Here is a 72,089-nt window from a genome sequence, read left to right as displayed (position 1 = left end):
TGAAAGGTTTCTCACCCCATGATTATATAACATTTTTCAGATGCTATGAGAAGATTAACCGAAGTTAGAGTAGCATAGTGGAAGTGTGGGTGGGATAAAAGGTTCTATTTAGAATAGATATTTAATTAAATTATGTTTTTGATGTATTTAGACTATTCTTTTAGGGATATGTAAATTATGATGTGGGAAAATGATATTGTTGTTGTATTGGGATAATTTAGTACTCTGGTAATTGTTATGGAGGTCTTCCGCTGTCGGAAATATTCAAGAAATTTCAGGTGGTATTAGAGAAATTTTAAACTAAATTTTTTGGGTTGTCACAGTTGGTATTAGAGCTTAGGGTACAAATTATATAGACTCTAGGAAGGATTATTACCAGAGTATAGGTATGAAGTAGGATGAAGATAGGAATGGATAGGTTGGGTGTTGTAGGAGCGATCAGATATAGGATGCATACTGGAGTAAAGTAGAACAAGAAAATTGGAATTTTGGAGTTTTGTTTCGCAGCCAAAAGCAGAAACTCATCGAGGGTTTTGGGTGATTTTTCTAGAATAGTCGGCGGTTCCAAAAAAGTCACGGAAAACCACTGATGTTTTTCTTTTGGAATGTTGTACTATGATCTTTTTCATGTGTAAATAGTCAGTGCAAGGAATGAGCTACCATTTGCATTATTGGAATATATGAAATATAATTTTGTGCATTTTTGGGAAAGTGCGCACCTTTGCACATTAGAGTATATTCCTAGTTCTCTATGGTTCTTTGGTGTATGCTATTCTCCCTCGTATTTCTTGCGCTTAAAGAAAATGTTCAATATTTCCATATTCTTATAAGTCAACCATGGGTTTTGAGAACATATTTTTAGAGGGACAGTGGCTTGTCAGTCACCTCATGAATTATAACTCAGGATTTTGGGGGTGTCAGTGCAGGGTCAGTCGACTGACAAAGGGACCTCAGACGACTGACTGAGATTTCAGGAAAACTACCGAGAACTATCAAAGGGTAGTTGACCAACCCCTTTGAGGTCAGTCGCCTGACCTACTATAGGTTTGGATATTGAGCTGATTTCCACAAATTTCGTTCAACTGAAACTTATGGGATTTTGAAACAAGGATCTTTTTTTTTTTAAGTGATTAAATAAAATGAGGCAACGAAAATGGAATAAATTAAATTAAATAGGTTGAAAATATTGGAGACAATTTTTAACTTTCAAATGACCCATAAAGGAGATAAAGTTTGTATATATAACTTAAAGGCACAACCAACTTTATTGGAGTGAATTACCAAAGGACAAAAGTAGGACCCCTAGTTTTGTTGAGAGGTATTGAAGTAGGTACACACTTTGAAGGGTGGACAAAATCTTTCACGGGGGGACTTTGTGATTTGGGGAGGATTGTGTTTCACATGATTTGAAAGAGGAAGTCTTGTTGGAAGCACTTCATTCTTGATACATGATCCATCTTGGCAGCACTAAGATGTATATATTATGGAAAAGTCTAATCGCTTATCCATAATAGCTAGGAACATAGGCATTACGGTGTTTGGATGTTTCATATATATACCTGATGTTTTTAGTGTTTTCTGGTGGAATGTTTAGTAGCACAAGCATCTGATAATGGATTTGGCCCTTTAGCTAAGACATGATGAGAAAAGTGAACAAGTTGGAAGTTGCATTAAAACTTTTGTGGATATTCAAAAAGGGATGTTGTTCTTCCAATTGTTAAAATATGATTGAAAATTTATCTCCAATGAATGTATATGAAGACTGCATGTTAGCTTACTAGGACAAACATAACATGGTCTAACGCTTAAGAAGAAACTAGGAAAAGTGTTCGCATGTGTGATCAGTTACATTGTAAAATGCCTTGAGAGTACCGTTTGCCAAGTCTTTGAATTTTGAGTTAGTGTATTGTTGTAGCTCTTTCAGAGGGACGGTGTTAAAGCGGGGCCACCTAAAATTCTTTAAACATTGTGTTCTATTATGTGGCATCTAAAACAAGGCCATTTTGTATTCTGAAGCTGTTAGACATGTTCATGCTCATGTTCATGCTTGTTCTTTATATGATAGTAGGATTCCAAAAATGTTGATTGAAAAGTGTAAGCCTGTGCATCAATTTGGCATTAAAAAGGAATTGGGTGATTAAAATTCCAGGGAATGCTTAAAAACCCATATAATTTTTGCTCAAACGAATTACAAAGCTATGATGAGAGTTTTAAAGTGCCTTCTATACATTTGATCTGACAAGCAAATGATTACACATCCCAGTCTGAGATATCCCAGCAAGTATGGTGCTTGATGAGTATAAAGTCATCATTGTAAGTTTTCTGTTTAAAGGAGAGGTTGACCATTGGTGGGAATCTATGCAATGGGTATGAGATGTTGAGGATTGAGGCTATGAGTTAGGACTAACTTTAAAATAGTTTTTAATGGGAAATATTTTCAAAAAGCACTCCAAGAAGCCAAATGACAGAAATTAATGTAGTTGAGTCAGAGGAATTTGTTTGTTAGCTAATAATATAAAAGCAAATTTGTTGAATTATCACATTTTTGCCAAGAACTAGTCAACACTGAGGAATTGAAATATGATTCTTTTACACAACAATTAGGCAAGAGTTTTATTTTATTTTGGTTCTGCCCACTCTTACATTGTTGCATCCCTTGCTAACTGTTGTGTTTATAATTTGAACATTTAGAGTATTTTTTTGTGAGTTGCTTCATTTGTGGGGAAGACCATAAATGTGGATAGAATATGCAGACATGCATTTTAGATATCGGTGGAAATGACTTCTTGATTTATTTATTAACATGGATATTGTGAATTATGAGGTAATCCTATAAATGGAGTGGTTATCTATTTATCATACACTTAGTTGATTGTTTCCAAATAAAAGTTGTAACAGTTTCTTTCCAACTAACAAGCTCTCATGTTTGATATCTTGAATGCCTGTGGAAGGATGGGATTTGGGCACATGTCTGGGGTTTATAATAGGAGTGAAAGAAAATACACAAGTTAGTGAAACCCAAACTTCTTTACCCATAGGTGATGAAATTTTAGATATTTTTCTAGATGATTTATTGGGGCTACCTCCAAAAGGAGATTGAATTTAATATTGATTTGATGTTAGGAATGAAGTCTATGTTGGTTGCTTCATATAGAATGACATTAGTTGAACTAAGGCAACCTAGGGTGTAACTAGAAGATCTTTTAAATATGTTTAAGAAAACAAAACAAGAATCTGATAAATGTAGATTAAATGAGGACACACACTAAATGATATGGAGAATAATTAATTCAGGTGAGTGTGAGAAGATCATGCAATAAGAAATCATATTACTAGCCCATAGAAATGCGTGCAACACCCAAGGAAATATCAACATGTAAAAGAGACTACAATGCATAAGGTGTCTTAAGACTCGTCCCATGATTAGTTGGGCCAGTCATCTCAGATTTGGAAATCACAATTCTTGCATCTGTTTAATAAGATAATCTAATATATTAAGTTGTTAAGCTAAGGAAAAATTTTGTTGGAAACCATCAAAGTTCTTTAATGTATGAAATTAGAATTCAAATAAACGAGCACACATATATAGTATGGAAGCAAAACTTCCACCAAATAGTGTCAAATAACCCTTCAATTTGAAAGCGGAAAAGTTTAGATAGGGTGTTTTGGTTGCTTGGAGGAGAAAACCCAAATTTGTAACTAATGGAGTTAGAATTCCTTATTTGGTGGTTAGATGGATTTGTGAATGTTTGCCTTAGTTTTTTGAAAATTGAAGGAAAGTACTCATTACAAAAGTTAGCGAGATAAAGACTTGGATGGGGAAAAAAGAAAATTAGAATGGTAAGCTTGTAGAGTTGGATTTACAAATAAATAGTAAAGGTTCTTGTAAGAGTTGGCGATTGTGGGTTTGGAAAAGCCAAGTGTAGTTGTGATCTTTGTTATTCATTTTTTTGCTTTTTAAAGTTTGAGGTTGAATTCTTCTTGATAGTGGAAAAATAATGCAGTTTGTTATCAAGAGATTATTATTATATTCCTAATATTAACGGTATATTTGGTTATTTATTCATGGTGATTTCAGCAGGGGCAAATCTTTAGAACTCTAGGACACTATTGCTTAGGAAGCAAAATTTTAGGTTATTTAGGAAATTGATATTTTTGTTTAATTGAGATTTTAGGTTATTTAGGAAATTGATATTTTTGTTTAATTGGGTTTCTTAATTCAGTTTCCTTATCTTCCAAGTATAAGTCTATGAAGGCCTGCATACATTAGTTTTGATGGATTGTAATGAAGAATTAAAGTTATTGGATAATGATCCTATATCACTGCATGTAGGAAAGTTTCTTTGCCTTATAGTTATGTTTACCGGGGGTTATATTCAACGAATTTCAAGGACGAAATTTTTATAAGGAGAGGAAAATGTAACGCTCTAGAAAATAATATGCAAGGAAGTGCAAAAAATAAAAAAATAAAAAGATAAAAAAATAAATTAAATTAAATTTTAAAAATTAAAAAATTAATAAAAAAATTAATAAAATAATATAATACAATATATTAATATATGAATATAATATAATATAATATTATATATATATATATAAAATATAATATAGCCTCATGATACTTTAGGAAGTCTCTAGAGATTGAATTTCCAATCTTAGAGAACTCACCCTCCCTCACGGTTCTCTCTCTCTCTCTCTCTCTCTCTCTCTCTCTCTCTCTCTCTCTCTCTCTCTCTCTCTCTCTCTCTCTCTCTCTCTCTCAATTTCTTGGCATCTCTATACTGGATAAAAAAATTAACATTATATCTGGGTCCCAACTCCGCTTTTGAATGCGTTAACCGGATTTGTCGTTTGGACGTTGTAGGCACCGTTCCAGGGCTAAGGTAAGGGGAATAGATTATGTCAGGCATATTTAAAAATATTTTAGATTAAATATGAATATATGAATTTAATTATATCTATGTGATTTAAATATATGCCTGGGTTTGGGGATATTTTGGAATTAGATTAAACTGTGGGGATTTGATCATATTTGCGTTTTTAAATTTGTTAGAAATTAAATTTAAATATGGGAAGTGGATCATACTAACGTTTTTTATTTATTTATAGAATTTATCGAGTATATATTTATAATAATTTTCCAGGTAATTTATGAAATTTTAATTATTATATAAATTGCATGGCATAAGTTTAATTTATTTAAAGCATAAATAAGCATGTTGAGATTTTTTATGATTATTATATTATGAAATATTAGCTCAAATTGTGTGGCATGAGTATATAATGATTTTAGAAAATGTTGTAAAATTATAGAATTATGATATGAGTACAGATGGTTGTGTGCCGATTATAGACGGTTGTGTGCCGAGTACAGATGGTTGTGTGTCGAGTACAGATGGCTGTGTGCCGATTATAGATGGCTGTGTGCCGAGTTATGAAATAATGGTTTTATAAAGAGTTATAAAATGACATATTTTATACAAATTTATGAAAATGTGATAATGTTACAGTTTGACTATATGAAATGTACTATATGGTAGTAAAACCCTGATGGACTGGTTCAAATTGAGAGCACGGTACCGTTGCTAGTATGATGTGTTAGTGCAACCACACTGCACTACGAAGTGTTGGTAATAGAAGTCGATTTGGCCTGCGAAGAGATGTTGACTACCCCTGGGTCCGGACTAGGCTGCTGTAGGCAAATTGTACTACCAAGGCATTAAATTTGACTTAGCCTGGTGGTAGGCCAACCATGGCTAAGTCCCGCCTTCAGGCCACATTGCCGTCATGTGGGGCTATTACATGACGAGATATATGAATGTCCTAGGGGAAGTTTTCATGTATGTATATGTGTGTGTGTGTCTATATATATATTTATGATGATTTACGTACATAAAGAAATTATTAAACCAAAGTATGTTTTTGAGAAAATTATGTTTCCTTAGATATACATGTGTGAGTTCAACTTTACTTGATTTATCAGTAAAAAGTTAATTGTATAAAGGATATGTTTGTAATATATTAAAAACTCATGTTGCCACACACTGATAATAATCTATTCCTTCTTATTGAGAGATGTCTCACCCCATGATTATATGACATTTTTCAGATGCTATAAGAAGATTAACCGAAGTCAGAGTAGCATAGCGGAAGCGTGGGTGGGATAGAAGGTTTTATTCAGAATAGATGTTTAATTAAATTATGTTTTTGATGTATTTAAACTATTCTTTTAGGGATATGTAAATTGTGATGTGGGAAAATGATATTTTTGTTGTATTGGGATAATTTAGTACTCTGGTAATTATCATGGAGGTCTTCCGCTGTATGAAATATTCAGATCATTTCAGGTGGTATCAGATAAATTTTAAACGAAATTTTTTGGGTTGTCAAAATGACAATTAAGCACGCAAAAATAGTAATACTGATAATTAAAGATTAAAATGACATACAAAACATGGTCAAATTAGAAATATTTTCAAACCATTTGAATTTAATTATATCATAAGACCCGTAAAAGATTTTAGTTAAAAAAATATGCGGCATATGATAGCAAGTGTAGGTTTGACTAAAATTTTGGTCTAATTGGTTAGCATGCATTTCTTATATAATCAATGAACCAGTTATGCAATGCTCTTTAAAAATATTTTAATTTCATGACACAAGAAAAATTTAAAGTAGAAATAGCACATGTCATGAATCATTTGAGCACACAAGTAAGAAACAAGTTATGTCTCACATAAAATCATTTCTTGCCATATATCTATATATATATATATATATATATATATATATATATATATATATTCCTATTTTGATATTATCAAGAAGTACAAAGGGCTTATGCTTGCTAAAAAAGAAACTTTAATGATCAAGCAAGAAATATATTTCTAGTTAAACGTTTAAGGACAAATTATAATATAACTGGAAATGCTAACCATATGAATCTCAAAGATAAACAATTTTAAATGCAAAATCATATGGCAAATCAAATGATTGTGGCTAAACAACATGTTTCAAATTAAGATTTTCAATAATATCATTTCATTTAAGCACATGTTGTAGAGTGTTCAAACCAGATCTAAGCTAAAAATATTTGTAAGCATGATATGATGGAAGTTTAATTTTGGATGCTCCCCATATGGATTTGAATCTAAGCTTACATGAAATAAACTACTTATACTAGTTAAAGACTAATTTCACTATGCTTAATAGTATAAACCATTATTTTAAATCTTTTAAACCAACCATACTAATTATTTATCATCTGATCAGTACAGTCGTCCCTATAGGCCACAAATGCATCAGAAAATGTATATTAAGGCATACTATAATGCTCATAAACCCAAGAACAATCCATATCTATTTATAAACTTTTAAGAACTGGATATGATGTTCAGGATTTTCATAAGAGCCTCAATATTCAAAAAGTGAAGTGATGCATGTGAGTCCTTTATGTTCTTACTTCTCGGATCGGAGCTCAGCTCCCTTGAATATGCGATGATAATGTAAGGATGAATTCTAATATTCATTTAACTTTCACTCATCATTTCAAAAATATTTTAATATTTATTTTATCATAATCATCTTAGTACATGGTTTTATTTTTGGGAAAATTCTAACAAAATTTCGACAGTATGCCATTTGTAAATTGAACATTTCACAAATTTTCATGCATCAAAACTTGATAGATTCAAGCAATAATATACAATAGCCTGCATCATGTAGATACCGTTCAATTTTAAGCATGCAAGAGCCTATATCTACTACCAGCATGCAATACACAAGATATTGCATCAACCATGCAGTTGGCGTTCCATACAAGCATGCAAATATAGTAGTTTCAAATAATAGTTCATATAAAATGGTACCATTAATTAAAAATAAGACAATAAATAAAAATGGATAGTAATGAGTTCTGTATAGTGTTGTTTTCCATAAAGGTATATGGGCATAAAATATGATCATGTGAGCATTTAGTATTTATAATCATGAAGGAGAAACGCTCCCCTTGAGTTATGCACTTATCTATCTTATGCCTTTTTCTTCTTTTCATATCTTAGCCAAGTGCTTTAGATTTTCAATGATTTAAACTTGGGGTTGAATGCTTTGGGCTTAACGGACCAAAAAGTCACTAATAAGTAAGGTGTACTCCCAAGAGGGGGGGGGGGGGGGGAATTGGGATTTAAAAACTTTTTTTTTTAATTTCTTGTCTTACAAGTTATTTTAGTTAAGTATTAACCCCTTTTTTAATTTTAGTTAATTTGTAATCACAACAATCAACTTCACAAGTACAATTGATTTGTAACAACCAACACTCAAACCAATCAATGAAGTAAACCTGATATTGCAATATGAAATAAAATAGAAAATTTAACCAAACTTCCAAAATTAAAGTGTTGATATTAAGTATCTTGAATTTAAGTATGTAACCAACCAATATATTAATGAGCTTTGGTAATATTCAATCAACGTACTACCTATTGACATCCTAATTTTTACCAGGTTTTCGTGGAAAGACCCGGTGAAATAAAAGTTGACTTCAAATCCCAAAAATTGGAAGACCTTTTTTGAAAAGCCTAATCTTCTAAATTGAGTCCCTGTGTCTCTGCAGAGTCCCAATTTGTTTCCAATGAATCCCGATTGCTTTGAACAGAGTCTCGATGTTTTTATTTAAATCCCGATATGTTAAAACCAAGTCCCAGTATTTTAATTTGAGTCTCAGTGTGTTAATTCGAGTCCCAATGTGTTAATTTGAGTCCCAGTATTTTTAGTCGAATATCGGTATTTCTATTTGAGTCTTAGTATTTTTAATTGAAGTCCTATTTTAAGATCGAGTCCCGGTATTTTCAAAATAATAATAATAATAGTAATAATAATAATAATAATAATAATAATAATAATAATAATAATAATAATAATAATAATAATAATAATAATAACAAGTCTCTTTTTGTTTTAAAATTGAATCTTTCGATTTGAGCATTTTCAATTTTTAAATTGAGTTTTTTCAAAATTGTCAAATTTTAGGAGTCGAGTCGTTTCAGTTTTAAAATGAATTTTTACCGAGTTGCCTTTCCGAGTTCGGGTCCTTCCAATTTCTGGGAATCGGGTTCTAGTTTTCAAATTCGGGTCTTTCTTTTTAGGAAAACAAAAATTTGGCCAAACAAAAATAATGAACACAAAAGAAAATGCATACCAAGCAAATAAAAAATACAAAGAAATAAAAAAATACTTGCGGAACCTCTAAACGAATTGGCACATGCATTGTATTTCCCCCGCGTGAATAAAGGAAAAAAATGCAGGGAAGGTGGGTTTCTATTTCTGCCTCCCGTGCGTTTTTGCATGCCAATTATTTCCACTCACGCCCCCTATAAATAGCAGTCCCCCTCCATCATTTCGAAAACACATGCGGAGTCCATCACCAGCTTTCTCCCTCTCACTCCTCTCCTAGATCTTGATCCCCTTTTTAGCATGCCCACAGTCCCGAGCACAACCCTTGCCCCCTAAACCTCTCCCACCAACCTCCATCTAGATGAGCACCACTCACACAACCCAACAACTCCTCGGTGTCTCCATACCTGAGCCACCAATGCCCGGCAGCCCGAGTTCACCCTTAGAATCTATTATCATCCCTGAGCTTCCACCTTCACTTGTTTTCCTCCCAGAGCCTCCATACGCACACCTCACCATCGCAGACCACCCTCAAGCTCTCCCATCTCATTCAACATTTCCCCCTCACCGTTGTCAAGCTCGCCCAAACCAGCCAAGTGCTTCACTCTGTTTGCGAACCTTCATCTTCACCCTCTACCCTCACAGTCTCACAGTAGTCACCATGCCTCCTGGAACACAACCGAACTCGACCATCTTCGCCCTCCGTCTAAGGGGGAGACTAGGGGTGAGCATAATTCAGGGAAACCTGAATTAACCGATCAATTTCGGTCGGTTCAGTTCGGTTAACAAATAGGGGTCGGTCGGTTCGGTTATGGGTTCACTAAATTTTGGGTAATCGGTTATCGGGTCGGTTATGAAAAAATTTAATTCAGTTAACCGAATTATCCGAATTAAGAATTAATTAAAATTTAAATATAATATATATATATATATATATATATATATATGCTAAGTCCTCTCCACTCTCCTATGTGCCAGACGGCCCCGACTAGCCAACTACTCGTGTCCTCTCAACTCTCAAGTCTCATCTGCGTCGCAGCTTCTGCCTTCTCGATGACTTCGTCTCGGCGTCTCGGACTCGGACCCTTAGTTTTCCTTCTCCAGTTCTCCTTCAAAGTCTCCTCTGCGCCGCAGCCTCTCCAGTCTCCCCTCTCGGTCTCGGACTGCGCTGCAGCCCCTCCATTCTCCCCTCTCGGTCTCGGACCTCAGTTCTCCTTCTCCTTCAAATTTTAGTCCTTCAGATTTCAGTCCTTCTTCTGTTTCCCTCCGCCAGACTTAGCCGACAGTCCTTCTCCACTTCTCCTTCTCCCTTTTCGCAAATCGTCTCTTCAATCTTCGTTACTTTGCTTGAGGCTCAGGCCCTAAGCGCCGGAGGCTAAGCCCCTCTTCCCACTTCCCACTTCCCAGTTCTCTGTTCTCGTCCCGATCCCGATCCCAAATCCCTCTTCTAGTAGCTGGATGGATCAATTAAGTGACTCAGGTACATATTCCATTCTTTAATAATTAATTTTAATTATTTCGGTTAGATTCGATTAACCGAATTACCCGAAAAGGAATTCGGTCGGGTTCGGTTTGGGTAGCTTTCCTTGTTCGGTCGGTTCGGTTAATAGAATTTATTAAGCAAAATTTTTGGTTAATTCGGTTAATTAACTGAATCTGGCCGAATCGACCGTTTGCTCACCCCTAGGGGAGACCATATTCATGTTACAGCAACCTTCGAGTACCCGCATCTCCATGGCCATCTGCAGATTCAGATCCTCTCGCTCTCGATCATCCAAGCATTCATGCACTAAACCACCCACATAAACGAAAAGAGCCACGAGTCTCCCTTGCCATCACATGCAACTCCAGCAATTACCACTCAACACTACCGGAGGCATACTTCATGGGTTTCACCTCTCAGCTCGCCACGGTAGTAGTATGTAGACACTCAAGCTATGGTGACCACCGGAAGACCTATCGACCGTCAGGGAACGGAGGTCCCGACTAGCAATTGAGAGATCTGGTGAGTACCTGCAGACTCATTTTCCTTTCCTTATTTTCCTTTTTGTTCCTGGAAATCTTCTTCATGGCTTCGAAAGATGTGGTGAGCAAGAGGAGGAGATTTGTAGTCTTAACAAGCGTTAACCTCGTAGTGGAGGTGAGGCTTGCGAGAGAATTTGTGAAGGCTGCGAACCACGCTTTTCTCAGCTTCTGTTTCATATATTCATTGTTCATCGCCGTCGTCGATGGCCACCCATCACTCGCTCGCGGATCCTCGTGAGTCTGTGATCCTCGCCTTGCCTTTTCCAGTTCACAATTCGCCTATTCTCTCATCTCTTTACTCTCTCCTACATAGCACCACCCAATCTCACACCTCTAACACCTACTGCTGCACACACCAAACCATGTAAGCACCACCCACAATCCACACATTTACACACCAAAACATGCACTGAAGCTTGCATCACGAGCACACACAAGGAGAACACACTCTGTTACACACACCTGAAAACCTACTGCACACACCTCCAACACCTACCGTTAACACACACACCTGCACACACAAAAACACACACGAACCCATGCACCCCATGCACACTGTTAACACACTCCGCACTCTCTATTCGCACACATATGCATACACCTTTGCACACCTATAAACACACTAATACACAACACACACCTCAACACACACCCTGCTTCACTTACTAAAATACACACACTTTAATACCTGTGGCCGTACACACATTTACACACACAACACCACACATACATAAAATGCACAACTAACACACTACCCACACACACCTGCACACCCACTGCCCACACACTATTAGACTCAGCCACATACACTTCACACACACACTCACTCAAGGCACACAAATGCATACGCTGTGTACACACTTGCACCCACTAAAAAACTCACACCACTATTTACACCCATGCACGTGCAAAACACACACCCATGTATGTGACACTCTCATACATACGTGTGCATGCATGCATGCACTTACGCTCATACACACACATTCACATTTATATACATGCACACATGCACTCACACTCAAACGCACACATTCACGTGTTCATGCATGTACATGCATGCCATTTCACACATACACACACATGCATGCATTCATGCACCACGCATGCATGCTCCTTCCCATCCATGCACACGTACACTTAGGCATTCCGACATCACCCATGACATCATCACTTTGTTTATTGTCTATTCATCTCGGCATGCACGTGCATGTTCATGCACGCCCATTCGCATTCATGCATGCACACATTGGAATACACACTAACATGCGCGCCTCATGGGCTCCGCGGGTTGACTTGGCCTTGACCGGGCCTAAAATAGGTCGACCCTCCTTGGATTAGTTCTTTCCCGAACTAGTTGGGTCTTCTGAACCAGTATGAAACCAGTTTAGTCTTCCATTTTATTTCTTATCCTCTTTTCGATTTTTTCGGATTTTGCTTTAATTTATTTTTTGTTATTTAATTACTTCGGAAGAATGTTGAAAAATCCTAAAAATTATTGGTCTCGACCAAGACCTTAAACTGGTTTTTTCCCGGATCGGTCAACGTTTGACTGATTCGTCATCCCCCGAACTGGTTCACGCTGGTTTTCTCCATTTCACTTGATTATTATTTAGATATTCAGAAAATTAACAAAAAAATCACAAAATTCTTAGAAATTTCCAAAAATATTTTCATGCTTTAATTCCCATTGATTTTATTTGTGCTATTTTTTTGAAGTTCAGGAAAAATATTACAAAATCACAAAAATCACAAAAAATGTTTTCACACTTTAGAAAAATCACAAAAATGTTTTTTAGGCACAGAAAATCATTTCCATCCCGAAAAAATTTCAAAAACCTCCCGAAATAGTATTTTCCTACTTAAAAAAATTTACGGATTTCAAAACCTCGGGAGTGCATTTTTGTATCCTATTTTCTTGATTTTCCTTCCCGATGATTGCAACAAAGGATATGGACTCTTCTGAGTTTTGGGATTGCCCCAGTTCTGAGGGAATACCTATATAATATTTTCATTTCTTGGATTTTTGGAAGGAAGTAATTTTGAAAGGCTTATTATATCTATTTTGGGATAATTTTCGATTGATCTGGTACCGTTCGTAAGGACGAGTGCGTAAGGGGTGTTAAAACCTTCCCTTCGCTTAATCGTACTCCCGAGCCTGATTCTGGAAACGCAGATCGATTTGACCCCTAATGGGGTAGCAATCCAGTGTTCTAACTGCATTTCAAAAGGTTAGTGGCGACTCCATCACATTGTTTTCCATGAAAAATACTTTTTCAAAATCACATAACCATTTCTCCCAGTTTGCAGCCGTACCCATTTGTTTGCTAGAGAGCAGTTTTCTCTGGGCAGGGTCCAAGACGTCGCGATAGTTTGGTGACTTCGCTGGGGACACTTGAGAGTCATGCCAGTGACTAATTGAGAATTATCCCGATCTCAAATCTAAATAAGCCTTCTTGATTACTCCCTTTCATTTTTGTACAAATTTATAACTTGATTGCATATATGTGAAAAATGTGTGTATAAGATTAATTGTGAATGCTTTGCTTGCTTTGGTACTTGAATAAACATGTGATTCGTTATGATTGTTCTAGCCAAGCATGTGATTAGTTGTATCTTGAATAAGCATGATGTTTTGTTTCCTCTATTGTTTTGTTAAGCATGTGTTGAATTCTGAATAATGGATGAATGTGAGGTGCAGGGTGTAGGTTGAAATTGTTAAACTCACACACTCTCATAGCTCTATACCTGGGATTTCCCTTGCTAGGATTAGCAAAGAGTGTAATAGTGCCAGTTCCCATGTGGCATGGCCTATGGGGACCCGCGAACCACTCCGCTCAGTGCGAGCTTTGTCTAGACCTCTGTGAGGGAGGATGAAGTTTCAATCTAGGGACCTTTTGTCTATAGGGATTAGAGAATAACTACACATGATTGTCCATAATCCCTTACTTAAGGTAGAGCCTCAGAGAACCCTATGTACATACCTTCCTTGGGGTCAAGACAAAAGCCACATCCTTCTCTACATGTTGTAATCCATGTTTGTTGTACATATGTTTTGAAAAATGCCTTGTGTTGTGCACATCCTACATCCATGTTAGGCATTAGTATCACTTAGCCAATGTTTCGGAAAAAGCCTAATTCATTTATGAAAAAGTCAAATTTTATCTCTTAAAGTACCCTATCCAGGGCAAAAGGATTATTCATGGGATCATTAAGGTTTTTCCCAAAACTTTGGCCAAATGATTGTTTAGGTTGCATTAGATGCATATATGCATGCATGTTCTTCTCTAATGGACAGGTAATCACTTTTCTGACTTCCTATCAAGCCAAGCTAAATCCAAAATCCCAATATTGAGTCCACCATTACTCATCACTACAACACTAGGAGTAAAGCAAAGACCATGGTAGAATAATTGGAAAGCAGAGTCTTGGGAATAGAACAGTGGCAAGAAGAGATGAATAACAAGATGAATAAGCTTCTGGACCTAATGATGAATGAGGTCAAGACTATGCAACCACAAAATATTGAGGAGGATTCAAACCCCACTTATCCTCTGGGATTCACCCTATTACACGGGCAGACCTCGACACAACCCCTAGTGGCTGCAGAACACCCCCACCAAACAGTGCTTCATTCGTTCCTACCGCACTGACACTAGGAGTCCCAGCAGTCGGAATACCCTCAATAATGATAACATATATGGGGACAAATAGAATCATGACTGAGCGAGTCATTGTGACGTAATTGAAGAACGGTTAAGGGCCATCGAAGGGTCCAATTCATTCGGTCACGTGGATCTGACAGACTTTTGCTTGGTGCTGAAGGTCACTCTACCACCGAAATTTAAGATGCCGGAATTTGAGAAGTATGACGGAACCCATTTTCCTCGAGCCCACTTACTGATGTATTTCAAGCAATGGTGGCGTACTCAGATGACGAGAAGCTAATGATGCACTGCTTTCAAAGCAGTTTGACTGGGTCTACTATCCATTGGTATATTCAGCAAGATAAGGCTCGGGTCCGTACTTGGAAGGATTTGGCCCACGCCTTTGTTACTCACTACCACCACGTGACAGAGATGGCACTTGACCGAATGATGGTATAAGAAATGGATAAGAAACCTACTGAAACATTCAGGAAGTATGCTTACAGGTGGAGGGATATGGCGATCTAGGTGGATCCACGGTAAGTAACCGAGAGGCCATTTCTTTATTCGTGGGCATGTTGAAAGACCCCTAGTGGAACAACTCCCTATGATTTCATGGATATTGTGGTTGCCGGAGGAGAATTGAAGCCGACATCAAGGCAGACCTAGTTAGAGATGGTGGAAATGAGGCCCGTCCGGGCAAAAGATGGATGGGTAGGAAGAAGGATGAGGAAGCTCATATGGTTTAGGGACATTATTATCGGGGAGGTGGAAATCGTTGGTCTACGAAGAATTTTTCTTTCGAACCCTTCGTTAATCAGATTGTGCAAATAGGTGCGAGACTTCAGAAAGCTCCTTTCGAGTTGAGACCTCGCCCATCCAATTAACCAAGAACAGGAAAGGGGCATCCAAAGAAATGTCAAGAAGATAGACCCCGTTCCAATGGCATATTCAGACTTATTCGCTCAACTGGCAAAACAAAACATGATTACAACCATTCCGGGAATTCCTGTCTCACCCCCTTTTTCGCATTGGTACGACCTAGATGTTCGATGCATTTTTCATGCCAATACTCCTAGGCACTCCATTGAGTGCTTCTGGGCATTCAAAAACAAGGTGCATACGCTGAGAGATGCGGGGTGGTTACAGTTTGATGATAAGCAGTCTGGAGTTCAAAGCAATCCTTTACCTGACCACGAGGAAGGCAGCAGCAAGTAATGGTCTGAGAGCCACAAAAATGGAAAAGATGCTCACTGATGACAGAACAAATTGACTTGCCTTTTGATCACTGTAATAGAAAACCCTTTTGCTATTTAATTTACTTCATGTTATGCTTTTGTTATTTTGGTTTTTCCTTGTAATCTTTTGACAATTTCGTTCAATGAAATTATGCATTTTCATTATGAGTTCTAGTGCCAAGATTTTTGTTTGCTCGTGTCTCATGCCAAGATTAGGAAAATAAAAATACCAGTATTCATAAGCCATAAAAATGATGAGAACTCAAAAAGGGAGGATGAAAGTATTTCCCTCACCTCATGGATTCATAAGTCAAAAAGCATGAAATGGTGTTGTTTATTCCATGAGTTTATGATGCTCACCATCCCTATTTTGATCAAATGACAGATGACCATTATTGGCTGACTAGTTTTCCCATAAAAAGAACCAAGCATCGATTTATTGCTTGTTACACCACTTGAGCCTGAATGTCAAGCCATTTCTTCTAAAAAGTCATTTTTCAAAATTAAACTGGGTTCAAGGTTTCAGGAGTCTGAAAAATTGCATGAGACAATAATTGACTATCCAAAATGATGGCAGACCATATTTATGCTACCAAGAAAGGAGATCTAAAAATCCCTTGCTAACCTTATTGAGCTTGAAATATCCAATTCTTGATTTAACCCGTCAAAGGATCACACCCCACACTGGGGCAATTTTAAAAGTTTCAGTCCCAAACGGAGATCAAATGAGAACAAAGTTAAAATTCCTTCATGAAAGTGAAAGTAAAAAGAAGAAGATGTAGAAAAAGAAAGAAAAGAAATAAAATGAAAAGGGATATGCTTAAGATGTGATTCATGACCAATGATTACCCTTGATAATATCAACAAAATTTGAGCCTTATCATACCTTTTTCTTCAAAAACTTTTATCCTTAAGCCTACATTACGGTCCTATCAAAAGTCCTGACCAGATTGGTAATACATTGTTGTCCCAAATGAATTGTCAGACTCAATATTGAGTCTGAACTACAATATGACTTGATTCCGAAAGGGTATGTAGGCAGCTTGTTTGAAAGGACAGGTTCGGTCAATACCTTGCAAGTAACCCACCACAAACTAAGGCAAAAATATCATTTAGGGAAGGGAATTTTGAGCCTTAGTTTCCTTATTTTTTTAAAAACCCATATCCTGAGACCTACATTTCGTCCCGAGTCCTAAAGTCCATCTCGAGATCAAAACAGAGGTAAAGCTTCATTGAGCTATGGACAATGATCAGAACAACAAAGTGTTAATGGTTCCCTATTAAAAGAAAAAAAGGGAATATTTCCTTCAACAAAACTGAAGCAATCAACAAATGGAGAAAGCCAGTCATCCAAGCTGAAAGACTTGCATCAATATCACATGACTTTTGAATACTGGTATAAAATTTTTCCTCTCTGGCATGAACATAGTAAAACACCTATCTTGTGCATATCCCCTTTTGACTCTACAAAATTGTCCAAATGCATGATTTCTCATCCACAAAAACCCCTTCCGTCCTTCAAAAGCTTTAGAAGATGATTGGACATTCAAAGAAGTATCTGGCAAAGATAGCCAATTCAGAGATTCGCTCAAATAGGATTCGAAGAGAAGGCCATGAGCCATTATAGATGCATGTAACTGGGGCAAATTCTGTGAAAAGCTTCATTATAATCAGTTTCGGTGCCTTCGCACCAGAATCGAAATCAGAGGATAAAAGCTTAGTCATGATCAGTGGCAACTGGGGAAAATTTTGAGTTGAGCCTTACTGTAATCAGTTCCAGTACCTTCGCATCAGAATAGGAATCAGAGGATGAAAGCTTGGTCATGATCAGTGGAAACTGGGGCAAAATTTTGATTTGAGCCTTACTCTAGTCAGTCCCGGTATCTTCAGAACAAGGGGGAAGTTGAAAGAATGTAATTGGGGCAAATGACAGGTCGAATATTCGACAAACCAATTCAGGGACCCTCATTTTGGATTGGAATTTAAAATGGCCAAAGTTGAGATCGTTGATCATCAGCACATTAGAAAGTTCATGCTTCAACATGCATTTTATGCATTGCATAAAGTAAATACACATTGCATACACATAGTATTGTTCAACATGCACATGTCCTTGCATCCTAGATCACAGTCAGCAACATGCATGCATGTAGTGATGGAATACCATTAATTCATATTTACCTAATTGAATAGGATTTTTTTAAAAAAAATCTCTTATATCCTTGTTTGAGTCATCATTGTTTTGAATACTTGAAACTGGGACAATTGACTCTAGGCATAGAATGGCATACCTTGAAACTAGGGCAATTGACCCCAGGAACAGAATGACATACCTTAAAACTGGGGCAATTGACACTAGGTACAGAATGACATGCTTTGAAAAATCACTTTGAGACAGGGGCACATGCCTTCAAACTCCAGAATATGTCTTCAACATTTAAATTATCTTCTCTAGAATTTCAATCCGTTGTTGTAGCACTTGGGTTCATCCCAGTGCAAGCCATCTTTTGTTATAGCACTTGGGTTCATCCCAGTGCAAGCCATCCGTTGCTATAACACTTGGGTTCATCCCAGTGCAAGCCATATTTTGCTATAGCACTTGGGTTCATCCCAGTGCAAGCCATCTTTTTCTGTAGCACTTGGTTTCATCCCAGTGCAAGCTATCCGTAGCTATAGCACTTGGATTCATCCCAGTGTAAGACATTCGTTGCCATAGTACTTAGGTTCATCCCAGTGCAAGCTATCATTTGCTATAGCACTTGGGTTCATCCTAGTGCAAGCCATCCTTTGCTATAGCGCTTGGGTTTCATCCCAGTGCAAGCCATCTTTTGCTATAGCACTTGGGTTCATCCCAGTGCAAGCCATCCATTGCTATAGCGCTTAGGTTCATCCCAGTGCAAGCTGTCATTGCTATAGCACTTGGGTTCATCCTAGTGTAAGGCATCCTTTGCTATAGCCCTTGGGTTCATCCCAATGCAAGGCATCCTTTGCTATAGCACTTGGGTTCATCCCAGTGCAAGCTATTTTTGCTATAGCGCTTGGGTTCGTCCTAGTGCAAGCCATTCGTTGCTATAGCACTCGGGTTTCATCCCAGTGCAAGCCATCCATTGCTATAGCACTTGGGTTCATCCCAGTGCAAGCCATCCTTTGCTATAGCACTTGGGTTTATCCTAGTGCAAGCCATCCTTTGCTATAACACTTGGGTTCATCCCAGTGCAAGCCATCCTTTGCTATAGCACTCGGGTTCATCCTAGTGCAAGCCATCCTTTGCTATAGCGTTTGGGTTCATCCTAGTTCAAGTTGTCTTTATTATAGAGCTTGGGTTCATCCCAGTGCAAGCAATCCTTTGCTATAACACTTTGGTTCAGTGCAAGCCATTCATTGCTATAGCACTCGAGTTTCAATTCAGTGCAAGCCATTCGTTGCTATAGCACTTGGGTTCATCCCAGTGCAAGCCATCCTTTGCGACAACACTCAGGTTTCATCCCTGTGCAAGTTGTCCTTTTCTATAGCACTTGGGTTCATCCCAGTGCAAGTCATCCTTTGCTATAGCACTTGGGTTCATCCTAGTGCAAGTGGTCTTTGCTATAGCACTTGGGTTCATCCTAATGCAAGCCATCGTTTGCTATAGCACTTGGGTTCATCCTAGTGCAAGTCATTCGTTGCTATAGCACTTAGGTTCATCCTAGTGCAAGTGGTCTTTGCTATAGCACTTGGGTTCATCCCAGTGCAAGCCATCCTTTGCTATAGTGCTCGGGTTTCATTTTAGTGCAAGCCATCATTTGCTATAGTACTCAGGTTCATCCTAGTACAAGTTTTCGTTTGCTATAGTACTCAGGTTCATCCTGGTACAAGCTGCAATTTGCTTTAGTACTTAGGTTCATCCCAGTGCAAGTTTGTCATTTGCTATAGCACTCGGGGTCGTCCCCATATGAGTTTATCATTTGCTTTAGTATTCAGGTTTATCTTGGCACGAGTCATCAATGGTTATTATACTCAAATTCTCAAATCCAGTGCAAGACACCATGGAATCCACCACAATCATCATTAAAAAAAAAAAAAAAAAAATCCCTTGATGATCAATTTGCTCTGGTCTGGTAAAAATTGGTGTCTTTTATCTTTATAGTCATGCTGCTCTAAAAAACAAAGGAGCAATCTCCACTATTATTTTGAGCAACAATGTCTATAAAGAGGGGCAACTATTGACACCCTAATTTTTACCAGGTTTTCTTGGAAAGATCCGATGTAATAAAAGTTGACTTCGAATCCCGAAAATTGGAGGACCCTTTTTGAAAAACCTAATCTTCTAAATTGAGTCCCTGTGTTTCTGCCGGATCCCAAATTGTTTCAATTGAGTCCCGATTGCTTTTAACAGAGTCTTGGTGTTTTTATTTGAATCTTGGTATTTTAAAACCAAGTCCTAGTATTTTAATTTGAGTCCTAGTGTGTTAATTCGAGTCCAAGTGTGTTGATTTAAGTCCAGTGTGTTAATTCAAGTCCTAGTGTGTTAATTTGAGTCCCAGTATTTTTAGTCGAATATCGGTATTTCTATTTGAGTCTTAGTATTTTTAATTGGAGTCCTATTTTAAGATCGAGTCCCGGTATTTTCAAAAATAAATAAATAAATAAATAATAAGTCTCCTTTTGTTTTGAAATCGAATCTTTCGATTTGAGCATTTTCAATTTTTAAATTGAGTTTTTTCAACACTGTCAAATTTTTAGGAGTCGAGTCGTCTAATTTTTAAAATGAATTTTTACCGAGTCGTTTTTCTTAGTCCGAGTCCTTCCAATGTCCGGGAACAGGGTTTTAGTTTTCAAATCCGGGTCTTTCTTTATAGGAAAACAAAAATTTGGCCAACCAAAAATAATGAACACAAAAGAAAATGCATACCAAGCAAATAAAGAATACAAAGAAATAAAAATATACTCGCGGAACCTCTAAATGAATTGGCACATGCATGGTTGTTCCCTCACAGGAATAAAGCAAAATGCAGGGAAGGTGGGTTTCTGTTTCTGCCTCCCGCGCGCTTTTGCTCTCCAATTCTCTCAACTCACACCCCCTATAAATAGCAGTCCCCCTCCATCCTTTCAAAAACACATGCGAAGTCCATCACCAGCTTTCTCCCTCTCACTCCTTCTCTCCCAGATCTCGATCCCCTTTCTAGCACGCCCACAGTCCCGAGCACGACCCTTGCCCCCTCAACCTCCCCCACCAACCTCCATCCAGATGAGCACCACTCACGCAACCCAGCAACTCCTCGGTGCTTCCATACCCGAGCCACCAACTCCCGACAGCTTGAGTTCACCCTCATAATCTATTATCATCCCCGAGCTTCCACCTTCATGTGTTTTCCTTCCAGAGCCTCCATACGCACACCTCACCATCATAGATCACCCTCAAGCTCTCCCATCTCATTCGACATATCCCCCTCACCATTGTCAAGCTCGCCCAAACCAGCCAAGTGCTTCACTCTGTTCGCCAACCTTCATCTTCACCCTCTACCCTCTTCGTCTCACAGTAGCCACCACACCTCCTGCAACACAACCAAACCAGACCGTCTTAGCCCTCCGTCCAAGGGGGAGACCATATTCACATCACAGCAACCTTCGAGCACCTCCATCTCTACAACCATCTATAGATCTGGATCCTCTCACTCTCGATCATCCAAGCATTCACACACTAAACCACCCACGCAAACAAAAAGAGCCACAAGTCTCCCTTGCCATCGCCTGCAACTCCAGCAATTACCACACAACACTACTGGAGGCATACTTTGTGGGTTTCGCCTCTTAGTTCACCATGGAAGTAGTATGCTGACACTCGCGTTGTGGTGACCACCGGAAGACCTATCGACTGTCAGGGAACGGAGGTCCTGACCAGCGATTGAGAGATCCAGTGAGTACCTACAGACTCGATTTCCTTTCTTTCATTGCCTTCATGTTCTTGGAAATATTTTTCATGGCTTCAAAAGATGTGGTGAGCAAGAGGAGCGGATCTGTAGTCTCAATGAGCGTTTACCTCGTGGTGGAGGTGAGGCTTGCGAGAGAATTTGTAAAGGCTCCGAACCACGCTATTCTCAGTGTCTGTTTCATATATTCATTTTTCATTGCCGTCGTCGATGGCCACCCATCGCTCGCTCGTGGATCATCGTGATTTTATGACAACCCACCCCTTGCCTTGCGTTCACCAGTTCACTGTTTGCCTATTCTCTCATCTCTCTGCGTCTCTCCTATATAGCACCACCCTAGTCTCACACACCTCTAACCCCTACTACTGCACACACCAAACCACATAAGCACCACCCACAGTCCACACATTTACACACCAAAACATGCACTGAAGCATGCATCACAAGCACACACAAGGAGAACACACTCTGTTACACACACTCACACACCTGAAAACCCACTACACACACCTCCAACACTTACCGTTAACACACGCACACCTGCACACACTAAAACACACATGAACCCACGCACCCCATGCACACGGTTAACGCTCTCCACACTCTTTGTTTGCATAGACATGCACGCACCTTTGCACACCTATAAACACACTGATACACCACACACACCTCAACACACACCCTGCTTCACTCACTAAAATTCACACACTTTAATACCTATAGCCGCACGCACATTTACACACACAAAACCACACATACAGAAAATGCATAACTAACACACTACCCACACACACCTGCACACCCACTGCCCACGCACTGTTACACTCAACCACATACACTTCATACACACACTCACTCAAGGCACACAAATGCACGCATTGTGTACACACCTACACCCACTAAAAAACTCACACCACTATTTACACCCATGCATGTGCAAAACGCACACCCATGTATGTGACACTCTCATACACACGTACGCATGCATGCATGCACTTACGCTCGTACACACACATTCCCATTCATATGCATGCATGCATGCACTCACACTCAAATGCACATATTCACGTGCTCATGCATGCACATGCATGCCATTTCACACATACATACGCATGCATACATTCATGCACCACGTGTGCATGCTCACTCCCATCCATGCACATGTACACTTATGCATTTCGACATCACCTATGACACCATCACTTCAGTTATTGTCTATTCACGCCGGCATGCATGTGCATGTTCATGCGCACACCACGCATGCACGCCCATTCGCATTTATGCGTGCATACATTGAAATACACACCAACATGCTCGTCCCATGGGCGCCGCGGGTTGACTTGGACTTGACTGGGCCTAAAACGGGTCAACCCTCCTTGGATTAGTTCTTTCCCGAACCAGTTGGGTCTTCTGAACCAATATGAAACCGGTTTAGTCTTCTATTTTATTTCTCATCCTCTTTTTGATTTTTGCTGATTTTGCTTTAATTTCTTTTTTGTTATTTAATTACTTTAGAAGAATGTTGAAAAATCCTAAAAATTACTGGTTTCGACCAAGACCTTAAACTGGTTTTTCCCCGGACTGGTCAATGTTTGACTGGTTCGTCATCCCCTGAACCGGTTCACGCCGGTTTTCTCCATTTCACTTGATTATTATTTAGATATTCAGAAAATTCACAAAAAATGACAAAATTCTCAGAAATTCCCAAAAATATTTTCATGCTTTAGTTTTCATTGATTTTATTTGTGTTATTTTTTTAAGTTCGGGAAAAATATTACAAAATCACAAAAATCATAAAAAATGTTTTCACACTTTAGAAAAATCACAAAAATGTTTTTTAGGGATAGAAAATCATTTCCATCTCGAACAAATTTCAAAAACCTCTTGGAATAGTATTTTCCTACTTAGAAAAACTTACGGATTTCAAAACCCCGGGAGTGTATTTTTGTATCCTATTTTCTTGATTTTCCTTCCCGATGATTGCAACAAAAGGCATGGAATCCTCCGAGTTTTGGGATTGCCCCAGTTATGAGGGAATACCTATATAGTATTTTCATTTCTTTGATTTTTGGAAGTAATTTTGAAAGGCTTATTATATCTATTTTGGGATAATTTTTGATTGATCTGGTACCATTCGTAAGGACGGGCGTGTAGGGGGTGCTAATACCTTCCCTTCGCGTAACCATACTCTCAAGCCCGACTCTGGTAACACAGACAGATTCGACCCCTAATGGGGTAGCAATCATGTGTTTTAACCGCACTTCAAAAGGTTAGTGGTGACTCCATCACATTGTTTTCCACGAAAAATACTTTTTCAAAATCACACATCCATTTCTCCCAGTTCGCAGCGGTACCCATTTTTTACTAGAGAGCGGTTTTCTCTAGGCAGGGTCCGAGACGTCGTGACACTCCTTTGTGGGCAATATATTAATCTATCAACGTACTCCCTTATGGTTGCTGCAATTCCCAAAGGAAAATTAATATCTAGAAAATTAAGTACACAACCATGCAGTATATATGTGCTGAAATTTAAAGAGAGTATGGATGAGAGTGACACCAAGATTTTTACAAGGTTCGACTATACTGGCCTATGTCCTCGCCTTAGGTACACTACCCAAGGATTGCACTATACCACTCCTTTAATTGGGAGGAGCAAACCATTTACACACTCCTTCAATAAGGTAGAGCCCCCCTCTCCAAGCAATACCCCACGCTTGGTAAACCAACGATTCAACAACTTGAACCATAAAAAATAACAAGAAACAAGAACAAATTATAAAGACACTCTCACAATAAAGCTGATTAGTATAAGTTAGGGGACTAATATACTTCAAATTAAATATCAATAAAGAATGAATTTGAAGCTCAAGAAATTATTCACTGGGTTTTTCTTTAGATTGAAAGAAGCTTAGTAAGATCACAAGACCTGAGTGGTTGTATCAGCAGGAATTCAGTGTAACTTCAGCAAGAATGTGTGAGCAAGAAGCCTTTTGAAGTGTATTGAGAATTAGAGACTTTGAATGCTTGATTGTAAGTAGTTGTGTTGTTAAAATACTTTGCTTTTCCATGTATTTGTAGAACTAAAAGTAATTCCTTGATGCCTAAGTTTACGTGGAGTATTTCCTAAGTTTATATAAAGTTTGGAGCCCAAGCAAACATTTTTGAAGACTTTTCAACGCTACTTTATTTAAAAAATTACGAACGTCAGTCGCTTGACAAAAAGGTGTTAGTTGCTTGTCATGTTAAAAATTAGCATATTTCAAAAGTCAATGCTCTATCAGTCACTTGAAAAAATTTTTTGAAGCACCTATCACAATTCTGTTTCCCTTTCTTAGAAACTATATAAATTATCAGTCACCTAACAAAATTCAGTCAGTCGCCTGAGAGTGCAATTTCACTGTTTTTAAGATTTTGTTTCTGAAAACTCTTTTGGCTTTTAAACTTGGAATCTTTCATTTGAAAATTGAAAAATATATTTCCCAAGGTTTTAAAAATGGGTCTTTAAGTCCGTAATCCTTCCTAAAGAGCGTCAAAGCATCCATATTGATTTTAAATTGAAGTAGTTACACAAGACTTCCTTAAGACTTAAAACTCCCTAAACACGAAATCTTCATGCATATTCTTTGTTGAGTCCAACTTAACCTTGAGCTTCAATATTCTTTAAGCTTTCATAAGATTTGTCAATCTTTGATCTATTGTGTAGAGACCCAGAAAATATATTCATGGATAATAATAATAACAAAGGAAAGAGAAGGAGAAGGAAATTTTAAAAGGGAGAAAACATGTCTTTGTCGACAAACCCAGGGTTTTCATCGATTTCGACGATAGGGTACACGTCTCATTGATGAGAGAATACTGAGAGAGTTTAGAGAATTTTAGGTTTGTCGATGAAACAACCTCCTCGTCAATGAAGTTCCTTTATGGGTTGATCAATGAACCACTTGAATTCGTTGATGAATGCTGGGGTATAAATGTGCAAATTCGTCATTTTCAGTGAACATTTTCTCTCTCTCTCCATCTTTCTCTCACTTTCTCTCTCTAGATCCATGATTCCCTCTCCTTCTCTCTTTGATTTTAGCTCTGATAAAGCCCGGATTGACGATCAAGAACCACCACGGGGTTCTTGCGAAGATTCTCTGCAATGTAGGGGAAGTAGATTTTCAAGTTGAGGTTTTGGGGCACCATCCCAAAACCAGGGTAAGTGGTGTACTTTAGAGTTTTTAAGTTAATTTGGAGTATATGTAATCTAGGAAGTGTTATATGGAAATTATTCTAGGAGTTGAGTTGAATAATTTGGGGTAAATGCAAATTTCAGGTTTTTTGGGTCGTGGACGCCGAAGGTCATAGAAATTGGGTGTTTTAGAAAAATCTCAGTAAATCAGGTAAGGGGAATAAATTATTACAATTGATTTGAGAAATACTAATTGAGTTATTATGTGAAAATTGTATTATGATATTTTACCTAAAATTTATTATGATATAAATATCAGATGAAGTTTGTGTGGCATATGATTTATATTGAGATATGTTTAAAACTGGGTTAAATGATTTTCCCTGAGAATTATGAGATTATGAAATGTGTATTGAAATACGGGGTTGAAATGTTGAAAATGATAAAAGTAATTTGTATTGAAAATATATCTTCTGAGAAATGATGAAATGTGAAATATGGAAATGTGTTTTTGAGAAATATTAAATAATGTGAAACGGGATATGTATATGGTAATATAAGATGAAATAAGTTGTGAATACTAATTTGCGAGAATTGAGTTGAGAATACTGATTATGTGAGTATTTCAATGTTAATATTGCAATACAAACTTTGAAATGTGAAAAAGAGAAATGAAAATATTGCAATGTAAATACTGCAATATGAATGTGATGTGAGTATACTGAAAATGTGAACCTTGCAATGATAATGCTGCAATGAGAATAATGATATGTGAATACTGGTATATAAATATGAATATGAGAATATGAGAATGGGAAATATTACAATGTAAAATTTTGCAATATGAATATTGAATTGTGAGAATTGAAATTTGAAATTTTGAAATATGACTATAGAAATGTGAATGATGAAATGCCAATACCACATAATGATTGCGGGTATGTGGTAGTGATAACCCTGATGGATGGATATAAAGACCCTAATGATGGGGGTAGTGATATTGAGCACGGTACTGTTTCTAGTGGAGACAAGGCAACCACACGGACTCGTGGAGCATGTGGCATGATAGTAAATTGAGTTGTTTAGTATAGTTTTTGTAACCCCTGAGTCTGGATCAGGGCTATAGGCCGGCTAGTTGTAGTATAGACACAAGATATATAGTATGATAATTTGATCTAATCGGGCTGGCCAACTGTGGTTAGATGCAGCCTTCGGGCCGCACAACCCTATTTATAGGAGGAAGCATAACGTGGAGCGATATCCTTAAGGCAGCCATGAGTTACAAACACAGATGTATCGGTTATGAGGATACCCATGAGCTAGATGTGAAATGGAAATGAAATGAATTAGAAATGGAAATGAAATGAAATGGAAATGAAAATGGAAAGGTGAATGTAATAGCTTGAGTTAATAATATAAATAATTAAAGTGAAGTAAAACAATCTGCCTAATAGCTCCTTGAGTAAGGTGAGTGCTCTGATAAGTATCAGTTATAGCTGAACCCGAGTTAATTGGGTTAGGATACAAACGATATTAGGGCAGAGGGAAGCTACTTGTATGGGTAGGTAAGCTTCCCTATTCTCGGGAACTTCGCTGGTAATTATGGGATACGTGGGTATGGTTTTGGAAATAAAAGTAAAAGCTTATTGAAACTTGTGTTGTATATCTATATGATTGTAATTGTGGAAATGATATATTTTCTCAGAAGATATTATCACTAAAATAGGTATATATATATATATATATATATGTTATGATATAATAAATTTTATACTACCACACACTGTGGATAATTTATTCCGTCTTACTGAGATGTGTCTCACCCATTCATTTAAATATTTTAGGAAACCGAGACAGACCTAGTGATAGAGCTCCGAGATAGAGGGGAGTTGATACCCTGGTTAGACAGGGTGAGTATTTTGAGTTAGAGAGGTTTGATTCTCCGAGAGGTTTTGTGGTAGACTTGTATATGGATGGTTGGTACTCTGGTATGTGTATTTGTTGTGGTATGTATATATATATGAAATGACTTTCGCTGTTGGGTTTGTATATATGAGTGTGATTATGCACCCAGTACCCACTATGGGTCGGGTTATGTTTGTTTTATATCAAAGGTGTTGACATGACCGATATGTGATGATATGTGTTTTATAAATGGAGAAAAATGGTATGAAAAATCGGGGCCTTCTAGTTTGGTATCAGAGCCTAAGTTGCTAGGTTCCGTAGACTTTAGTAAAGAGAAAAATACAATACCAGAGTATAGGAATGGATATTGATGAGATATGAGTCAACTGTGGTTAGAGAATGAGATTGGAATTTAGGGTTCTGTCTTGCGACCTGGAGGCTGGAGTTCCATGGTTGTTTCTATGTTTTTTATGGGGCGACGACTTCCGAAAAACCATAGATACTATCATCGGATCATGTTTTTGAGTGGTAGGATTGAATCTTAAATAGGGATTAAGAGTGTTGAGAGAAATGTTTATAGCCGAATATTTTGTGAGTTTTAGTATGTTGGGTATGTTAGTGAGTTATGATGATAGAGTTCTAAAACGGTTTTATATCCTTTGCAGGATGGATCCAGGGAGTAGTAATGCACATGCTAGAGGGGATGATGCAGGGCCTTTCTGTATGGGTGGAGGGGATTGTGATACTGTATTATGTAGCGTCATCCAATAGGTGATGGCTGAGATGGTTAGAGGTTTAGGGGAGTAGAGCTGCACAATTAAGCAGTTCATGCATATGAGAACCACATCATTTTTTGGAGGAACTGACCCACTTGTGGTTGAAAACTGGGTCCAAAATATAAAGGATATGTTGGCAGTTCTCCTGTGCACAGATGAGTAGAAAGTACCATTTGCAACATTTAAGCTGACAGGGGAGGCAAAGCATTGGTGGAGATTAACGAGACTGTTTGAGGAGTAGAGACCCGACCTTGTAGAGGTGACGTGGAGCCGCTTTAGTGAGATTTTTTTTGAGAGGTACTTTCTTGCTACCGTTAGGTGTGCGAAGGCAGTAGAGTTTCTACATTTGACGCGGGAACCGATGACAGTACAAAAGTATGTGGCTAGATTTATTGAGCTATCTCGGTTTACTCCGTACTTGGTACCAAATGAGGAGAGGAAGGCAAGAAAGTTCAAGGAGAGTCTGAAGCAGAGTTTATTTAAGCAGGTTATAAGCTTTCAAGCTCAGACATTTGCAGAGGTTGTAGATAGAGCTGCCGTGATTGAAAGTGACCTTCAGAGAGGCACCGTAACACAGAGCCAAGGAAAGAGGCCCGCGCCTTTGGATCTTCAGGCAGGGTCCATTCGAGGTCCTTGGAGGAGGCAGGATAGCATCATAGGACGGAGACAGGTAGTGAGAGATCGGCTAGTTCAGGGCAGGAAGGTGCCTTCTTCTTGTCCCATATATTACAAGAGACACTCAGGAGAGTGCCGGGTTAGGGAGATTGTATGTTATTAGTGCCGTCAGCCTAGGCATATGGTAAGGGATTGCTGAGCACAACCAGTCATTGCGCCTTCTTATAGACCATACGAAGGAGGTTATCAAGCACCCCGAGGTGGACAACAGAGGAATATTGCCCCAACACGAGTCTACGCACTGACATTGGGGGATACTAAGGCGACAGGAGATATTGTGACAGGTACAGTTTCAATTCTATCATTTATAGTTACTGCTTTGTTTGATTCAGGGGCGACTCATTCTTTTATGGACCAAGAGTTTATAAAATTTTGTGGGTTAGAAACATAGCGGTTGGGTGTCAGTTTTTCAGTGACTGCGCTGATAGGGGCTGTGGGAATTTGTTATAAGGTATTTAGTAACTGTTCGATATGCATTCGAGGGAGATCTTTATTAGCTAATATGGTGGTCTTGGATATGCATAGGTTTGAGGTGGTACTGGGTATGGACTGGCTAGTTGTTCACTATGCCAGTATAGATTGTCATCAGAGAGAGGTAGTGTTCAGACCTCCAACAGGACAGGAGTACAGGTTTGTGGGGTCTTGTGTGCGTACCACAGTTGTTATCTGCCATTCATGCAAGGCAGTTGCTGCTGGAAGGTTGTTAGGGTTATGTGGCTTGTGTAAAGGAGACATCAGAAGAGGAGTTAAGATTAGAGGATATCCTGATAATGAGGGATTTTCCTGATGTTTTCCTCGAGGATTTTTCGGGACTACCTCCTGATCGTGAGGTAAGTTTTTTATTGATCTAGTACCAGGGACAGCACAGATTTCAAAAGTGCCGTACAGAATGGCACCGAAAGAGTTGAAAGAATTGAAGGAACAATTGTAGGAAATTAGAAGTTTCCTGAGATTGGTTGGCTACTACCGTAGGTTTGTTGATGGTTTTTCTAAATTGTCGGGTCCTTTGACGAGGTTGACCAGGAAAGGGGTGAAATTTGAGTGGACTGATGAATGTAAGCAGAGCTTCCATGAGTTGAAGCAAAAACTCATCACTGCACTGGTGTTGACGATTCCTTCAGGTGAAAAGGGTTTTGTGATTTATGGTGATGCATCACATAAATGGCTCAATTGTGTTTTGATGCGGCAGGGGAGAGTGATAGTGTATGCCTTATGACAATTGAAAGAATACGAGAACAATGACCCTACCCATAATTTGGAGTTAGCAGCAGTAGTTTACGCACTGAAAATTTGGAGACATTATTTTTATGGGGGTAGGTGTGAAATATTTACTAACCATAAGAGCCTGAAGTATTTCTTCATGCAAAAATAATTGAACATGAGGTAGAGGAGATGGTTGGAGCTGATAAAAGATTACCACCTGGGAAAGGCTAATGTGGTAGCTAATGCCTTGAGCTAAATCAGTGGGTGCATCAGTATTTGTAGTGGCGATACCGCATCCGGTCCAGATGGATCTAGAGAGACTTGGGATGGAACTTGTAAAGGGCGATCACTAGACATTTATTTCCAATTCGGTGTTGCATCTGACTCTATAGGAAATAATTAAAGCATCTCAGAGGAGTGAGGCAAAGTTCGTAGAGCTTATAGAGAAAGTATAGGATGGTCTGGAGGAAGATTTTAGTATCTTAGATGATGGAACCTTGAGGTTCTGTACTAGGTACCTGCTAACCCTGAGATTAAGAAAGTGATTCTAAAAGAAGCGCACTGATCCCTACATCCTGGTACCACTAAAATGTATAGGGATCTCCGGGAGTCTTTTTGGTGGAGCGGAATGAAAATAGAGATCACCGAGTTTGTAGCACAGTATTTGTCATGCCAGTAGGTAAAAGATGAGCATCAGAGACCTGCGGGGTCATTGCAGCCGCTGTATATTCTTAAGTGGAAGTGGGAGCATATAGCAATGGATTTTGCCACTAGTTTACCGCTAGCACTGCATAGACATAACACAATTTGGGTAGTTGTAGATTGACTACAAAGACTGCCCATTTTCTGCCTATTAGAGTTAATTATTCGTTAAAAAGATTAGTAGAGTTGTATATATAAGAGATAGTTAGAATGCATGGCGTGCCTATGTCTATAGTTTCAAATCGAGACCCACGGTTCACATCCCATTTATGGAGGAGTTTGCAAGAAGCCATGGGTTCTCAGTTATCGTTCAGCACATCGTTTCACCCTCAGACTGATGGATAGATGGAGAAGATGATATAGATATTAGAGGATATGCTACGTGCATGTGTGCTAGACTTTGGAGGCAATTGGTTAAGATTTATACCACTAGTTGAGTTTACATATAATAACACTTATCAGGCCAGCATTGGGATGACACCATTTGAGGCATTGTATGGCAGGAGGCGCCGATCCCCATTATATTGGGATGATATTGGGGAATATCAGATATTGGGACCAGACCTGATACAGTAGACTTAAGATAAAGTCAGACTCGTCAAGGATAGGATCAGAACAATAGAGAGTCAGCAGAAGAGTTATGCAGATACCCGCTGACAAGAGTTAGAGTTTGACGTTAGGAATCACATATTTCTGAGGGTCACACCATTGAAAGGAGTTATAATATTTGGAAGGAAGGGTAAACTAAGCCCTAAGTATATTGGACCATTCGAGGTTCTTAAAAGAGTGGGTTCAGTTGCCTATAGGCTGGCGTTACCACTAGCTTTATCAAGAATTCATGACATATTTCACGTTTCTATGTTGAGAAAATACGTCCCCGATTCCTCCCATATGATCAGATATGAGGCACTGGAGCTTAGTGATGCCTTGTCTTATAAAGAAGCACCTGTGAAGATTTTGGATTGGAAAGAACAAGAATTGCGTACGAAAAACATACCACTGGTAAAAGTTCTGTGGTGCAACCAAGCAATAAAGGAAGCTTCTTGGGAGTTAGAGGAGCAGATGCACCAGAGATACCCACACTTGTTCAGTGGGAATCAGGGTTAAGGTATGTATTTTGGTTTGTATAGTGTAGGATATGTTGACCCTATGGGTCATTCCTGGTTTTGATAATGACAAATACTCTGCTATTTGATGACTTTCAAGTTTGTGTGCAGGATCATACTAAGTTGGATCACATTGATAGCATGCAGTAACTTGAAGAAATATGAAGACCCTGACATATTCATTAATTGTTTTAATATATTTTGGGTCTATAATAATTTCTTTTCAAATGGGCTTGTAATAATCATTGCATATCATGCATATAGGATCTGTAAGCTCAAAAATTCCATAGATAGACCATAGGTTAATCAAATGACTTTAGGGCTGACTTCGGTCGACTGACGCTAGGTTTTTAGGCATACTTAAAAAGGCCTTAAAAAGACCTTAGGTCCCAAAAAATATGTACAATTGAGTCCCCATTATTTCTTGCACAATTAAGGGATCAACTTGAAATAAATAGGACAAATTAAGCATGTCCGGTTGACCGACCCAACAAAGCTTATTTAGCTTGGTCGACTGAACGGGCGAGTGGTCGAATGTTTGATCACAATACAGTCAACTAAACCTAGACAAATTCATTTAGCTTGGTCAATTGTGTTGACCTTATAAGTCACACCCAGTTTTAATTATGACAAATACTCTTGGTATTAATGGTTGTACTGAGAATTGCATGTAGGATCACCTTATTCATGCTTCAGCACTAAAAGACATATCATGATGGCGTGCAGTGTTCGTGCCAAAGAATGAAGATCTATGTGTTGTAATTTATGATCATTTGTTTAGTTCTTTATTCTGAGTTGTAATTTATTATAAACTGTGCATGTGTATGGCTTGTAATAATTTGCATCATGCATGGTAGGTAGGTATGCTCAAAACGACCATAGCTTGACCTTAGGTACCTACACTAAGGACACAAAGTCCCCTACATCACTTATCTTAATCAGGGGAATCAAAATAAGGTTAAAATGCACTTAATGGGAAAAGCTGAGAGGGTTCGGGCGACCGAACCTTTGCCGTGTAAAACAGCTTGGGCGACCGAATCAGTCAACATGTTGACTTGGTCTTCGGGCACCCGAATCTTTTTGAACGTACCTTCCTAGGGCAGCCGAAAGTCTATCTGGACACTTTTCAACTACTTGGGCGACCAAAAGTTTATGTTCAAAATGAGGCTCAGGCGACAGAACTATGAGTCGGGCACCCAAATTATCGAACAAATGTTACTAACTTTGTTTTAGTTGACCGACTCATCATTCAAGCACTCGAACCTCTAAAAGTTGAATTTTTGACTGTGATTGTTCGGGCACCCGAACCCTTGGCTGGGCACCCATACCTCGCGGGTTAAAATAATTTTTACTGAATTTTTAAATGGGGTAAAAAAGTTTCATATTCTTAATGGTCTTTTAAACAAATTTAATTATACCCACTATGTCCTCAACGGTCAAAAATTCCTCCTTGCCTATATATACTCATTCATTTGTCTTAATTAGGCAGGATTAGCAAACTTGATTAAGGGAATTTCTCTAAAAATTTCAAAATCCTATATTAGCCAAATACCACTTCTAAACACTCACAAACTCTTTGTTCTTGATTTCTACAAGCATTGTGAGTATTTTCGAAGGCTATTGTGCTTGATCTTTGTAGCTAAAACTCTCGGTTACATTATTGTTTAATTAATTTTCTATGAGAGTTTAGAATTAAGGTTTTTCCACCAATTTAATTTGATAAATTTAGTGTGGAAAAACTTTGAGGGTTGTGATTCTTACATTATTGTTGCAAGATACCTAAACCTAGATTTTGTGTGCAAAAATCTTTTTCAAAAGCTAGTGCTTCAAACAACTCTAGTGTGCTTTGAATATTAGAATATTGTATTGAGTTTGTTTTTTTTGAACTTGCATAGCATATTTTATAACCCTGATATGATATTGTACTATTCTCATAGTGTTTTTAAAATATTGCTTGAATATACACTCTAGATCTATACTGAAAATTTATACGTGATTGAGTGTTTAGCACGCGTTAGAGCATTGAGCATATTTACATATCATTCGTGCTTGCTTGATTGATTAAGCTATATTGGTGCACACATCTGCTTGTCTAGAAGCGTATTTTCGTGTACACATTTTTATACACATTGGTTGTATTCCAAGAACGAGCTTGAAGAGGGAGACTAACTTTGTGGAATAGTCTCGGATTGGCTTATACCTGGTTAGGAAAGCTAGGTGCGTCATCCTATTAAGGCATGTCGGTTGAAGTCAGCCCCTTGAATTGACCTGGTTTGTATAGGTGCCGCTCCACCCATTTAAGTGAGCATTATAGTGGTAATCCTTGTGCTGGTGTGGCCAAGGCAGGGACATAAGCACAGTTGGCGGAACGCTAATAACATATCGTGCGTGTTCTTTACATTTCGACAATTTACTTACTATACATGTATGTTATATTGTGAATGATTAGGTTTACATTTGCATAGATAGACCCTAGGTTAAGTAACACTGTTAATCTGGTTTAACTTAGGTGATAAATTTTAAATACCCAATTCACCCCCCACTCTTGGGATTGCACCAAAACTAACAAATTGAACCTCCCTAGGACAACATATTGACTGCTCGGTCGACCGACCAAGTTTATATGGGCAATGCCCTGGTCGACCAAACCCTTGTGTGGGATTTTCCAACTGCCCCATTGACCTAACTTCGTAGTTCAAATTAACCCAGTTAACCAAACCGCGCGGATTTGGAAAATCACCCTTGATGGGCAAGTTCGGTCGACCATTCATTCAGTTCAATTTTCTCTTGGTCGACCGAACGCAGCCACTTGGTCAACCGAACCTCAAGTTTGGTCTATTGGTGCTCTCAAGTTGAAATTTTTTTTTTATCGAGGCTAAAAACATTTAAACGAGGTTAACTTTGCTAAACTATTTTAAAACAATTCTAATAATTCTACACATCCTAAATGGTTATATTTTGGCCTTTCTCTATAAATATGAGTTCATTTGTGAGGACTAGAGATAGATTAGCAAAAATCATTAGCAAAAATCCTCTCTAATTCAAAATCATATTTTGCCCAAATATTCTCATTTCTTCATTCCCTTGATACATCTTAGCATTGTGAGAGTTCCTTTGATTGTGCTAGTGCTTATTAGATATTGCTAATACTTCCATTGCTTTGATTGATTATCAATATTGATTTTAGGGAGTTTAGTTAAGTTTATTCCATAGATTTGAATATTATAAATCTTGTGTTGGGATAAACTCATAAGCTTAAGGATCTTTGCATTGTCATTGCAAGATTCCTATAGCTTTGATTTTGTTGTGCAAATATTTTTCCAAGCCATAGTATTTTCAAACTACTTTTGTGCTTATTTCATTGAAGGAAAATATTTTGAGTTAGTTTGAATATTTAATTAGCATCTTTGAAACTCTGATTTGTTATTGAGATTTGATATAACTTGTTTCAAAGATATAGCTTGATTAGAACACTTTTGAGCATACTTGTTATCACATCTTGTTGAGTATTGCTTGCACAAAGATACACATCACTGAGCTTATAGTTCATATATTATTGATGTGCATTAATTGATTTGTATTGGTACATATCTACTTATCAGAGAAGCATTATATTGTACACGATTTGTATTGTAATTCGGCTGTATTCGGCGGTGATCTAGCCCGTAAGAATAAGTAGGGTCTTCTCTGCCCTGCAAGGAGAATTTGTAAAGGTTGAGTTCAACCCTATGCTAATTGACCTAATTGTATTAGGTGCCGCTCCACCCGTTAAATGAGCCTTAGTGGAATTCTTGTGCTTGTGAGCCAAAGTGGGGACGTAGGTAGTATTGGCTGAACCTCGATAACATTTCTTATGTCATATTTAATTTCCGCACTTGAATGTTGTCATTTTAATTATGGTGAATGGTTCATAAATGTTGAGATTGCTTCAATTGTTTTACATTTTTGCTTAGTTTGATTTCTGCTAAATTGGTTAATGCTTAGAAGGACCCTAGGTTAGGAAATACTGATTATGATTTGAATTTAACCTAGGAAAATTTTAAATTTCCAATCCCCCACTCTTGGGAATACACCAAAGCTAATAGGATAGTTAGAGTTTTGGTTTTGATTTTGATAAGAGTGGTTTTGGGGAGAATTTTCTTTCAATGGTAGTAATCTCCAAGTGCCCCCTATGTAACCACAGTATTCCTCCGCCATAAGTGAGGGTAATTAATAAAATGGTGGCGTTTTCCTTTAAGAATGGAAATGTAAGAAATGACAAATTTTGAGGAAGAAATTTTATAAGGAGGGGAGAATGTAGAGACCCAGAAAAGTTATTCATGGATAATAATAATAATAATAATAATAATAATAATAATAATAATATTATTATTATTATTATTAAAGGAAAGAGAAGGGGAAGGAAATTTTAAAAGGGAGAAAACAAGGTCTTCGTCGATGAATGTCCTATAGATTTTGGTGATGAGGTACACGTGTCTCGTCAATGAGAGATTACCGAGAGAGTTTATGGAATTTCAGGTTCGTCGAAGAAACAACCTCCTTGTCAACGAAGTTCCTTTATGGGTTCGTCGACAAACCACTTGAATTCATCAACGAATGCCGGGGTATAAATGTGCAAATTTGTCATTTTTCGCGAACATTTCTCTCTCTCTCTCTCTCTCTCTCTCTCTCTCTCTCTCACTTTATCTCTTTAGACCCATGATTCCCTCTCTTTCTCTCTTCAATTTCGGCTCTGATAAAGCCTAGACTGATGATCAGGAACTACCAGTGGCTTCTTGCGTAGATTCTCTGTAACGTAGGCAGAGTAGATTTTCAAGTTGGGATTTCGGGGCACCATCCCAAAACTAGGGTAAGTGGTGTATTTTTGAGTTTTTAAGTTAATTTGGAGTATACATAATCTTGGAAGTGTTATATGGAAATTATTTTGGGAGTTGAGTTGATTTACCCTGAGAATTATGAGATTATGAAATGTGTATTGAAATATGGGGTTGAAATGGGGAAAATGATGAAAGTAATTTGTACTCAAAATATATCTTCTGAGAAATGATGAAATGTGAAATATGGAAATATGCTTTTGAGAAATATTGAATAAAGTGAAACGAGATATGTGTATGGTAATATGAGATGAAATGAGTTGTGAATACTGAATTGAAAGAACTGAGTTGAGAATTTTGATTATGTGAGTATTTCAATGTTAATATTGCAATACAGACTTTGAAATGTGAAAAAGAGAAATGAAAATATTGCAACGTAAATATTACAATATGAATGTGATATGAGTATACTGAAAATGTAAACATTGCAATGATAATGCTACAATGAGAATAATGATATGTGAATACTGGTATATAAATATGAATACGAAAATATGAGAATGGGAAATATTGTAAAGTATAATTCTTCAATATGAATATTGAATTATGAGAATTGAAATGTGAAATTATGAAATATTACTACAGAAATATGAATGATGAAATGCCAATACCACATAATGATTATGGGTATATAGTAGTGATAACCCTGATGGATGGATATGGAGACCCTAATGATGGGCAGTGATTGAGCACGGTACCATTGCTAGTGGAGACAGTGCAACCACACGGACTCACGGAGCGTGTGGCGTGATAGTAGATTGAACTGTTTAGTAGGGTTGTTGTGCCCTTTGAGTCTAGATCAGGGCTATAGGCAAGGCAGTCGTACTACAGACACAGGATATATGGTATGATAATTTTGTATAATTGGGTTGGCCAACCGTGGTTAGATCCAGCTTTTAGGCCGCACAACCCTATTCATGGGGGGAAGCATGACATGGAGCGATATTCTCAGGGCATCCATGAGTTACAGACACAGATGTATCAGTTATGAGGAAACTCATGAGCTAGATGTTAAATGGAAATGAAAACGAAATGAAATGAAAAGGAAATGAAAATGGAAAGGTGAATGTAATAACGTGAGTTAATAATATAAATAATTAAGGTGAAGTAAAACACTCCGCCTGAGGGTTAACTGAGTAAGGTGAGTGTTTTGATAAGTATCAATTGTAGCTGACCTGAGTTAATTGGGTTAGGATACAAACGATATCAAGGCAGAGGGAAGCTACTTGCATGGGCGGCTAAGCTTTCTATTGGCCTAACAAGGCTTACGACTCTTAGTTTTGATGATAACAAAGTAAGGTAATTTAATATGCTTTAAAGTTGTGATGTTTCAGGAAAAATAGATATTGGAACTCAACACACTTCATATGATCACAAGGAACATATTGAAAGCCCACACCAGTACAAGTGATTAAAAATGATAGCTTAAAGAACGATGAAGCTTGGGACTAAGAGAACTCAAAAAAAAAAAATGTTCATACATGAAGATTTTCGAGGAGTTCAAGAAATGAAGAGTTAAAAGAGTCAATAGGACAAGCTTTGTAAGTACTTCAAGTATATTTAAGTGTGAAATTATTTTTGAAGCTCATTAGGAATAAGAGACCGAGTGACCTAAAAACTTAAATCTTGGAACATATTTTTCAAGTAAAAAAATTGAAATTCCAAGAATTGAGAAGCAAAGAGAGTGCTTACAAAATTATTTCAAAATCAGAATTTTTGTTTTGACAGGAGCCTGATTGAAATCAACTGTAGGCTGCCAATATAATTGATTTTAAAACACACAGGCAGAAGGTTGTTAGGCTACAACCTGGACCTTTACAAGCTCCTGACGAGGCAATTCGAGAAGCTTGTCTGGGTTCTACTAGGCTACCGCCACCCTACTGACTTTGTTTTAAACTGATAAATTCAGTGATTGGTGCCTAACCAAAAGGTGATAGGCGACTGCCACCATATTGACTTTGAAATTAACATGTGTATTTTAGTGACATGCACTTGACCAAAAAGCATCAGGCTAGTGCCACACAACAGATTTCAAATTTTTATAACAAACAAATTTTTAAAAGTAGATTGCTTGGGGCTCAAACTTGTTTAAAACTTGGGCACTACTCCAAGTAAACTTGGGGATCAAGTTAAATGCTTTTCTTAATCTATAAATAGCCTCAAGATCATTTAATTCACCAAGCATCAAAATCAACATTCATACTCTCTAAATTGCTCTCAACATTCAAAGGCTCTCTCACTCTCATCTTGTGCACAAATTCTACTGAAGCTTTGCTGACTCTCAATCACCAATCTTGTGCTACAATTTATAATCCTTTCAATTATTGAAAAAAGCATTCGGTGATAAATTCTCCTGAGCTTCAATTTAAATTTCACGTTGATTTACTTTGAAGTATATAGTTTGAAATTGTACTAATCAGCTCTTTTTGAGAATATCTCGTGTACAAAATCTCTTGAATCTTTTCTTGTAGAATTTTGATGATTCTAAGGGGATTTGGATCATTGGACCTAGCGAGGGGTATCGGTTGGAGAGGTGATTGCTCTAGTCTATTGAAGGAGTGTTGAGCGTGGGGTATCGCTTGTAACGATGTTGTTCCACTTGGAAAGGAATTGGTTTAGTGGAATCCTTTGGTGGTTTGCCGAAAGCGAGGATGTAGGTTGGGGATAAGCCAAAATTCATAAAAAACATGGTGTCTCTTTCCCTTACTCTCTTTATTTTTGACATAAACTGCGTGGATGATTTAATTTCTTAATCATACTACATAATTTGGAAATTAAGTAAACTTAAGTTTAATTTGGTTTTGGGATTGTGGAAACTGAAAGGGAGTACGTTGGTTGATTAATACTTTGCGGAAACCTCAAGCGGAGTACGTTAATTGGTTAACACCCAAAGACAAATTAACTAAGAGTTTATTTAAATTTTGAGTTATTGGGAATCTGAGTTGTGGTTTGTTTTTAAGAATCAATTTCATTACCACAGGGCTAACATATATTTACAGGGCTACAAACAAGAAAATATCTTGAATTCTTGAAAAGTTGAAAATTGCCAAAAGACTATCTTGATTGGGTATTTGTGGATTGAACACTTTGATTGTTGAATGGTTAGTTGATTGTTTAAGTTTTATTTACTTGTGTTGTGTTGAATACTTTAGTTATTGGTTGTGGATTAAATAAAAGAACATTGAATTTTTGTGTGATTGCTAAATCAACAAGAAGTCAAGAAATCTTTGAAAGAATTTAAAAATGTTAAGAATTTAAAAAAAAAAAATTTGAAGAAATTTTAATAACCTAATTTACCCCCCTCTTGGGACTACACCTTGATTTTCACTTCCCTATTCTCGGGAACTTCGCTAGTAATTATGGGTTACGTGGGTATGGTTTTGGAAAAGCTTATGGAAGCTTGTGTTGTATATCTATATGATTGTAATTGTGGAAATGGTACATTTTCTTGGAAGATATTATCACTGAAATAGGTATATATATACATGTTATGATATAATAAATCTCATATTGCCACACACTATGGATAATTTATTCCATCTTACTAAGATGTGTCTCACCCAATCATTTAAATATTTTAGGAAACCAAGATAGACCTAGTGATAGAGCTCTGAGATAGAGGAGAGCTGATACCTTGGTTAGATAGGGTGAGTATTTTAAGTTAGGGAGGTTTGATTCCCCTAGAGGTTTTGTGGTAGACCTGTATTTATGGATGGTTGGTACTCGGGCATGTGTATTCGCTGTGGTATATATATATATGAAATGACTTCTGCTATTAGGTTTGTATATATGAGTATGATTGTGCACCCAAGACCCACTACGGGTCGGGTTATGTTTGTTTGGTATTAGAGGTGTTGACATGACCGATATGTGATGATATGTGTTTTATAAATGGAAAAAAAGTGGTATGAAAAATCGGGGCGTCACATGTTGAGCTTTCTTTTGATCACTTGTTTGGAATGTAGGCTATCAAAGCACTCTTGATCTTGAACTCTAATGTTTGTTTCCTGAAACATCATCACTTTAACCAAAACATGTTAAATTCCCTTGATTTTTTATCATCAAAATAAGATTTATAAGCATTGTTAGGCCAACAATCTCCCCCTTTTTGATGATGACAAATAAAGAGCCAAAGAGAATGAAGCTTGATAAGGCTCCCCCTTACAATAAGCATACTTTTAACAATGTTTTGAAAAACAAATCTTCAGATATCATGTAAGTTCATTTGTCAAGATCGATATATCAAACAAGTATGAGTGCATTATAATATATCAATCAAGTATTAGTGCATCAAAATTCATTTCATCATAAATCATTATAAACAATATCATATCGTATCTCATATTCTACACTGCTTAAGCTTTCTTATCTTTGCATTTTATCTCCTTAATTTAGTGCTCATTAATTCTGCTCTCATTTTTGCTCAAACTTTCTCCACTTTTGACATCAATCAAAAAGAAAAGTAACTTAGCAAAGGCAAATGTACCACACAAAAGATATTCATATGCATCTAGAGGTGTACATAGTGTCAAAAACATCTGGAGATACAAACAAAAGTACAAAAGCAGAAAATTGAAATGTAGAGAAAATATAAATAGATAATTGAGACACATAGCACAGAAGGAGATATCAATCATCATCAGCTACATCATCATCCTCGGTATTTTCTTCTTCTTCTTCATTATCCTTTGATTCTTCATCAGATGCATTATCGCTAGGAGGTGTAGAGCTGATGTCCATAGGATCTCTAGTGTGTGAGGAACTAGCCAGATGCTGTTCAATACATCCAAGTCTCTAATTAAGTGAGGAATAGTTGATTTGTAGAGATGCAACATTATCTTGAAGAGAGTTAAATCCAATCCTCATGTCACTACTAAAAGTGGAGAATTGGTGATAAAAAGGAAGGAACCATGAAGTACTGTCTTCTGCCTGAGGAACAAACTGTTGTTCTAGTTTTTGAAGAGGTGGTTGGGGTTCAAGAGCTTGGTAGCATTGCCTACCTCCTTTGGGAAACCACCCTTGTTCATGCCTTTCATATCCCATCATTTTAAGGGTAGTAGCAAAAATGATGTCATAGTGAGTTCTTTTAACAAAGGGGGAGGATGGTGCGATTATATGAAAGTGTGCAAATATTAGGTCCAGAATCCCGCCATACGGAAGAACAATATGACAAGCTTCTTCCCTCGTAATCATCTACCTAGGAATGAGGCTTGGCAAATCCAACTTCTTCCCTTTGAGAAGACACCGCATGAAAAAACAATCTAAAAATGTAACATGGTCATGTGATCTAGCTTATGGTAAAATATTGTAGGTGATTAGTTTTTGAAGGACCAAAGCTTGGAGGTTTAGTTGTTTTTAAAGCGGGGGATTTCCAAAATAAATTGGCGCTTCTTTCATAACCAACGACAGAAACTCTTCTGGAGTGAAGTCTTGAGTCATTATCCATGATTTCTCAGTTGGAGGACATTCAAATTCACCTTGTTTAATGTGGAGAAGTTTGTCTAAGGATTGTGGGGTGAGTGTAATCAAACTCCCTACGACCTTGGTAGATAATCCCAAATCTCTTTTAACCAAATTGGCATAAAATTTTTTAATCAAAGTTGGATAATATCTAGTGGCTTGATACATGATAAACTTATTCCATCCTAATTCCTTAAACATAGGCAATATTTCAAGAAAATCAGTGTTAAGGAATGATGTATCAAGAACTTTACTGAATATAGGATCCGTAGAACGAATATGATTTCGGTATAATTGCTTCGCATGTGGAGAGGTTAGCCATTTTTTAGCTTCATCATTATCAACATGCTTGGAGGATGAAGCTTTGTTCCCAGTTGTCTTTGTACATGGCATGATGATTCGATGGAAACCCTAGGTATTTGAAAGGAAATGAAGTAGGAGTATGTGCTTCAAGTGAGAATCGAAGGACTATGAGAAGTGAGAGGCTAGTAATCGAAGGAGAGGGAGTGTTAGATGAGTGATGAAACAGAGTCAGACAGCTGAGGGTTTCAGAAATGAGGGTTTTGCGCATATAAGTATACGACCCCCCACATGTCATTCGCCTAACAATCGAAGAGTCAAGCTCCTGATGAACTTAATTTCGTCAAGTCGTAGTGAGTCAGTCGCCTGACTCACATGGTCAGTCGCCTGACATGCAGAGTTCCTATTTTCTTCTTTAAATGACTTCTCTAATATGTAACAATCCTAGTTGATGTCTAATAGAGATAAATAGATCCTCTGAAAGTGGTTTTATAAAGATGTCTACCCATTGATCATTTGTGTTAACAAATTCAAGAATTATATCCTCCTTTTGAACATGATCTCTTAAGAAATGGTGTCTTTTATCTATATGTTTTGTTCTTGAATGTGATATTGGATTTTTAGAAATATTTATAGCAATTGTATTATCATACTTAATGGGTATAGTTGAGTACTCTAGATTAAAGTATTTTAATTTTTGTTTATATAGAGTGTTTGATCACAACAACTACCTACTGCAACATACTCAACTTCAGTAGTGATAATGCTCTGGATATTTTTTTCTTGGAAGACCAAGACACAAGAGATCATTCTAGAAAATGATAAGTTCCACTTGTTCTTTTTCTATTAATTTTGCATCCCACATAATCTGCATCTGAAAAACTAATCATTTCAAATCTAGTGTTCTTAGGATACCATAGTTCTAAGTCAATAGTGTCTATTAAATATCTTAATAAGATTCTTTTTACTGCTATCTGGTGAGATTCTTTAGGAGCTGATTAAAACTAGGCGCACATGCAAACACTAAACATTATATCCGGTATACTAGCTGTCAAGTATAGCAAACTACCTATCATACCTCGATAGTATTTCATGTCAACTGGTTTTCATTTTTCATCTTTATCAAGGCTTATGGAAGTACTCATTGGTGTTCCTATAGGTTTGCTACTTTCCATGTCAAACTTCTTTAGCATGTCTCTTATATATTTTGATTGATTTATGAAGGTACCATTTTTAGCTTGCTTGATTTGTAATCTTAGGAAATAATTTAATTCTCCCATCATGCTTATTTCAAATTCTTTTTGCATACATTTTGCAAATTTCTTACATAAATCATCGTTTGTAGCACCAAATATGATATCATCAACATAAATTTGTATGAGAAGTATATCTTTATTCTTAGATTTTATAAACAAGGTGCTAGCAGCCTTTCCTCTTGAAAAACCATTTTCTAGTAGGAATCAACTTAACCTTTCATACCAAGCTCTAGGGGTTTGTTTTAACCCATATATGATTTTTTTAATTTAAATACATGATCAGAGTAATTTATATCGTCAAAACCAGGAGGTTGTGTTACATAGACTTCTTCATTTATAAATCCATTTAGAAATGCACTCTTCACATTCATTTGATAAAGTTTAAATTCTTTGTGAGATGCATAGGCTAATAACATTCTTATGGCTTCCATTCTTGTTGTGGGAGCAAAGGTCTCATCATAGTCTATTCCTTCTTCTTGATTATATCCTTGAGCCATGAGTCTTGCCTTATTTCTTAGTACAATACCATTTTCATCTTTTTTATTCCTAAATACCCTTCTAGTTCCAATTATTGAATGATCATCGTGTCTAGGAACTAATTTCCATACTTTATTTCTTTCAAATTGATTTAATTCTTCTTGTATTGCTATTATCCATGAATCATCACTTAAAGCTTCTTCAATGTTCTTAGGTTTTTCTTGGGATAGAAAAGCATAGTGATTACATAGGTTTTTCAATGAAGATCTAGTTGATACTCCTCGTGATGGTTCTCATATGATTTGATCCACTGGATGATTTCTTATAAATTTCCATTCTTTAGGTAATTTAGAATTTTCAGTAGAATCATTATTTTGAGTTTCTTCATTTTTCTCTTCTTTCATTTCTATGATTTCTAAGTCTTCTAGTTTTTGTGTAGCATCATTTTTAACTTCTTCAATATCAATTTCTTGTGTAAATGGATTTACTTCATCAAAGGTTACATGAATTGACTTTATAATTGTGAGTGTTCTTTTATTATAGATTCTAAATGCTTTTCTATTCAATGCATACCCTAAAAAGATTCCTTCATATGATTTTGCTTCAAATTTTCCTAAGTTATCTTTATTATTTAGTACAAAGCACTTGCATCCAAATACATAAAAGTAAGCTATGTTAGGCCTTATTCCTTTCCATAGTTCATAGGGGGTTTTATTTAAGGTTGATCTTATGGAAACTCTATTCATTACATAACATGCAGTATTAACCATTTCAGCCCAAAAGTACTTATGTAATTTGTGTTCATTTAACATGGTCCTAGCCATTTCTTGAAGGGATCTATTCTTTTTTTCAACAACTCCATTTTGTTGTAGAGTTCTAGGTGTTGAAAAATTGTGTTTTATTTCATGTTCATTGCAAAATTTATCAATATATTTATTATTGAATTCTCTTCCTTGATCACTCCTAATATTTAAAACACCATATCCTTTTTCATTTTGAAATCTTTTACACAAGTTTATCAACATATTGCGAGCTTCATCTTTTGAAGTCAAGAAGAGTACCAGGTAAACCTAAAGTAATCATTAATGATGATGAAAGCATATTGCTTTCCTCCTAGACGTAGTGTTCTAGTAGGGCCAAATAAATCCAAGTGAATAAGCTCTAAGGGTTTGCTAGTGAAAATATGTTTCTTCTTCTTAAAGCTAGACTTAGTTTGCTTTCCTAATTGACAAGCATTACATATTTAATCCTTCACAAACTTAGTGCTTGGTAGTCCTTTAACTAAGTTCTTTTTAACTAGCTTGATAGTAAGTCCATACTAGTGTGTCATAGTCTTCTATGTCATAACCAACTTGCTTCATTCATGGCTTCTAAGCATATGATATCTTGAGATTTTAGATCTTCAAAATTTATGCAATATATATTATCAATTTTTTTAGCTGTAAATAGAACATTATGTTTTTCTCTATTTTCAACTATGCATTTGTCTTTTTTGAAAATTTTGACAAATCCTTTATCATTTAATTGGCTTATACTTAAAAGATTATGTTTCAATCCATCTATTAACAAAGCATCATCAATGGTCAAAGAAGGTTCTTTACCTATTTTTCCAATTCCAATGATTTTACCTTTACCATTGTCGTTGAACGTGACGTATCCACCATCTTTTTGTATTAGTGTGGTGAATTTGGATTCATCTCCAGTCATGTGCCTTGAACACCCGTTGTCAGAGTACCATTTTTCTTTGATGGGGTTGTCCTAAAGCAAACCTACAAGAAGGGTTCAATGTGTTATTTTTAGGTACCCAAACCCTTTTAAGTCTTTTTATTACAGATTTATTTTCTTTGACTTTCCATACTTTCTTGACTTTAACATTTTTTTCTTTTAAATGGGCATTCAAAATTTTACATGTCCCCTTTTCTTACACAAGAAGCACGTAGTGTGTTCATAAATATTTGCGGAAGATGTACTTGCATAATACTTTGACTCCTTCACAAAGTATCCTATATATAGATTCTTTTTCTTTTTGTTCTCAATTCCATTATATCCAATTCCTTCTTTGTGTAATGGCATTCTTTGGGTTCCAATAATCTTTTCAAAGTTCTCTTTTCCTTGTGTAAAATTGTAAATGATTTTATCCTTATCCTCAATTTTACTTTCAAGGTATTTTATTTCTAACTCTTTCTTGCTTTCACCGTTTACTTAAAGTTTTACCAACTTTTGAGACATATTTGAAATTTAGAATAGCTTCCCAAGAGGAGGGGGGGGGGGGAATTGGATTATTTTCATTTTTAATATTTTTAATGCTTATGACACCAAAATAATAAAGTAATTAACTAACAATCACACTTCAAGTTACTGAAATTTAAATTCACAAGCCAATCAACCAAATTAAACAATTCAACCAATCAAGCAAGAATTTTAGAATCTTTATCAGCTACCCTATAGATATTCTCAACCTTCTTTGAACAAAAACCTTTGTGTGCACTTCTCTTGATTAAGATTTCTGCAGATTAACCAATGTACTCCCTTTTGGGTTTCCATAAATGGTCAATCGAAATGTACTTTCTAAATATCAAGAGTCTTCCTTTGATTCTAACTTTAGATCCCGCAATCTACCCTTTAAAACACAACAATAGATTGTACAAAAAATAATAAGTAAAGAAAAAAGGAAGACACAAGGTTTTTACGAGGTTGGGGTTCAACACAGCCAACATCCTCGCCCTTGGCAAAACACCGAAGGGTTCCACTATAGCAGTTCTATTACCGAGTGGAACAACACCTGTTTACAATCACTGTTTGGCTAAGGCTAGAGCCTGCGTTCTCCAAAAAATATACCCTTGTTTGGTCAATGATCCAACAATCGAGAATCATTCAAAATCTACAAGAGAAATAATCAGAAGATTGTGTACAAGAAACGCTCACACAAAGAGCAGGTTAATACAATTTAAAACTATGTACTTCAAAAGATAGAGATCAAGAATGAAATACATTTTTGAAGCTTTAACAAGAATTTCACCAAATTCCTTTTCTCCAGATGAGAAATCAGCAATCTAATTTCAGGAATTGATGAACAAGAATATCAAAATCACGGCACTTTCAGTTTGCAAGAGATGATCAAGATGAGGCTTTGAGAGCAAGAGAGCTTATGAGAGATTTTCAATTCTTGGTGTATTTTGATTTAAAAAAATCATGTATTTATAGGCTTTCAAACAAGTTTTCTCATTGCTAAAGTTTCCTTAAAGAATTTCCCAAGTTGTTAGAAAATTTGGAGCCCAAGCAACTATTATTTAAAATATTAAATTTTAAAAAAAATTTCCCGTTGAATAGTGTTCAGATGACTGGAGAGTCGAGCTCATTCATCTAAAGTTCCTGAGACCCTTTAAAAAATGAACTAGAAACAAGGTCAGATGACCGAAGATAAGGTTCAGACGACCGAAGATAAGGTTCAGATGATCGAAGAGTCAAGTTCAGTCATCTGAACAGCTATTGCCTGTTTCTATTTTTTCCTAGAAAATCTTCAGACGTCTGTGCTTATTCTTCAGACTTATGAAGTAATTTTTCAGACATCTGAACATGAAGTTCAATCTTCTGAAGTTACAACTTCAGTCATCTGAACAGACAAAAAGGCCGTTGAAAAATATTTTCCATAAAAAATGTTTTGCTCTCTTAATCAAAACTTGTTTTAATAATCCTAAATAGGGTTTTAAGTCCTCATAATCTCTTGGAAGAGCTTCAAAACATATTTCAATCAATATTTAACTTTGAAATACTTACAATGGATTTCCTAATAACTTTGTATGCCATGCTTGAGATCATTCTCATGCTTTTTGCTTTTGAAGTTCTTTGAATACGTGTTTGAACTTGCTTTATCTGTCAATTGCTTTAGTTTTTCTTTGTATCACTTGTTAGTTTAACTCTCTTGATGTCCCACACTTGATACATACTTGATCCTTGATTTCTAGAAACAAAAACTCAACCTTTCCACATTAAAATATCCTTTGTTTGTTATCACAAAAATTGATTGAAAGACCTTATTAGGCCAACAATCTCCCCCTTTTTGATGATGACAAACAAGGAGTAAAGATAAAAGTTTTATGTGAAATAAAGTACTCCCCCCTTACTATAGGCACTCCCGCTTACTATACTCATTAATAAGCAAACCAAGGAACCATGTAGATAGCCATGTAGTTCTTCAAAAATCCATGTTCATAATGTGTTCATATGTATCCATGTTCATAATGTGTTCATTCTTTATTTATCCAAATCGTAAGATATTGCTGATATTGCTTATATATCCTTGCTTATTATCTTTACTTAGAACACTCTCTCCCCCTTTGTCATTAGTCAAAAAGAGTAATAGGATTATGAAAATCTATCAAGAAGTCATTCTTATAATAAGATGGAGTCTATACAAAGGGTCATCTAGAGATGTTTAAAAAAAATTCATATGTTCCCTTACAAATTGCATAATGTAACACAAAAAGTTTCATTGCATCATAATTACAAACATCTGAGGTACATAAGTCCTGATACTCTATTACATACAAAAAGTTTCAAAGTGACCTAGGCTAGGTAGTTTCTAACTATCATATTCTTCTTCTTCAGAGCCATCTCCTTGCCCTTCTTCTTCTACTTCTTCTTCTTGGGTTCCTTCTTCTTCAGTATCTACTTCATTACCTTCTTCTTCAGAATCTCCTTCATTTTCTGCAGAGTCATTATCATCATCTCCACTTTGAGGAGCGGAGCTAATATCCATGGGATCACCTCCCCTAGAAGATCTAGCCTAATACTTTTCTATGTGAGTGACAGCCTAATCAAGAGAGGTAACCTTTTCTTTAATATTCTGAAGTCTAGTGCGTACTTGAGAGGAGAAACTGGAGAAATCCCTTTGGAATGATAAGAACCATGAAGGCATATCATAAGATGAACCAAGATCCTGTGTAGAAGAAGATTGTGCTGCTGCTGATACTAATACTGAGGCTGAGGCTGAGATTGAAGCTGAACCTGAGGCTGCTGTTGAGGCTAGTGCTGTAGATGCATATTGAGTCCTACCTGATTTCAAGTACCATCCTGAATTCCCCTTGTCATACTCCATTTGCTTTAGGGATGTATCATTGAAAAGATCATAGCGAGTTCTTTTGATAAATAATTTAGAACCATTTGCAACATGAAGATGGTTGAAAAGAAGAGTAAGAATCCCTCCATAGGGAAGAACAACTCGGGAGGATTCAAGTTTGGTCCACATCCATCAAATGATTAAGCTAACCACGTCTAGTTTCTTTCCTTTAAGAAGACACCAAAGGACAAAGCATTCAATATAGGAGAGATGATCAAAAGAGCCTTGTTTAGGTAGGATGCTGTTTGAAACAATTTTGTGTAGAATTTGGCCTTTTAAGATTAATTGTTTGTATAATGGAGGATGCCCAAAATAGATAGGTTCTTTTTCCATGATCATTGGAAGGAAAATTTCAGGAGTGAATCCTTCTTCTAGAATCCAGGATTGAGCAAACATAGGACAGTTGAAATCACCTGGTGTTTTTGAAAATGGGAGACAATATTTCAGAATTTAGCAAAATTTTCTTTCCTTTAACTTCCAAAGAAATAATCCCATTTTCATTTGTCATATTAGCATAAAAGATTTTGACAAGATGAGGATGACATCCTTTGGGTTGCTGGGTGATAAAATCAAACCAACCTATGGCATGAAATAAGGGAAGGATATTAGGAAATTCATAATTGAAAAATGAGATATCCAAAATTTTACCTAGGATTGGATCTACTGTACCGAGTGAAGTACGATAACGAAGTCGGGCTCAGGGGGCCACAAGCCACTTGTCAAGGTTTTGAGCATCTTTCCCAGATGAAGACCCTTGGTTGGCAGTTTGCTTGATACGAGGCATGGAGATACTTGATTGTGAATACCCTAGATTTTGTGGGGTGATTCTTTGAAAAGGGATACAAGCTTCGGATTGAGGGTTTTTTTTTTAGTGAGGAGAGGAAGAGATAGAGAGGAAGATGTTCGGATGAGTTGAGCAACCAACTTCAGAAGTTTGAAATTAGGGTTTTAGTCTGTGAGTTATATTTGAAACCCGAGACTTCAGATGACTGAAGATTAACTCCAGTCGTTTGAAGATTTTTAATTCTAGAATTTCAAGAGACAGTAGGCTCCCAGACGTCTGAAGTTCTAGGTTCAGTCATCTGAACCTGTTTGCTACAGTGTTCATTCGTCTAGGGTGTGTGGTTCAGACGACCGAAGTTTAGAGAAATGTTGTCATTCTTTTTCTAATAAATCTCTATGCTATGGATTAGCCCAAGTTCTCTCCTAATATGTATATATATTTCTTCACTTAGGGGTTTTGTAAAAATGTCAGCCCATTGGTCATTTGTATTTATAAACTCAAGAATTATATCCTCTTTTTGAACATGATCTCTCAAAAAATAATGCCTTATATCTATATGTTTAGTTCTTGAGTGTGAAATTGGGTTTTTCGATATATTTATGGCACTAGTGTTATCACACTTTATTGGTATTGTCTTATAATCTAGATTGAAGTCTTTTAATTGTTATTCATGTATAAAATTTGTGCGCAACAACTTCCGGCTGCTACATACTCAGCTTCGGTGGTTGATAAGGCTATAGAGTTTTGTTTCTTTGAAAACCATGATACTAAGGAATGTTCTAGGAAGTGACATGTGCCACTAGTGCTTTTTCTATCAATCTTACATCCGGCATAATCAGCATCACAGTAACTTATCATTTTAAAGTCAGTGTCCTTTGGATACCATAAACCTAGATCAAGTGTTCCTAGTAAGTACCTAAGTATTCTCTTAACGACTGTTAGATGAGATTCATTAGGTGCTGATTGAAACCTAGCACACATACACACACTAAACATAATCAGGTCTACTAGCAGTTACATATAGTAAGCTACCAATAATTCCTCTATAGTGTGTTATGTCTACTTGTTTTCCTTTTTCATCTCTATCAAGGCTTGTGGATGTACTCATAGGGGTTCCTATGGGTTTACTTTGTTCCACATCAAAATTTTTAAGCATATCTTTGATGTATTTAGTTTGATTTATAAATAGTTTGTTTTTAGCTTGTTAAATTTGTAATCCTAGAAAATAATTTAGCTCCCCCATCATACTCATTTCAAATTCTTTTTGCATACATGTGGCAAAGTGCTTGCATAGATCTTCATTTGTAGCTCCAAATATAATATTGTCCACATATATTTGAACTATTAGCATATCTTTGTTTTTGGATTTAATGAATAAAGTACTATCAACCATTCCTCTTGTAAATTCATTTTTAAGTAGGAATTTACTTAACCTTTCATACCAAGCTCTTGGAGCTTGTTTCAAACTATAAAGAGCTTTTGTTAATTTAAATACATGGTTTGGATTTTTCGAATTTTCAAAACCTGGAGGTTGTTTGACATACACTTCTTCATTTATATATCCATTTAAGAATGCACTCTTTACATCCATTTGATATAACTCAAAATCCTTATGGGCTACAAAAGCTAGAAACATTCTTATTGCTTCCATTCTTGCTACTGGAGCGAAGGTTTCATCGTAATCAATTCCTTCTTCTTGATTATAACCTTGTGCTACTAGCCTAACTTTATTTCTTACAATAACTCCATTTTCATCCTTTTTATTTCTAAATACCCATTTAGTTCCTATGACTGATTTAACTTTGGGTTCAGGTATAAGTTCCCACACTTGACTCCTTTCAAATTGATTTAGTTCCTCCTGCATAGCTATAATCCAAGAATCATCATTTAAGGCTTCTACAATATTTTTGGGTTCATCTTGAGATAAAAAGGCATAATGGTTGCAAATATTTTTTAATGAGGCTCTAGTGGTTATTCCTTTGGATGTTTCACCAAGAATTTGTTCTTTTGGGTGATTTTTATCATATCTCCATTCTTTAGGAATCTTCAGATTTTCTATAAGGTTTTCATTTGGAGTATTATTATTGTTTTCTTCTTTTATTTCAAGATCTTCTTCTTTTTGTGGAGTATCTTCTTCTTCATCATTCTCAATTTTATTGTCATGAATGTTTGATTCATCAAATGTTATGTGTATTGATTCCATAATAGTAAAGGTTATTTTATTATAAACCCTATAAGCTTTACTATTTATGGAGTAACCTAGGAAGATACCTCCATCATATTTTGCATCAAACTTTCCTAAATCATCTTTAGTGTTAAGGATAAAACATTTGCATCCGAATACATGAAAATAGGAAATATTAGGTTTTCTACCTTTCCAAAGTTCATATGGTGTTTTATCTATTTTTGATCTTATCGATACCCTATTTACAATGTAGCATGTTGTATTTACAGCTTCTGCCCAAAAGTATTTAGGTAGATTATTTTTATTCAGCATTGTTCTTGCCATTTTTTGTAAAGTTCTATTTTTTCTTTCTATAACTCCATTTTTTTGTGGAGTTCTAGGTGCTGAAAAATTATGATTTATTCCATGTTCATTACAAAATTTATGAACTTCCTTGTTTTTAAACTCTCTTCCTTGGTCACTTCTAAAGCTTGTTATATTATAGCCCTTCTCATTTTGTAATTTCTTGCATAAGGTTATTAATAGATTACGAGCTTCATCTTTGTTTGCTAGAAATATTACCTAAGTAAATTTTGAATAATCATCTACTATTACAAAAGTATATTGTTTTCCTCCTAAACTAAAGGTTCTAGTTGGACCAAATAAGTCTAGGTGCAAGAGTTCTAGGGGTCTTTTGGTGGATATATATATTTTTCTTTTTGAAGCTTGTTTTTACTTATTTTCCCTTTTGGCATGCATCACACATCTTGTCTTTAATGAATTTTGTATTTGGTAGTACTTTTACAAGATTTTTCTTAGATAATTTGGATAGTACGTCCATGCTTGCATGTCTTAGTTTCCTATGCCATAACCAACTTACTTCATTCATTGCTGTCAAACAAGTTATGTTTTGATTTACTAATTTCTCAAGATTTATGCAATAGACATTATTTATTCTATGAGCTATAAACAGAGTTTCTTTGTTCTTAGGACTTTGGATAACACATTTTTCTTTCATAAAGATTATTTCGAACCCTTTGTCACTTAATTGACTAATACTTAAAAGATTATGTTTTAATCCTTCTACTAATAGCACATTATCTATAGTGAGTCTTGTTCTTTACCAATTTTTCTGATGCCAATGATTTTACCTTTGGCATTGTCGCCGAAGGTGACATATCCCCCATCCTTTTGTTTTAATGTAGTGAACTTGGTCTTGTCATCGGTCATGTGCCTTGAGCACCCGCTGTCCAAGTACCATTTATCTGTTCACATTGTTGTCCTAAAGCAAACCTCTTCGTCATTCACCATGAAGTAGATATTTGCCATCTTTTGTCCACTTGTTTCATTTTTTGTTTCGCTGGAGCTTGAGTCATCCCAAGTAGCCTTCATAGATTCCTTCCTTTTCTTTTTGTCTTTCTTAAGCAACGAACAGTCTGGTTTGATATGCCCTAGTTTCTTGCAATGATAGCATATTGGTGGTTCATTCTTACCTTTATTTTCTTTCCTACTTGTCTCTCCTTTTTCGGGTTTCTTTTTATTGAACTTTCTATAAAACCTTTTATTCCTTCTGTAGAATTTGCCTAGTCTATTAGTAATGAATGCTAATTCATCTTGATCTAAGTCACTTGTTTCACTTTCCTCTTCACTAGTGTTGTGACTAGATGCTTTTAGTGCTACGGATCTTTTATGCTTTGGTTCAGGATTTCTTTCTTTTAAGGTCATTTCATAGGTAAGAAGTGAGCCTATAAGTTCATCTAAAGAAGTAGTATTAAGGTTTCTACCTTCTGTGATAGCTGTAGCCTTTGGTTACCATATCGAGGGAAGGCCTCTTAGAATTTTTCCGATCATTTCGTAGGTAGTATAAGTTTTCCCTAAGGCTCTTAAAAAATTTATTATGTGGGTAAATCTGGTGAACATACTTGATATTGTTTCATCAGAACTCATCTTGAATGCTTCATATTCGCTTGTTAACATGTCTATTCTATTGTCTCTAACATCAACTGTTCCTTCATATGTTAGTTCGAATTTGTCCCAAATCTCCTTAACTGTTTTGCAAGTCATGACTCTGTTAAATTCATTAGCATCTAATGCACAGTATAACGCATTTATAACGCTTGAATTTATTTGAAGCATTTTATAATCTAAATCGGTCATATCTTTATTTTCTTCTAAAATCTGTTTTCCATCAACTATCTTAGTGGGAATAAGGTTTCCATCCATAACAACTTCCCATGCTTTTCAATCCATGTGTTGGAGATATATTTCCATTTTCTTTTTCCAAAAGGTATAATTGTGTCCACAAAAGATTGGTGGATGGGTAAGGATTGGCCTTCACCAAAGGGTGCTACTCCAATGTTTGCCATTTGATCTTTTTATAGTTTCTTGTTAGGAATTTATATAACCTGGCTCGGATACCAATTGAAATTTGGAAAAGCTTCCCAAGAGGGGGGGGGGGAGTGAATTAGATTCTTTTTGTTTTTAAAATTTTTAATGCTTATGACACCAAAATAATAAAGTAATTAACTAACAATCACACTTCAAGATACTGAAATTTAAATTCACAAGCCAATCAACCAAATTAAACAATTCAACCAATCAAGCAAGAATTTTAGAATCTTTATCAGTTACCATGTAGATATTCTCAACCTTCTTTGAACAAAACCTTTGTATGCCCTTCTTTTGATTAAGATTTTTGCAGATTAACCAAAGTAATCCCTTTTGGGTTTCCGCAAATGGTCAATCGAAACGTACTTTCTAAATATCAAGAGTCTTCCTTTGATTCTAACTTTAGATCCCGTAATCTGCACTTTAAAACACACAACAACAGATTGTATAGAAAATAATAAGTAAAGAAGAAAGAAAGACACAAGGTTTTTATGAGGTTCGGCTTCAACACAGCCTACGTCCTCGCCCTTGGCAAAACACCAAAGGGTTCCACTATAGCAGTTCTGTTACCGGGTGGAACAACACCTGTTTACAATCATTCCTTGGCTAAGGCTAGAGCCTGCCTTTTCCAAACAATATACCCTCGTTTTGTCAACGATCCAACAACCTGGAATTGTTCAAAATCTATAAGAGAAATAATTAGAAGATTGTGTACAAGAAACGCTCACACAAAGAGCAGGTTAATACAATTTAAAACTATGTACTTCAAAAGATAGATATCAAGAATGAAATACACTTTTGAAGCTTTAACAAGAATTTCACCAAATTCCTTTTCTCCAGATGAGAAATTAGCTATCTAACTTCATGAATTGATGAACAAGAATATCAGAATCACAACACTTTCAGTTTGTAAGAGATGATCAAGATAAGGCTTTGAAAGCAAGAGAGCTTATGAGAGATTTTCAATGCTTGGTGTATTTTGATTTACAAAAACCATGTATTTATAGGCTTTCAAACAAGTTTCCTTGTTACTAAAGTTTCCTTAGAGAATTTCCCAAATTGTTAGAAAATTTTGAGCCCAAGCAACTATTATTTAAAATATTAAATTTTAAAAAAATTTTCTCTTTGAACAGTGTTCAGATGACTGAAAAGTCAAGTTCAATCATCTGAAGTTCCTGATACCCTTTAAAAAATGAACTGGACACAGGGTCAAATGACCGAAGATAAGGTTCATACGACCGAAGAGTCGAGTTCAGATGACCGAAGAGTCAAGTTCAGTCATCTGAACAGTTACTGCCTGCTTCTGTTTCTTCCTAGAAAATCTTCAAACGTCTAAGCTTATTCTTCAGACATCTAAAGTAATTCTTTAGATATCTGAACATGAAGTTCAGTCATCTGAAGTTACAACTTCAGTCATCTGAACAGAAAAAAAGGCTGTTGAAAAATATTTTCCATAAAAAATGATTTGCTCTCTTAATCAAAACTTTTTTTAATAATCCTAAATAGGTTTTTAAGTCCTCATAATCTCTTGGAAGAGCTTCAAAACATATTTCAATTGATATTTAACTTTGAAATACATACAATGGATTTCCTAATAACTTTATATGCCATGCTTGAGATCATTCTCATGCTTTTTGCTTTTGAAGTTCTTTGAATATGTGCTTGAACTTGCTTTATCTGCCAATGCTTTAGTTTTTAGTTGGATCACTTGTTAGTTTAACTTTCTTGATGTCTCACACTTGATCAATACTTGATCTATACTTGATTTTGAAATACGTACAATGGATTTCCTAATAAGTTTATGTGCCATGCTTGAGATCATTCTTATGCTTTTTGCTTTTGAAGTTCTTTGAATATATGCTTGAACTTGCTTTATCTGCCAATGCTTTAGTTTTTATTTGGATCAGTTGTTAATTTAACTTTCTTGATGTCCCAAACTTGATCCATACTTGATCCATACTTGATCCTTGATTTCCTGAAACAAAAACTCAACCTTTCCACATTAAAATATCCTTTGTTTGTTATCACCAAAACTAATTGAAAGACCTTATTGGGCCAACAATATTGTTGATTTTATTCATAAGTTCATTAATGTATGATTCTTTTTCTTTCTCAGCTATTTTTGAAGTTTCTAGTTGATTTTTGAGTGTTTCATTTTGTTCTTTTAAAGCTATGTTTCTTTTTGTTTGTTTTATAAACCTATTTTGTAATGCAAACAACTTAGCTTGAATTTCTTTATTTGATGACATACTTTCACATGATTCACTACATGATTCATCACTTGATTCTTCTAATGAGCTAGAATAATAATTTACCTCAGCATTTTTTTTTGCCATAAAGCAGATGTTCGCTACTTCTTGTTCACTTGATTTGTTCTCCGATTCATTTAAGGTTGGGATGAAGCTTTCATAGTCTTCTTCTTCGTATTTCTTGAGTTGTGGACAATCAAGTTTAGTATGTCCAACCTTTTTGAAATTGTAACAAGTAGGAGATTCATTCTTAGTTTCCTTTTTACTTGTTTCTCCTTTTTTAGATTTTGCACCTCTAGACTTTCTAACAAATTCTTATTTTTCTTGAAGAATTTTTCGAGTCTTCTAGTGAGTAAAACTATTTCATCATCATCTAATTCATTATCATCATCTTCTTCACTAGAACTTTCTTTTGCCTCCTTAAGGGCTATTGATTTCTTTTGTTTGTTATTTTCAGAATTCCTTTCATTCATAGCCATCTCATAGGTGAGAAGTGATCCAATTAATTCATCTTGGGAAGTATTTTTGAGATTTCTTCCTTTCGTAATTGCTGTGGCTTTAGGTTCCCAAATTGGTGGAAGTCCTCTAAAGATTTTTAGTATCATCTCATATGTTGAGTAGTTTTTCCCTAAGGCATTGAGGGAGTTTATTATATGAGTGAACCTAGTGTACATACTTGTAATAGTTTCATTTGGGTTCATCCTAAAGGCTTCATATTCGCTAGTGAGCATGTATATTCTATTGTCTCTTATGTCAATAGTTCCTTCATAGGTTATTTCTAATTTATCCCATATTTATTTGGTTATTTTGCATGCCATGACCCTATTGAATTCATTTATATCAAGGGCACAATATAATGCATTTATAGCACATGAGTTTACTTGCAAGATCTTATGATCATTGTCAGTCATCTCCTTTTCTTCTTTAGGTATTTCATTACCATCCACAATTTTAGTTGGGATAAGGTCACCATGTGTGACAACTTTCCATGCTTTCCAAACCATAGTTTGTAGAAAAATTCCCATTGTTTGTTTCCAAAAGGTGTAGTTAATCCCACAAAAGATAGGAGGTCTAGTTGAAGATTGACCCTTGGAAAAGAGAGATACGACTATATATGCCATACAAATCTTTATATAGTTTCTAAATTAAGATTTGTTATAACCCCGCTCTGATACCAATTGATAAGTAAGGTGTACTCCCAAGAGGGAGGTGAATTGGGATTTAAAAACTTTTTAATTTCTTGTCTTATAAGTTCTTTTAGTTAAGTATTAACCCCTTTTTAAATTTGAGTTAATTTGTAATCACAACAATCAAGTTCACAAATACAATTGATTTGTAGCAACCAACACTCAAACCAATCAATGAAGTAAGCTTGATATTGCAATGTGAAATAAAATAGAAAATTTAACCAAGCTTCCAAAATTTAAATGTTGATATTAAGTATCTTGAATTTAAGTATGTAACCAACCAATATATTAATGAGCTTTGGTATTAATCAATCAACGTACTCCCTTATGGTTTCTGCAATATATTGATTTATAAACGTACTCCCTTATGGTTTCCATAATTCCCAAAGGCAAATTAATATCTAGCAAATTAAGTACACAACCACGCAGTATATATGTGTTGAAATTTAAAGAGAGTAAGGAAGAGAGTGAAATCGATATTTTTATGAGGTTCGGCTATACCCGCCTAAGTCCTCGCCTTAGGTACACCACCTAAGGATTGCACTATACCACTCCTTTAACCGGGTGGAGCAAACCATTTACACACTCCTTCAATAAGATAGAGCCCTCCTCTCCAAGGGATACCCCACACTCGGTAAACCAACGATTCAACAACCTAAACCATAAAAAATAACAAGAAACAAGAACAAATTCTTGTGTACAAAGACACTCTCACAATAAAGCTGATTAGTACAAGTTTGAGTACTAATATACTTCAAATTAAATATCAATAAAGAATGAATTTGAAGCTCAAGAAATTATTTACCAAGTTCTTCTTTATATTTAATGAAGCTTAGTAAGATCACAAGACCTGAGTGGTTGTATCAGCAGGAATTCAATATAACTTCAGCAAGAATGTGTGAAAAAGAGACCTTTTGAAGAGTATTGAGAATTAGAGACTTTGAATGCTTGATTGCAAGTAGTTGTGTTGTTAAAATCCTTTGGTTTTCCATGTATTTATAGAGTTCTAAAAGAAATTCCTTGTTGCCCAAGTTTACTTGGAGTATTTCCTAAGTTTATACAAAGTTTGGAGCCCAAGCAAACATTTTTGGAATCTTTTCGAGGCTGCTTTATTTCAAAAATTACGAACGTTAGTCTCCTGACAAAAAGGTGGAGTTACCTGTCACATTAAAAATTAGCGTATTTCAAAAGTCAGTGCTCTATCAGTCGCCTAAGTGTGTTCTATCAGTCACTTGAGAAAAAATTATGAGGTGTCTGTCACAGTTATGTTTGCCTTTCTTTAAAACCATATAAATTGTTAGTCGCCTAATAAAATTCAGCCAGTCGCTTGAGAGTGTAATTTCACTGTTTTTAAGATTTTGTTTCTGAAAACTCTTTTGATTTTTAAACTTGAAATCTTTGATTTAAGAATTGAAAAATATATTTCTCAAGGTTTTAAAAATGGGTCTCTAAGTCCATAATCATTCCTAAAGAGCTTCAAAGCATCCGTGAAAAGGAATGTGTATTCCCAAGAGGGGGGGGGGGGGGGATGAATTAGGATTTTAAAATTTCTTCACCCTTTTTAATTTACTTTTTCTTAACTCTTTTCAATTTCAGTAAATGCACACACAAAATTGATTTACAAACACAAGTTCAGCAGAAAATTTACTTGATTATAAACCTTTATGAATGAATATACCAATTTGATTATCCTTTTCAGCAATTTAATTCAATCCAACCAAGATAACCAAAACACAATCCACAATATAGAATGAATTCAACACTGCTTCCAAGATTCAACAATTGAGTAACTAAAAGTAGAGTTTAAGTATGTAGTTGATAAAAAAACCCTTTATTAATAAATTTGATTTCTCAATATGAAGCACAATTGAAATTTCCAGCACTCTTCCAAAAACTCAGAATTTAAATAAACTTTCAATTAATGAGTCTTGGGCGTTAACCAATCAGCGTACTCCCTTATGGTTTCCGCAATAAATATTGATCAACCAACGTACTCCCTTTTTTGTTTCCACAATCCAAAAGTCAAATTAATTTTAAGTTTATTTGTAATTCAATCCATGTAGTTTATATTAACAGAAAAATTAAATTCCAACCACACAGTTTGTATGAGCTGAAAATTAAATGAGAATAGGGAAGAGAGTGAGATGCGAGTTTTATAAGGTTTGGCTATACCCGCCTACGTCCTTGCCTTAGGCAAACACACCCAAGGATTCCACTATACCACTCCTTTACGGGTAGGCAACCTTACACACTTCTTTGATGGGCAGGAGCAACCATACAATCTCTGCTTCAATAGGCTTGAGTTCGCCTCTCCAAACAATACCCCATGCTTGGTCCAACAATGATTCAAAGTCCTGAACTATTTACAAAAAACAAGAGCAAGTTTGGTGTACAAAGACTGTCTCAACAAGAGCTTATTAGTACAATAATTAAGCACTACAATATACTTCAATTCAAAATAATAATTGAAAGAATTTGAAGGCTTAGAAGTATATCACCGTGAGCTTTATTTTTTTATTTAAAGAATTTAGAATATGCTCATAATTTGTGAGAGTTGTGCTACAAAACTCAGTAGATAAGTTTAGAGAATTTGAGAGCAAGAGAGCTTTGACAGTTTTGGGAGCAAGAGAGCTTCTTTGCTGTGTATTGCTTGGTGTGTGAATCCTTAGCCTTGGGGGATATTTACATACGTTTAAACCAGAGTATTTTGTGTTCCGAAAGTGACTTGGAGTGTTTCCCAAGTTTTCATAATGTTTAGAATTCAAAAACTCAAATTTGAAAACTTCCTGTTATGTTTTAAATTTTGAAATCTCGAACGGTTAGTCGACTGGAAACAAGGAGTTAGTCACCTGGATCATTAAAACACTGAGAATTTCAAAGGCAACAAGGAGTCAGTTGATTGGGTCATTATAAGTCAATTTCCTAGGTCCTCTCAGGTTCTCTCAAAATTAGTCTATTTTCATGTCAATCGCCTGGGTATGCTTTGTCAGTCACCTGGACAGACCAAAAACTGATTTTTCATTTTGTTTCCAACTTCTTTTTTCTCTTTTACTTTCCCCAAATTAATTTAATACTTTTGAAAAATAATTTTCGGGCTTTTTCAAAATATGGTCACTAAGTCAATGAGTTTCCTAATGAGCTTCAATTCCAATTAAATCATCATTTGAATGAAGTACTGACATAGAGACTCTCTTAAGACTTTAAACACATTCTAAGCTTTGAATCTTCATGCTTTCCATTTGCTTGAGTCCATCTACCCTTTGAGCTTCAATTCTCCAATCTTTCATCAAATCATTTTTGGACTTCATGCTCTCATTTTCTTTTAGCTTTTATTCCCTTTTTGTAGTCTTTGTAGTGAGCTTCATGTTTACTTGAACTTGAGTTTAAAAACCTGATTCCTAAAGTATCACCACTTTCATTAAAACATGTTAAATTACCTTTCATTTGTTATTATCAAAACAAGATTAGTAAGCCATGTTAGGCCAACAATCTCCCCCTTTTTGATGATGACAAATAAGGAGCAAAAGTGAGTGAACCTTGACAAGGGTCCCCCTTACAATAAGCATATTTTTAACATTGTTTTGTGAGTACAATAATCATTCAATAATTATCAACTTCAGTTTTATGAAAGTTCATATTGCAAGATCTTATTTAATATCATGTTCATATCATATATCATTTTTAAGTTTGCATTTTTCTTTATATTTTGTTGCTTTTAATTTTGCTCAATATCTCAATTTTGCTCAATCCTTCTCCTCCTTTTGACATCAATCAAAAAGAGAAATAAATAGCAATCAAAGTCCAAGGTAGACACAAATTCATACACAAAAAGATATCATATAGAATCATAGGTGTAGTGTCATTAGCAATCTGAGATACATACCAAAAAAAAAAATGATATACAATCTGAAACGAAAACTCAGTACATATAGCAATGAGATGCACAAAAAAAAAAAAAAAAAAAATAAAAAAATTGATATAGCACTGAAATACACATCATAGCAACAAAAACATCAAGTAACATAGCAACATCAACTATAAGCATTAGCGGCTTCATCATCCCCAGATCTTTCATCATCATCTTTGCCTTTCTTTTCCTCATATTCCTCATCAGATGCATCATCACTAGGATAACGCGAGGAACTAGCCTGAGATTGTTCCAAATGGCTAAGTCTTTGATCTATTGAGGAAATCCTAGACTGAAGTGATGTGTGACTTTGATTAAGAGATTGAATTCCTAAGTGCACGTCACTACTAAAGGTTGTAAACTGATGATGAAATGGTAAGAACCCTGAAGGAGCATCAATATGAGGCTCTAACTGCTGATCAAGAGGTGTAGCTTCCTCAGGAGCCGGCCTAGGTGGTCTTTTTCCTCTCAGAAACCAACCCCACTCATGTTTCTCATATCCCATTTGTTTCAAAATTGTGGAGTTGAAAATATCATATCGAGTTCTTTTTATGAACAACTCATTTGGATCAATGATACTAAGATAAGAAAACAAGATATTGAGGATGGATCCATGTGGAACAGTGACTCAACGTGCTTCCAACCTTGTCCACATCCATTTCAAAATCAAACTGGACAAGTCAAGTTTCTTCCCTTTCAAAAGGCACCACATGATGAAGCAGTCCACATATGACATGTAATCGTATGATCCAGCCTAGGGTGTGATATTGTATGTTATGATTTTATGAAGTATTTGTGCTTGAAGATTCAGTTGTGTATACTTAGGAGCAATCCTAAATTGTTCTAATGCTTCTACCATAATTAATGGTAAAAATTTCTCCGGGGTGAATTCTTGGTCCATAATTAAAGTACGTGAGAATGCAAGACACTTAAAATCACCTTGGTCAATACGAAGAATGGGGGCCAAGGTTTGACGGCTTAACGAAATTTTTTGGTCTCTTACTTCGGTGGTGAGTACTGGTTGATTTTGAGCCATGTTTGCATAGAAAATCTTAACACGATTTGGGTATAAACCCTTTTCTTCGTAAACCACAAGATTTTTCCATCCGATTTCCCTAAACATTGGTAGAATATTCAGAAAATCTGCAGTGAAGAAAATCATGTCAATGATCTTATCGAGTATAGGATCAGTTGCTCAAAGATGAATTTGATATCTTTGTTTGGCTTGAGGAGTAACAAGCCATTGATCAAGGTTGCCTTCTTCATGTCTGGAGGTAGAACCTTGATTCACTGCTCATTTGGTGCATGGCATATTGATGAACAAAGTTGACAAAAACCCTAAAAATTCGAAAGGAAAGGTGTGGGAAGATGATTTCCACTTCTTTGAATGAAAGATTTTTGGGTTTAGAAGTAAGGGGAATGGAAGAGATGGAGTTCGGGTGAGTGGAGGAGCCAAGTCCAATTGACTAGAATAAAGGAAATTAGGGTTTCGTGCTCAAAATTTTATAAACCTCCGATGATCTAGTCGACTGGATCTAAGAACTCAGTCACCTAACTGACAGAGAAGTTGAATTCCTGCAAGTCAGTAACTTGTCAGTCGAATGGGTCTCAAAACTCAGTCACCTGACTTCCCAAAAATTTTAATTTTTCTTCTTTTCTCTTCTTGTATTCTTTCTAAACCACTTCTCTATTATGTAAAAGACCAAGTTCCCGTCTTATTGATTTAAACCTTTCTTTTGGAAGAGGTTTTGTGAAAATATTTGCCCATTAGTTGTTTGTAAATATGAATTCAAGTAGTATATCCTGTTTTTGTGTGTGATCTCTTATAAAATGATGTCTTATGTCAATATGCTTAGTTCTTGAGTGTGATATTGGATTTTCAGAAATGTTTATCGCACTTGTATGATCACATTTTATTGGTATGGCTGAGTAGTCTAAATTAAAGTCTTTTAATTGTCATTTCATGTAGAGAGTTTATGCACAACAATTACCTACTACCACATACTCAGCTTCAGCGATGGATAAGGCTACGAAATTTTATTTCTTGGAAAACCAAGAGACAAGAGACCGTCCTAGAAAGTGACTTTTTCTATCAATCTTACAACTCGCATAGTCCACATCTAAGTAACTAATCATTTCAAAATCGGTGTCCTTAGGACACCATAGTCCTAAATTAATAGTACCAATCAAGTATCTTAGGATTCATTTGACAGCTATTTGATGAGATTCCTTAGGAGCTTATTAAAACCAGGCACACACGCATATGCTAAACGGTATATCCGCTCGGCTATCAGAACTTCCTAAAGTGTTAAAGATTCTTAGGGTGAGACACCTCTCAATAAGAAGGAATAAATTCTTGTGTGGTAATATGTTGACCTTATAGGTCACAACCAGTTTTGATAATGACAAATACTCTAGTATTTGATGGCTATCAAGTGTATGTGTAGGTTTTTATTAGCAGATCAAGAAATGGCACTTGAAGCAAAGCATGAAGACCCTGAAGACAACTTTCATGTTGTAATTCATTTTTAATTCAATAAGGGTCTATAATAGTAATTAGGAGAAAATGTCTGTAATAATTATCTGCATATCATGCATATAGGATTAATGGTAAGCTCAGTAAGACTTTAGTGAGACCTTGGGTCCCAACACTTACGCAAAAACAAGTCCCCATTATCATTCACAATCAGGGGATCAAAATTGAAATAAACTAGACTTAAATTAAAAATCCTGTGAGAGGTCGGACGACCGAACCCCTGGTGTTCAAAATACCTCGAGCGCCTAAACCGCTGGAAAGTCAGCGGGTTGACCTGATTTCAAGCTACTGAACTAGAATTAAGCGTATCGTCTCCGGGCAATCGGACCCTTAAAAGGGAACTTTTCACCAACTCGGGCCACCAAAAGTTTTAGTTCAAAATAGGCCCCAGGCGACCGAACACTTGAGTTCGGTTAACCGAACTTAGCTTCGGGCACTCGAACCATGGATAGAAAGTTTCTGACTTTTGTTTAGCCAACCGAACTTGAACTCGGGCACCCGAACCTTAAAAAATGGCTTTCTTAGCTGAGTTTATTCGAACGACCGAACCATAGTTCAGCAACCCGAAACCTCTTGGGTTACTTAATATTTTACCGTGGTTGAAAGGGTTAAACATGGTTAATTTTTGTAAATTGATTTAAAATAAATCTAATAATGCCCTATATGTCTTAAATGGTCATAATTTGGCCTTGGTCTATATATATGAGTTAATTTGTAAGGATTAGAAAAAAGATTAAGAAAATCATTAGAAAAAATCCTCTCTATTTCAAAATCCTATTTTACCCAAATACTCTCATATCTTTATTCCCTTGATACATCTTAGCATTGTGAGAGTTCCTTTGATTGTATTAGTGCTTATTAGATATTGCTAATACTCCTATTGCTTTGGTTGATCATTGATATTGATTTTAGGGAGCTTAGTTAAGTTTATCTTACAAATTTGAATATTATAAATCTTGTGTTGGGATAAACTCATAAGCTTAAGGATTCTTGCATTGTCATTGCAATATTCCTAGAGTTATATTTTGTTGTGCAAATATTTTTCACAAGTTATAATATTTTCAAACTACTCTAGTGCTTATTTCATTGAAGGAAAATGTTTTGAGTTACTTTGAATATTTGATTAGCATCTTTGAAACCTTGATTCGTTATTGAGATTTGATATAACTTGTTTCAAATATATAGCTTGATTAGAATACTCTTGAACATTCTTGTGATCATATCTTGTTGAGTGTTGCTTGCAAAAAAATGCACATCACTAAGCATACATAACCTATACTATTGATGTGCATGTGATTGATTACATTTGGTACATATCTGCTTTACTAAGAAACATAATCACTATACCGGTTATATTGTGAAAATACTGTTGTATTCCAGGCGTAGCCTGAGGGGGCGGTAATCTAGTCCGGTAAGAATTATTTGTAAAGGTTGCGGTGAGCCCTGTGCTAAAGGACCTGATTGTTTAGGTGCCGCTTCACCCATTAAGTAAGCTTATAGTGGTAATCCTTGTGCTTGTTAGCCAAGGTGGGGACGTAGATAGTTTGCCGAACCTCGATAACATTTCTGGGTGTCATCTCTATTTACCACATTGTTGTGCATGATTAGCTAAATTATTTGTGCAGTTTAATTTCGGCTATATATGTACATTGATTTAACTTATCTGCACTAGATTGACCTTATGGTTGTGTAATATTATTGTTAGGGGATTGACCTAGGACATTAATTTTGAAAATACCAATTCACCCCCCTCTTGGGATTATAGTAAAGCTAACAATTGGTGTTAGGGTCACGTAGCATAGACTTAATAGTTATTTTGCAAAAGATCTAGGATAGCTCATAGCACCGTGACCCCTTTCCCTAAGGGACCCTCTTCCACACAACCTCCTATTTTCAAAGGTATTAATTACACATTCTGGAAACAGAGGATGCACATTTACTTTCAAAATATAGATTGGAAGGTGTGGAGGATTGTCCTTAAGGGAAATTATGTTCCTATGAAAACAGAGGGCGAGACTAGAGTTCCTAAAACTAAGGAAAAATATAATGATGCTGATATGAAAGCTATTAGTTTTATTGCCACTGTAATGAATAATTTGAATTTTGGTCTTGATGTGAATGAGTTTAATAGAGTAGTGGAATGTGCTACTACAAAAGAAATATGAGATAAATTAGAAGTCACATATGAAGGCACTAGGGATGTAAAAGATAGTAGGATAGACATGCTGACTAGTTAATATAAGGCTTTTAGGATGAACGTAGGTGAGTCTATTCAGAGTATGTACACTAGATTTGCACACATTATAAACTCACTGCATGCATTAGGTAAGACCTATCCTACATATAAAATGATTAGGAAGATCCTTAGAGGCTTGCCTCCTATTTAGGAAGCTAAGACTACGACCATTTTAGGGGGTAGAGACTTTAAGGCCATGACATTAGATGAATTGATAGGTTCATTGATCACTTATGAACTAGCTATAAATGAGAGACTTAATGAACATACTAGGGTGAAGAAGATGACTGCTTTGAAAACTTCCATTAATACATGTAGTGAATGCAAAGAACCTAATTCTAAGGATGATATGGCCATGTTAACTAGAAAATTCAACAAATTCTTCAGGAATAATAGAAATCTATACAAAAGATATAGGGAGTCTACATCTGAAAATGGAGAGTCTAGTAAAAGAAAAGAAAAATCAAAAGCTCCCACGTGCTACAATTGCAACAAGGTTGGGCACATCAAACCGGATTGTCCACTACTGAAAAAAGATGCTAGGAAAAAGAAGAAAGCCATGAAAGCAAGCACTTCATGGGATAAACTAAGTAGCAGTAACTCAGACTCAGACCGCAGCGACTCAGAGGTTGCTAATCTATGCTTGATGGCATATGACGATGAGGTATCGTCTTCTTACTCTTTATCTTCATATTAATCTTCTGATGATTGTGAATCTGATAGCATGCCTACTTTTAGAGAATTGCAATTTGAATATATTCATATGTCTAAACTGTTGAATAAAATGACCAAGGAAAATGATGTTTTGAAAATAAAAATTGTGAAAATTGGTCAAAATTATTTGAAATGGCAAAAACTTCTCATGCTTCGATTCTTAAAGAAAAGGATTTGAAAATCGATGAACTTGAAAGAAAACTGGAGGATAGCTCCAAAATTGTATTTAAATTCATTGAGGGTCAACACAATTTGGAAGACTACTTGGAGCCCAAAGAAATTCTCTTAGTAAAGAGGGTCTTGGCTTTAATGGCATTGAGAATGTTAGACGACCTAATATTTACTTGGGACATTTTACACGTAAATCAAAATCTCAAATCCCACCTAAAAATCCTAAGTGTAGAATGAAATGTTTTAAATGCAAAAAAATCGGTCACATTCAATTTGACTACCGACTTAGAAATAGACGTGTAAAAATTAGAAAGGTGTGGGTAATTAAGGGTGATCCAGTCACTAACCCTCGTGGACCCAACAGAATTTGGGGACCAACATCAGTTAATTAGGCTATCTTGTTGGTATGTTTGAGATCGTCCTCCTCTAAGGACAGGTAATACCTAGATAGCGGGTGCTCACGTCACATGACTAGCGACAAGGCAAAATTTGCTTCAATCACTCCCAAAGATGGTGGGTACGTGACATTTGGCAACAATGCAAAGGGATGCATCATTGGCATAGGTAAAGTCGGTAAGGATCCTTCCCTGGTTATTGATAATGTTCTATTAGTTGATGGCTTGAAGCATAATTTGTTGAGCATTAGTCAATTGTGTCATTAAGGATATAAAGCTTCATATGAAATGATAAATGCATAGTTGAAACTATATTTTGTTGTGCAAATATTTTTCACAAGTTATAATATTTTCAAACTACTCTAGTGCTTATTTTGTTGAAGGAAAATATTTTGAGTTACTTTGAATATTTGATTAGCATCTTTGAAACCTTGATTCGTTATTGAGATTTGACATAACTTGTTTCAAAGATATAGCTTGATTAGAACACTCTTGAACATTCTTGTGATCATATCTTGTTGAGTGTTGCTTGCAAAAAAATACACATCACTAAGCTTACATAACCTATACTAATGATGTGCATGTGATTGATTACATTTGGTACATATCTGCTTTACTGAGAAACATAATCACTGTACCGGTTATATTGTGAAATTACTGTTGTATTCCAGGCATGGCCTGAGGGGGCTGTAATCTAGGCCGATAAGAATTGTTTGTAAATGTTGAGGTCAGCCCTGTTCTAATTGACCTGGTTGTTTAGGTGCCACTCCACCCATTAAGTGAGCTTATAGTGGTAATCCTTATACTTGTTAGCCAAGGCGAGGACGTAGGTAGTTTGCTGAACCTCGATAACATTTCTAAGTGTCATCTCTATTTACCGCTTTGTTGTGCATGCTTAGCTAAATTATTTGTGTAGTTTAATTTATGCTATATATGTATATTGATTTAACTTATTTGCACTAGATTGACCTTAGGGTTGTGTAATAATGTTGTTAGGGGATTGGCCTAGGGCATTAATTTTGAAAATACCAATTCACCCCCCACCCCTCTTGGGATTACGGTAAAGCTAACACAATATGAGTTTTAGTGTTCCAAATATACCAATCTATCATTGAATTAAATTTAATTGACAAAACAAGTAACTTGAACTCACTCCTATATAGAAACACAAATTTCCTTTTTAAAACACTTTGTATATATTTATATATATATATATATATATATATATACAAACACATATTTCGTTTTTAAAACTCGCCATATTGAACACATAATTCTCTACAATAATTAAATCATCATACATATACATATACATAAGGAATTTTCCTCTAAATGGACGTTCATACATCGTCATGTAATAACCCCACATGATCGAGTTGTGCAGCCCGAAGGCGGGACTTACCCATGGCTGGCCTACCACTAGGCTAAGTCAAATTGTACGCATCTGTAATACGATTGGCCTAGCGCAGCTTGGTCTGGACCCAGGGATGGTCAAGATCTCTCCGTAGGCCTAATCAACTTCCAATACCAACACCCTCCTCGAGTAGTGTGGTTGCACTGATTATCATTATCATAGTTATAGTACCGTGCTCCAAACATCAATGAAACAATCCATCAGGGCTCTACTACAATGTAGTATAATTCATATAATATAGCCGTATAAAATCTGACATGTTCTCAATTTATTTTGCATAAAATCATATCTCAACACACAACCATATGTACATCATATCTCAACACACAACCATATAATATAATTATGGAATTATGATATATGGTTGTGTGCCGAGATATATATATATATATATATATATATATATATATAATTATGGAATTATGATATATGGTTGTGTGTCAATATATATATATATATATATATATATATATTGACACACAACCATATCTCATAATTCCATAACTTTTTATACATTTTTTCTAAAAATCAGTATATATTCACGCCACACAATTTGAGCATTAAATAATAGTTTAATAACTATCTAGATGAATTTACATATATTTCACTAAAAATAAAATGAATCATCTTCCTTTAGGGTTTAATCAACTCATAATAATAATAATAATAATAATAATAATAATAATAATAATAATAATAATAATAATAATAATCCAAAATCTAATTTCCATATATCCAAATACCCAGAAAACATATATATCAAATTTTGTAACCACATATTATAATTTAATCGGTCAAATTTTAGAAAATGTCTGACATAATTTATTCCCCTTACATATTTACTGAGAATGTGCCTGCAAGGATCCCAAACCGACACCTATGGTGTTCGGAGAACAAAATCTTATAATCATATATTTTAGTTCAATTAACTAAATCCCAGAATAAATACTATTCTAACATCTCTAGGCTCTCACACTCCCATTAATTGGTTAAATTCTAAAATAACAGACATAATTCATTTTTCTCACCTTAACTTTGGAGTGGTGCCTAGGATCCCTAAACCACGAATCTGCTTTGATTAAAATCACTAGGATTGAAGTTAGGAACCCGTGGTGGTGTTTATTTTTTGATTTGGCTTACGGATGGAGAAAAATTTTGGAGAAAGAGAGTGAGTGTTTGAGGTGAGAGAGAGTGAGGAGAGAGAGTGGCGAGAGAGACGTTGAGGGGGGGGGGGGGCTCTCTGTATATGATTTTAATTGAATCTTTCCTGATTCTTTAGGAAGGATTGTTTAGATATATATAAAATATTATGTTATAATATTATTGTATTATATTATATTAATATAGTATTATATTATTTTATTATATTTAAATAATAAATATTAATTAATTAATTAATTAAATTTTTTTTTTTTTGGAATCACTATATTCTCCCCTCATAAAAATTTCGCCCCCGAAATTTAGTAACTGTTACTTATTGCAATCTCCTTTGGAAATTACTAAATTGTTTACCTGACTCTAGAAAAAGCCAGTGGCCACCCATGTAGCGGTCCCGTCCCAAATTTATTGATAACCTTTACTTATGGCAAAGGAATACTGTGATTACATAAACAACCTCTGGGAGATTACAATTAGTAAAACAAAACTCTCTCTCATAAACCAATCATAACTTAAAACTAGAAACAACGGAGTTATAACTAACTATCTTACACTATACAAGACAATAACTAACACAATTATTTACCAGAACTATCACCTTTATCCAGCTAATGCTAAGCCCCGTTGAACAAGTATGGGTATCTCTGATGCATTTTCTCTTCTAGTTCCCATGAAACATCCTATTCCTTCCGTTCTAGAATCTGAACTTGCACTTCTTCATATGACATGGTATATTTAAGCTCTAGTGACTCATGACTAATCACATGTGAAG

The sequence above is a fragment of the Malania oleifera genome, chromosome 13 (genome assembly GCF_029873635.1).
Source record: "Malania oleifera isolate guangnan ecotype guangnan chromosome 13, ASM2987363v1, whole genome shotgun sequence".
In the NCBI taxonomy this organism is placed as follows: Eukaryota; Viridiplantae; Streptophyta; class Magnoliopsida; order Santalales; family Ximeniaceae; genus Malania; species Malania oleifera.
Note: the sequence above shows the minus strand (reverse complement) of the source record.